The sequence below is a fragment of the Ranitomeya imitator genome, chromosome 1 (genome assembly GCF_032444005.1).
Source record: "Ranitomeya imitator isolate aRanImi1 chromosome 1, aRanImi1.pri, whole genome shotgun sequence".
NCBI lineage: Eukaryota > Metazoa > Chordata > Amphibia > Anura > Dendrobatidae > Ranitomeya > Ranitomeya imitator.
The window spans coordinates 907,017,818-907,089,906 of NC_091282.1; the positions used below are offsets into that span (position 1 = coordinate 907,017,818).

General features: G+C 44.9%; 1 protein-coding gene across 1 annotated transcript; it reads right to left on the reverse strand.

Moving 5' to 3' along the window:
* Positions 1-7,254: 7,254 nt before the first annotated feature.
* Positions 7,255-23,184, reverse strand: LOC138658213 (interleukin-8-like). Its single transcript, XM_069745724.1, has 4 exons — positions 23,055-23,184; positions 19,525-19,660; positions 17,354-17,437; positions 7,255-9,821 (listed from the first exon to the last, which is right to left on the reverse strand). The coding sequence occupies exons 1-4, from the start codon at positions 23,119-23,121 to the stop codon at positions 9,797-9,799; spliced, it is 312 nt and encodes a 103-aa protein (XP_069601825.1). The 5' UTR covers positions 23,122-23,184; the 3' UTR covers positions 7,255-9,796.
* Between the last annotated feature and the right edge of the window lie 48,905 nt (positions 23,185-72,089).

Genomic DNA, 72,089 nt, shown 5'->3' on the forward strand with positions numbered 1-72,089 from the left:
CAGAAAAACAGGATTTAGCACAAGAGGCCACTCTAGCTAAAATAGGAAAGGATAGGACAGAGTACTGTGAGGTCAGTATTAAACCCCTTCCAAAAATATCCACAGCAGATTATACAAAAAATTCCTCCATCTAACTAAAGACGTGGAACGTATATCTGCAACTCCAGAGACTCCTACACTCAGAGCAGGAATACAATCAAAAAACAAGCACACAGCTTGTGTGCCATAGAAAAAGAAACAGACACTTATCTTTGCTTAATTGGGCTGTGCTATATACTACGTGCCCTGTGTTATATGTTACGTGGGCTGTGTTATATACTGCGTCGCCTGTGTTATATACTGCGTGGCTGCTATATACTGCCTGGGCTGTGTTATATAGTACGTGGGCTGTGTTATATAGTACATGGGCTGTGTTATATACTTCGTGGGCTGTGTGATATACTGCGTGGGCTGTGCTATATACTATGTGCCCTGTGTTATATACTGCATGGCCTGTGTTATATACTACGTCGCCTGTGTTATATACTGCGTGGCTGCTATATACTGCGTGGGTTGTGTTATATAGTATGTGGGCTGTGTTATATACTGTTTGGGCTGTGTTACATACTGCGTGGCCACTGTTATATACTGCGTGGCCTGTATTAATGCATCGGGTATTCTACAATATGTATGTACGTATAAAGCAGCCACATAGTATATAGCACAGGCCATGTAGTATTTGCTATATACTAAGTGGCCTCTGCTATATACTATGTGGCTACTATATACATACAGTACATACATACATATTCTAGAATACCCAATGATTTAGAATCGGGCCACCATCTAGTTATTGTTATAAACACTTTGTGTGATTGCATGCTAAATACTTTAAAAAATGACAAAAAATTGAAGTGTATCCACAATTTTGGCCACTACTCTATATAGAGACTATGTGAGTGCTCACACTGTATATATAAATGGAGGCTATGCAGAGCTCACAGTGTATATATGAAGGCTATGTGGGTTTCACGCTGTATATATGGAGGCTATGTGGGGTTCACCCTGTATTTATGGAGGCTATGTGGGGCTTATACTGTATATATGGAGGCTATGTGGGGCACACACTCTATATATGGAGGCTATATGGCGTGCTCATGTTGTATATTTGGAGGCTATGTGGGGAGTTCATACTGTAAATTGGAGGCTATGTGGGGGGGCTCATTCTGTATATTAGAGGCTATGTGAGGGCTCATGCTGCAAATCAGAGGCTATGTGGGACATATGCTTTATCTCAGAGGCTAGGTGGGGCTCACGTTGTCTATAGTGAGGTTTTGTGGGGCACAAGCTGTATATAAGAGTCTATATGTGGGCTCATACTATATATTGAAGTCTACGAGGGGGCTCATACTGTATATTGGAAGCTATGTGGGGGGCTAATGCTGTATATGAGAGGCCATGTGGGGCCCATACTGTATATAGTGAGTCTATGTGGGGGCTCACTCTGTACAGAGGAGTCTGTGGATACTCATACTGTACATTGGAGGTGTGACAGAGTCACTTGCACAGAGTATGAAGGGAGATACGTGTCACTGTGCATACTGTGGTCAGTGATGTAAAACCTGAATATTTTTGCCTCCAGCACACTTCTGTGCTGACAGGGTTAATTTAAAGTTAGACATGGGCTAGTTTCATGTGAGCACCCATAGAGTGGGAGGGAGAGTGCTCACCTTATCCCCTCCTGCAGAGCTGAAACTAGCATGTGTACTATCACGACCTGTGGTGATGTCACGATAATGTGATCATCACATGGTGCTGGTTAAGTACATGGACATGAGACAGTCTGTGTTGTGTATTGGGAGAGGAAGGACTCCCACATAGCTCCAGGAGAAGCTGAGGACATTGCAAGGCGTCTGCAGGTAAAACCTGCAGATAAAAAACTCTGTTGTACCTTATTTGTTTTGTTTTCCATTAAGCCAGGAAGGCTCTGCTTTTGTTTTCCTGTACACTCAGTAGTGTAGCTACCAGGTGGGCAGAGGGGGCCATCGCCCTGGGCCCTGTGCTCAGAGGGGACCCACCCGGAGCTACGCTACTGTAACTTTATTGGTGCGCAGAGCAGGAAGAATCGATCTCCCTGCTCTGCCGCTCGCTATGGGCCCTCTGAGCAGGCCGGGGGGGCCCAGTGCCAGTAGTGGGTCCCCCGCCCGTCACCGCAGTGACCGCACTGATGAGGGAAGGAACGCTGTGCTCCTCTCCCACCATCACCGATGTCGACGCTGACAGTGGGCGCGATGACGTCACCACCCGGTGCTTGCTGTCAGAAGATGAGCGGGAGATCGGAGCACCGCTGGAACAAGGAAGAAGAGGGGTGAGTATTTATTTTTTTTTATAGGGGCTGCCTTATACTTCAGGAGGATCTGCCTATAGGGTTGCTGCCTTATACTTCAAGATCTGCCTATAGGGGGGTTGCCTTATACTTCAAGATCTGCCTATAGGGGGCTGCCTTATACTTCAGGATCTGCCTATAAGGGGGCTGCCTTATACTTCAGGATCTGCCTATAGAGGGGCTGCCTTATACTTTAGGATCTGCCTATGGGGGGCTGCCTTATACTTCTGGAACTGCCTATAGGGGGCTGCCTTATACTTCAGGATCTGCCTATAGGGGGCTGCCTTATATTTCAGGATCTGTCTATAGGGGGGCTGCCTTATACTTCAGGATCTGCCTATGGGGGTCTGCCTTATACTTCAGGATCTGCCTATATGGGTGCTGTCTTATACTTCAGAATCTGCCTACGGGGGTGCTGCCTTTTACTACAGGGTCTGCCTATAGGGGGGCTATGGAAACAGGAACACATGGGCTACTTGCACAGTGAACAAGTCTGTATGATCATGTTCACACACCACCAAGAAACCTGAAGACACAAAAGAGAATAGTAAAACCAAAAACACTCAGTTTGAAAAAATGTTGCAGTAATCCGCAAGTGCTAGTAAAAGATGTAAAAAAGCACAAAAGCTGTTCTACCCTGTATGCACACATGGATTTTTCCTCTCTGAATCCTGTTCACACAGGTTATATACAGATGATCAGGTTTTTAAATACATCAGATAGGGATTGCATACATTAGTTAGGACTGCTCTGATAAGGGTATACCGTGAAGATTGGTAGAGCAGCTTAGTATACATTTTTTGCAAAAAACATATCAACCAAATACCCTGTTTTTTACATCTTTTACTAGCACTTGCGGATTACTGCAACATTTTTTCAAACTGAGTGTTTTTGGTTTTACTATTCTCTTTTGTGTCTATAGGGGGGCTGCCTTATACTTCAGGATCTGCCTATAGGGAGGCTGCCTTTTACTTCAGGATCTGCCTATATGGGTGCTGCCTTATACTTCAGGATCTGCCTATAGGGAGGCTGCCTTATACTTCAGGATCTGCCTATATGGGTGCTGCCTTATACTTCAGGATCTGCCTATATTGGTGCTGCCTTATACTTCAGGATCTGCCTATAGGGGGCTGCCTTATACTTCAGGATCTGCCTATGGGGGGCTGCCTTATACTTCAGGATCTGCCTATAGGGGGGCTGCCTTATACTTCAGGAGCTGCCTATGGGGGGCTGCCTTATACTTCAGGATCTGCCTATGGGGGGGCTGCCTTATACTTCAGGATCTGCCTATAGGGGGGCTGCCTTATACTTCAGGATCTGCCTTTAGGGGGCTGCCTTATACTTCAGGATCTGCCTATGGGGGGCTGCCATATACTTCAGGATCTGCCTATATGGGTGCTGCCTTATACTTCAGAATCTACCTATGGGGGTGCTGCCTTTTACTACAGGGTCTGCCTATGGGGTGCTGTCTTATACTACAGGGTCTGCTTATGGGCTGCTGCCTTTTACTAAAGTCTGCCTATGGGGTGCTGCCTTTTATTAGAGTCTGCCTATAGGGGGCTGCCTTATACTTCAGGATCTGCCTATGGGGGGCTGCCTTATACTTCAGGATCTGCCTATAGGGGGGCTGCCTTATACTTCAGGAGCTGCCTATGGGGGGCTGCCTTATACTTCAGGATCTGCCTATGGGGGGGCTGCCTTAAACTTCAGGATCTGCCTATAGGGGGGCTGCCTTATACTTCAGGATCTGCCTTTAGGGGGCTGCCTTATACTTCAGGATCTGCCTATGGGGGGCTGCCTTATACTTTAGGATCTGCCTATATGGGTGCTGCCTTATACTTCAGAATCTACCTATGGGGGTGCTGCCTTTTACTACAGGGTCTGCCTATGGGGTGCTGTCTTATACTACAGGGTCTGCCTATGGGCTGCTGCCTTTTACTAAAGTCTGCCTATGGGGTGCTGCCTTTTATTAGAGTCTGCCTATGGGGGGCTGTCTTATACTTCAGGATCTACTTATAGGGGTGCTGCCTTATTCTTCAGGATATGCCTATAGGGGGGCTGCCTTATACTTCAGGATCTGCCTATAGGGGGGCTGCCTTATACTTCAGAATCTGCCTATGGGGGTACTGCCTTTTACTACAGGGTCTGCCTATGGAGTGCTGTCTTATACTACAGAGTCTGCCTATGGGGTGCTGCCTTTTACTAGAGTCTGCCTATGGGGTGCTGCCTTATACTACAGGGTCTGCCTATGGGGTGCTGCCTTTCACTAGAGTCTGCCTATGGGGGGCTGCCTTACACTACAGGGTCTGCCTATATGGGTGCTGCCTTATACTTCAGAATCTGCCTATGGGGTGCTGCCTTATACTACAGGATCTGCCTATGGGGGTGCTGTCTTGTGTGATAGAGTAGGCCTATGGGCGTGCATTATACTATATGGAGTCCTATGGGGAGTACATTATACTATATGCAAGCTTATGGGGAGTGCATTATGCTATATGGAGGCTTATGGGAAGTGCATTATAATTTATGGAGAACTATGGGGAGTGCATTATACTATATTTAGGATGATCTGGTGCGTTATACTATATGGAGGCCATCTAGTGGGCCATCATACAGTGTGGAGATTACAGTGAAGGGGCCATCGTACAGTGTTGGAGCCATCAGTTTGGGGGCTACTAAGGGGTAAGTATACTGTGTGGATGGTTCTATACAGTGAGGGGGCATTATACTGTATAGGGGAGCTGTACAAGGGGGGCAAACTCAGGACATTATTAAATGTAAAATGGGCACTTCTTGTTATAGGGGATCTCAGGCTACTACTATGAGCCCTGCACAGGCTGCCTCCTTCTGAGGCGCAGGATCCCGGTAGCCGGAACACCGACGGAGTAAGGACCTTATGCTTTACTTCAGAGACCGGCAAGACAGCTAATTTCACGTTACCTGTCCGCCCCTACACCCAGGAGGCACGGTGGCAACCCTTAGAGGCTGGGGCATGATAGAGTCCCTATAAACCGCCTCAAGCCACCAGTCATATGGGTTTTTCCTATCCTATCCGGGGGACAGAGAAAGACAGAACATCTACAACAGTTGTGAGGGCCTTATGAAAAGCTTAGCAGTAAGGGATTACAACACCACGGCGCTAGAGGAAGGCTTTCATTTCCACCTGGACAAGGGGACTCTGGACTTGCCTCCAAACCGGCCGGACTCTGCCTGCCCTGTGATCTGGTGCCCTGGACTGTGGATGCTGAAGTCTTCAGTAAAGGTAAAGAGACTGCAACCTTGTGTCCTCGTTCTTCTCTGCGCCTCTCACCATTCACCATCTACACATTGGGAAGCCCTGGGGATACACTTCACCTGTGGGAAGGTATACCATCTAGCTGCCATAACATCACCCCAGCGGACCCCTAAAGCAGCGTCGGTCACCCTGATCGAATACCACAGGTGGCGTCACAAACACTAACTTTATCCCTTTGAAGACCTTTCCATTTTACACGACGTCCCAGGGCCACGGACCGGGTCAGCCACCGTGACATCCCCCTGTGAAAAGCAGGACCCGGTACCGAGTACCCCACGGCCCCATGGGGGCGCTCCATAATAGTGCGGTCATCTTCTGAGGTTCCCCCCACTATTAGGGCGCGTCACCGAATTGTAATGAAGGTTACCTGGTTAGGGGCCCACTCAGAAGCTTCGCCCCCCCGAACCAAAACTCTAGCTACGCCTCTGTGTACACTGCTTTGGTGTATGCTGACTTTAATAAACCAGCAGGTGTTTCACTACCAAGGCATTCCTTAGTCTACCTGAAGAAACAGCTAAGAGACTGTCAGCCCCTCACATAAGCTATGTGGCTGCTCATACTGGGTATAGGAAACGATGTTGCAGCCCATACTGTATATAAGAGGCTTTGTGGAGGTTCATATTGAATATAGGTGGCTATGTGGGAGCTCATTCTGTATATAGGAGGCTGGAGCTGAATTTATTATTGATTCTTTATTAGGTAGCAAGATTTATATAATTTATCAATAGCACAATCAGAACAGAAATATACCTTTTATGTACCTGCATGTAAGAGGGTCTGTTTTTGTGTTTGTCTTTCAACTCTGTCATGCACCTCACTTCGGGATGATGCATGAATAGAGGTGAACTCAGTAGAGTTCAAGCAACTTTACTCTGACTGTCGCCCAAAACATAATAGTTAAAAGAAGAGACATTCTGCCTAGTGGTTTTGGTCAAATATGTGTGCACAGCTTGGTGGACTGCAGTCTAGCACTTAAAGGGATTGTACACGCTTTGCATGAAAGTCTGCAGTCTCTCTAGACTTGTGAATTTACACAGCGCATATCGCTCTCCATCAGGATTCTCCAGTTAAGGCGCCAGAAGTGGATGGACATATGGCTGCAAGTCTGTGATGTCCATACTCACGGTCACATTTAGAATAGACGTGCCCAGCCTTGCTCAATACAAGTAAATTGTATATTAGACAAAATGTGGCCAGAAGTTTGCATATCGCATACTTGTGATCACATGACCTCCGGCACTAGCACCAGAGAATCCTGACAATGCTCCTCGTGCTTACTGTGAGGATTCACAAGTCTGCAGTCACATAGAGCCAATGCAGGCTTTCGTGTTGCATCTGGAAAACTTTGCTGATTACAAAGCAACTCACAGTTCTAGGGAAATGCTGGGCTCACTGACACTAGAACGCCCTGGAAGCAGTCCGCAACCAAAGGACTCTTTCACATCAGCCCATATTCAGGCTCTGATATTGGTCCATAACCACTTACAAGATGCTCAGGGCTCCTGATGACTACAGGATACCTTCTCTGGTAGCTTCAAGCTACTTTTTTTGTATTTTATTTATTTATTTTAGATAAAGTGCAACAAAAATAAATAATATCAAATAATTAAAAAAAATATGTTTATTTATTATAAAACATATACATTACAAAAACATTATTAGTTACCGCTTGGAGTAGAAAATAGTGGATATATATTTGACGTACGACATTTTACATTCCAAAGACATACTGATAGGGAATTTAGATTTTGAGCCCCGTCGGGGGACAGCGATGATAATGTGTGCAAAATTGTAAAGCGCTGCGGAATATGTTAGCGCTATATGCAAATAAAGATTATTATTTATTATTATTTATTTTACAGGAGAATGACAAGTAACTATAGGACCTCAAAACTGGCTGCGGCCTCTATAGCTGCTATACTTGCTGCCCAGGTAGTGTATTTATCCTCCTGAAATTTTATATGAGATTTATAAGTTGGTCCTGGGGCAAAAGGAACACATTTGCCTCCTTACCTTGTGTTTGAAATTCATTCTCCCTTAAAGGGAACCTGTCGCTATGAAATTACAGTTCAATCTGCAGACATTGTGTTATAAAGAAGGGGGAGCAGAGCAGATTGGTATATAGTTTTGCGAGAAAAGATTCAATATAACCTGTATTTTCAGAAATTAATCTTCTGCTAATTCTGGGATTTTGAGTCCAGTGGGCGATCCCATCAGTGACTGACAGCTATATCTCTATGCACACTTATACAGAGTTGGCTGTCAGTCAATGATAGGACTGCTCACTGGACTGAAGATCCCAGAAAGAACAGAGGTTTAAGGGTATGCGCCCACGCTGCGGATTTCTCTGCAGCGGATTTGGAAAATCCGCAGTGCAAAACCACTGCGGTTTTCACTGCGGATTTTCTTGCGGTTTCTTCTGCGGATTCTTCTGCGGGTTTTCACCAGCACTTTCCTATTGGTGCTGGTTGAAACCCACTTCAGAATCCGCACAAACAATTGACATGCTGCGGAAAATAATCCGCAGCGTTTCCGCGCGGCTTTTTCCGCAGCATGTGCACAGCGTTTTTTTTGTTCCCTTAGGTTTACATGGTACTGTAAACTTTGGGAAAACTGCTGCGGATTCGCAGCGGCCAAATCCGCTGCGGATCCGCAGCAAAATCCGCAGCGTGTGCACACAGCCTAAATGGATAAAACAAAATTATACTGAATATTTTCTCACAAAATTATAGCACAATCTACTCCGTTCCCCCGGCTCTTTATCTTGGTGACTGCAGATTGGATTGTAATTTCATGGTGATAGCTTCCCTTTAACAATTGAGATAAAAAGGTAAACATATTTTAACCTAATATAGGCATGTACACCAAGGTTACTTTTCTCATTGCCCTTAGATTCAATTCAGAAACTGCAGATTTGAGAATTTTGCATCACAAATTTACATTACTTTGTATGTGAGCGAAACACATCTGCAGTATGCACATTATATTGTGAAATGCAATATATTCATTATGGATTTCACCCATTTAATGTACCGTACATGATGAATATTGGTATATTCAGATGTTGTCGAATTCTGAAACCTAGATCCACTAAGAGCCCTGAAAACTTACTAGTTGTTATTTGTAACATCTGTTTATGGGCTGTGTGTGGAATCGCAGCTTGTCCCCATTGAAGAAAATAAGGAAGACCCGCAATACAAGGTACGGCCAGCAGTGAGTGTTTCGGGAAATAAGCCGACCCTTATGTAATCTCAGGCAAGCCATTAAATATTAAATAAATAATACAATAAGTAGTTATAAATACATAAATACATATACAAATATTATAGAGCAGGACCTGTTCATACAATTTACTGTTATGTTAAACATGTTTTCTTACTTTTGAAAACTTTTTTCAATAATGTTTACATTTTCCATTAAAGTTTATATTTCGTACACTGTTATTGACAGCATTAATTTGTTTTGCCAGCAAGGTCCATAGACTCTGCATGATCCATGGGTGTCAAACCCCAGGGACCCCACTAAATAGCTGAACAAAGTAAGCTACGGCTCCTTCAGTCTGGTGGTCTTTATGTGAACTACACCTAATGGTGCAGTCATCCGGCTGTATAACATGGTCGACGATCACTTCACAATGCTTGTACTGGCTGGTGGCTCTCCTGACCCGAGCGTGACCGATTGTATTTCGACACAGCTCAGTAGAGCCGCCGGCCAGTCCGTGCATTGTGGTGCGATCATCGCCTGTGTTATACAGCCCCCTGACTGCGCCATAAGGCTGAATTTAGACATTTCTGTTTCAATGTCGGTGCGTATACCTAATGCCAGGACCGACTGCACGTCTTCTCACCTGAACACAATGGCCTCATATATACCTATGAGGCTGTTAGTTAAGGTCAGGGTAAACCGCGATCGAACCAGGCATTGCAGTGAAATAGGGATGTCTGAAATCAGCCTGAGGATTATAAAAACCAAACCACATTGTAATATGTATTAATTTGTACAGCTAAACATGTCACAACTGTAAAGAGAATACATTCCTTATGTCTTAGTAACATAACAAGTATAAACATAATCCAACATTGAAATCCATGAGCGCATATAAGATGATCTTCTTCTGGGAAGGTAGAAGCAATATTTTAAACTGTTTCCTCATTTTTCTGCCTGTTAAGTAAAAAGTTTTTGAAATGTTAGAAAAATGACATATGTATATTTTGCTTTGCGATAATGCACATTGAATATACTTAGTATATGGTAAAAACCAGTCTATTTATCATTATTTCTTATGCACTTTTCCATCTACTTTTTAAAGGGAACCTGTCATGCCCGATAACGTAATTAACCTGAAGATATAAGGTTAATCTGAAGGCTAATAGTGTTATGAAGGTGCCAGGCCGCAGTACTGAAAATGTGGCTCCCCGGGAGGGAATGACCTTTATTTGTTTTGGGAGCAGCCAGCTTTCAGTCATGAAGGCATGCCCAGAGAAATTACAGTCACCACTCACAACACCAAGAGCGGTTGCTGTAACCACATCCCAAAACTGCTTGGCAGATTGCTCTGTACTGATGCTGAGCCGGCTGTCAATCGGTGCCGTGGCGTGCTTACAGCTGACCCCTCAGTGCCGTGAGTGTTGGCTGCAAGTGGTCCGGATACGCTTCCATGACTGAAAGCCAGTGGAGAAATAAAGTTAATGTTCTCCCGGGTGCTGCACTTTCAGTAAAGTGGCCAGTCACCTGTTATGTCTGCTAATGAAAGGTGTAATGAAGGCAATCCAGAGACACAGTGTGCCTAGCAATCAGAGCGCACACAGTGATCTGACAAATACCCAAAAACAAAGAACGAGCTCTGAGACGTGGAAACTCTGTAGACTGCACACCTACCTATCCTAAACACAACTAAAAGCGGCTGTGGATTGCGCCTAGCAACTACCTATGCAACTCGGCACAGCCTAAGAAACTAGCTAGCCTGAAGATAGAAAAATAGGCCTGACTTGCCCCCAGAGAAATACCCCAAAGGAAAAGGCAGCCCCCCACATATAATGACTGTGAGTAAGATGAAAAGACAAAACGTAGGGATGAAATAGATTCAGCAAAGTGGGGCCCGATAATCTTAGACAGAGCGAGGATAGTAAAGCGAACTTTGCAGTCTACAAAAAACCCTAAAGCAAAAACCACGCAAAGGGGGCAAAAAAGAGCCACCGTGCCGAACTAACGGCACGGCGGTACACCCTTTGCTTCTCAGAGCTACCAGCAAAACAAGAGACAAGCTGGACAGAAAAAAAGCAACAAAATAGCAAAAAAGCACTTAGCTATACAGAGCAGCAGGACACAGGAACAATCAGGAGAAGCTCAGATCCAACACTGGAACATTGACAAGGAGCAGGGATAGCAGCATCAGGCGGAGTTAAGTAACGAAGCAGTTAACGAGCTCACCAGAACACCTGAGGGAAGAAGCTCAGAAGCTGCAGTACCACTTGTGACCACAGGAGTGAATTCAGCCACAGAATTCACAACAGTACCCCCCCCTTGAGGAGGGGTCACCGAACCCTCACCAGAGCCCCCAGGCCGACCAGGATGAGCCGCATGAAAGGCACGAACAAGATCGGGAGCATGAACATCAGAGGCAAAAACCCAGGAATTATCTTCCTGAGCATAACCCTTCCATTTAACCAGATACTGGAGTTTCCGTCTAGAAACACGAGAATCCAAAATCTTCTCCACAATATACTCCAATTCCCCCTCCACCAAAACCGGGGCAGGAGGCTCAACAGATGGAACCATAGGTGCCACGTATCTCCGCAACAACGACCTATGGAATACATTATGTATGGAAAAGGAGTCTGGGAGGGTCAAACGAAAAGACACAGGATTGAGAACCTCAGAAATCCTATACGGACCAATAAAACGAGGTTTAAATTTAGGAGAGGAAACCTTCATAGGAATATGACGAGAAGATAACCAAACCAGATCCCCAACACGAAGTCGGGGACCCACACGGCGTCTGCGATTAGCGAAAAGTTGAGCCTTCTCCTGGGACAAGGTCAAATTGTCCACTACCTGAGTCCAGATCTGCTGCAACCTGTCCACCACAGAATCCACACCAGGACAGTCCGAAGACTCAACCTGTCCTGAAGAGAAACGAGGATGGAACCCAGAATTGCAAAAAAATGGAGAAACCAAGGTAGCCGAGCTGGCCCGATTATTAAGGGCGAACTCAGCCAACGGCAAAAAGGACACCCAATCATCCTGGTCTGCAGAAACAAAACATCTCAGATATGTTTCCAAGGTCTGATTGGTTCGTTCGGTCTGGCCATTAGTCTGAGGATGGAAAGCCGAGGAAAAGGATAGGTCAATGCCCATCCTACCACAAAAGGCTCGCCAAAACCTTGAAACAAACTGGGAACCTCTGTCAGAAACAATATTCTCAGGAATGCCATGCAACCGAACCACATGCTGAAAGAACAAAGGCACCAAATCAGAGGAGGAAGGCAATTTAGCCAAGGGCACCAGATGGACCATTTTAGAAAAGCGATCACAGACCACCCAAATGACTGACATCTTTTGAGAAACGGGAAGGTCAGAAATGAAATCCATCGAAATATGTGTCCAAGGCCTCTTTGGGACCGGCAAGGGCAAAAGCAACCCACTGGCACGAGAACAGCAGGGCTTAGCCCTAGCACAAATCCCACAGGACTGCACAAAAGTACGTACATCCCGTGACAGAGATGGCCACCAGAAGGATCTAGCCACTAACTCTCTGGTACCAAAGATTCCAGGATGACCAGCCAACACCGAACAATGAAGTTCAGAGATAAGTTTATTAGTCCACCTATCAGGGACGAACAGTTTCTCCGCTGGACAACGATCAGGTTTATTCGCCTGAAATTTTTGCAGCACCTGCCGCAAATCAGGGGAGATGGCAGACACAATGACTCCTTCCTTGAGGATACCCGCTGGCTCAGATAAACCCGGAGAGTCGGGCACAAAACTCCTAGACAGAGCATCCGCCTTCACATTTTTAGAGCCCGGAAGGTACGAAATCACAAAGTCGAAGCGGGCAAAAAATAACGACCAACGGGCCTGTCTAGGATTCAAGCGCTTGGCAGACTCGAGATAAGTCAAGTTCTTATGATCAGTCAATACCACCACGCGATGCTTAGCTCCTTCAAGCCAATGGCGCCATTCCTCGAATGCCCACTTCATGGCCAGCAACTCTCGGTTGCCCACATCATAATTACGCTCAGCGGGCGAAAACTTCCTGGAAAAGAAAGCACATGATTTCATCACTGAGCAATCAGAACCTCTCTGTGACAAAACCGCCCCTGCTCCAATCTCAGAAGCATCAACCTCGACCTGGAACGGAAGAGAAACATCTGGCTGACACAACACAGGGGCAGAACAAAAACGACGCTTCAATTCCTGAAAAGCTTCCACAGCAGCAGAAGACCAATTAACCAAATCAGCACCCTTCTTGGTCAAATCGGTCAATGGTTTGGCAATGCTAGAAAAATTACAGATGAAGCGACGATAAAAATTAGCAAAGCCCAGGAACTTTTGCAGACTTTTCAGAGATGTCGGCTGAATCCAATCCTGGATGGCTTGGACCTTAACAGGATCCATCTCGATAGTAGAAGGGGTAAAGATGAACCCCAAAAATGAAACTTTCTGCACACCGAAGAGACACTTAGATCCCTTCACAAACAAAGAATTAGCACGCAGGACCTGAAAAACCATTCTGACCTGCTTCACATGAGACTCCCAATCATCTGAGAAGATCAAAATGTCATCCAAGTAAACAATCAGGAATTTATCCAGATACTCACGGAAGATGTCATGCATAAAAGACTGAAACACAGATGGAGCATTGGCAAGTCCGAACGGCATCACTAGATACTCAAAATGACCCTCGGGCGTATTGAATGCAGTTTTCCATTCATCTCCTTGCCTGATTCTCACCAGATTATACGCACCACGAAGATCTATCTTAGTGAACCAACTAGCCCCCTTAATCCGAGCAAACAAGTCAGATAACAATGGCAAGGGATACTGAAATTTAACAGTGATCTTATTAAGAAGGCGGTAATCAATACACGGTCTCAGCGAACCATCCTTCTTGGCTACAAAGAAGAACCCTGCTCCCAGTGGTGATGATGATGGGCGAATATGTCCCTTCTCCAGGGATTCCTTCACATAACTGCGCATAGCGGCGTGTTCGGGCACGGATAAATTAAATAATCGACCTTTAGGGAATTTACTACCAGGAATCAAATTGATAGCACAATCACAATCCCTATGCGGAGGTAGGGCATCGGACTTGGGCTCTTCAAATACCTCCTGATAATCAGACAAGAACTCTGGGACCTCAGAAGGGGTGGATGACGAAATCGACAAAAATGGAACATCACCATGTACCCCCTGACAACCCCAGCTGGATACCGACATGGAATTCCAATCCAATACTGGATTATGGGTTTGTAGCCATGGCAACCCCAACACGACTACATCATGCAGATTATGTAGCACCAGAAAGCGAATAACTTCCTGATGTGCAGGAGCCATGCACATGGTCAGCTGGGCCCAGTACTGAGGTTTATTCTTGGCCAAAGGTGTAGCATCAATTCCTCTCAATGGAATAGGACACCGCAAAGGCTCCAAGAAAAACCCACAACGTTTAGCATAATCCAAATCCATCAGATTCAGGGCAGCGCCTGAATCCACAAACGCCATGACAGAAAACGACGACAAAGAGCATATCAAGGTAATGGACAGAAGGAATTTGGACTGTACAGTACCAATGACGGCAGACCTAGCGGACCGCTTAGTGCGCTTAGGACAATCAGAAATAGCATGAGTGGAATCACCACAGTAGAAACACAGCCCATTCAGACGTCTGTATTCCTGCCGTTCAACTCTGGTCATAGTCCTATCGCACTGCATAGGCTCAGGTTTAACCTCAGGCAATACCGCCAAATGGTGCACAGATTTACGCTCGCGCAAGCGTCGACCGATTTGAATGGCCAAAGACAAAGACTCATTCAAACCAGCAGGCATAGGAAAACCCACCATGACATCCTTAAGAGCCTCAGAGAGACCCTTTCTGAACAAAGCTGCCAGCGCAGATTCATTCCACTGAGTGAGTACTGACCATTTCCTAAATTTCTGACAATATACTTCTATATCATCCTGACCCTGGCACAAAGCCAGCAAATTTCTCTCAGCCTGATCCACTGAATTAGGCTCATCGTACAGCAATCCGAGCGCCAGGAAAAACGCATCGACACTACTCAATGCAGGGTCTCCTAGCGCAAGAGAAAATGCCCAGTCTTGAGGGTCGCCGCGCAAAAAAGAAATAATAATCAAAACCTGTTGAATAGGATTACCAGAAGAATGAGGTTTCAAGGCCAGAAATAGCTTACAATTATTTTTGAAACTTAGAAACTTTGTTCTATCTCCAAAAAACAAATCAGGAATAGGAATTCTTGGTTCTAACATAGATTTCCGATCAATAGCATCTTGAATCTTCTGTACATTTAAAACGAGATTATCCATTGAAGAGCACAGACCCTGAATATCCATGTCCACACCTGTGTCCAGAATCACCCAAATGTCTAGGGGAAAAAAAAAAAATGAACACAGAGCAGAGAAAAAAAAAAAAAATGATGTCAGAACTTTTTCTTTCCCTCTATTGAGAATCTTTAGTTGGCTCCTTGTACTGTTATGTCTGCTAATGAAAGGTGTAATGAAGGCAATCCAGAGACACAGTGTGCCTAGCAATCAGAGCGCACACAGTGATCTGACAAATACCCAAAAACAAAGAACGAGCTCTGAGACGTGGAAACTCTGTAGACTGCACACCTACCTATCCTAAACACAACTAAAAGCGGCTGTGGATTGCGCCTAGCAACTACCTATGCAACTCGGCACAGCCTAAGAAACTAGCTAGCCTGAAGATAGAAAAATAGGCCTGACTTGCCCCCAGAGAAATACCCCAAAGGAAAAGGCAGCCCCCCACATATAATGACTGTGAGTAAGATGAAAAGACAAAACGTAGGGATGAAATAGATTCAGCAAAGTGGGGCCCGATAATCTTAGACAGAGCGAGGATAGTAAAGCGAACTTTGCAGTCTACAAAAAACCCTAAAGCAAAAACCACGCAAAGGGGGCAAAAAAGAGCCACCGTGCCGAACTAACGGCACGGCGGTACACCCTTTGCTTCTCAGAGCTACCAGCAAAACAAAAGACAAGCTGGACAGAAAAAAAGCAACAAAATAGCAAAAAAGCACTTAGCTATACAGAGCAGCAGGACACAGGAACAATCAGGAGAAGCTCAGATCCAACACTGGAACATTGACAAGGAGCAGGGATAGCAGCATCAGGCGGAGTTAAGTAACGAAGCAGTTAACGAGCTCACCAAAACACCTGAGGGAAGAAGCTCAGAAGCTGCAGTACCACTTGTGACCACAGGAGTGAATTCAGCCACAGAATTCACAACAGTCACCTTCATAGCACTATTAATCTGCAGATTATACCCTGTGTATCTGAACCCACCCTCAAGGGAATCTGTTAGGTCCTGATCACTATATAAGTAAAAGCAAATCATGTTCGAGGTGATAATTAGCATCCTGAGCATGTGATGCACCACGTCCGGGGCCTCCACTCATGTCCCCATCTGCTTGGACGTTCCTGCTTGAATGATCCAACCCTGGTAGTATTGCTGTGAGTTCCTCATTTCATACACTTGGCTATCTTACTGGTGGCTTTTTCTTCTTATGGGTGGCTATTGGTTATCCTTTCATTAGCTAGCCCATGCCTCATCAATCCGCTGTTCACAGTGTTTCTCATCACAGTTTAGGTTAGGTTCGGGTCCTTTTGTGGTATCCCGACTGCAGGGGTTCCTCATGCTGGATTTGCAGAATTGAACTTTTAGGCCCTCATTTGGGTCTTATGGGTCAAATTAGGGACTTAGTCCTAACTTATTCTTATATATTAATGTATTTATCAGTCATATAGACTCCAGGGTGCACTTGACAATATTCATCATGAGCCACATTGCTTTACTGCTGTAGGGTTGTTATATACAAATTGCACCCTGTTGAATTTCGTCTTTTGCAGGGGGTTTTGAGTGGTTGTACCTATATGTTTTTACTTACGTTTTATGTCACGTTTTGCAATTTTGTGCCTATAAAGATTATTATTTTTATTTGATTGTTTTTGGTGTAGTGTGCATGCATTACAGTAGTGCTTTTCTCTTCTTTGCTTTGCCACATTTCCACTGTCCAGTTGATTGACGTCCTGCTCACCCCACTCACAGTCAGCTGGACAGTGGACACGATTGACGGGTGGCCACACCCATGACTGATCGGTGCTGTGCCATGCCCCAATGCAGCACAATTATAACACTGATTCCTCCTTTCAACGCTGACTGCTACCTGTGACAGACACAAGCTTTGGATGATAATGATCACATTTGTTATTCTCTGCTTTTACTTACATAGGGTCCCCTTAATGGGGTTATTTTAACCCCATTAGCTAAAACCTGATCAACTGATCCCCCTACACTGTGAGCAGCACATTTTCAGGCCAAAAATGTTGGCGTTGTTTGCAGTGATAACAAGTAACACATTATCAGCAATTCTTTGCAGATGCAACTAAAATGGAGCACAGCAACAAATGACAAATGGTGACGGGTATCTTACTTTTCCAATAGATTCTTGATTAGTTTTTCTACCCAAGGGGTTGATGGATCCACACAAATCCTGGTTCCACTTTTAAGAGTAATTCTGAAAATAAAACGAGACACATATTTTATGTACAGTAATTTCGATAAATGTCTCACTATAATAAAGGATGAATTTTGACTTTTATGGGTTCCAATAGAGTTCTAGTCCCCTTCCTCTCTCAAGAGGATACTTGTATTTTAAAATTCCCGGAGGAGCACTGCATGGCCTATAAGTCTCCTTACACCGGCCTGGCACTCTTCACACGGAGAAAGATTTCCCGTTAGACCTTATGATTAAAATTACATGTTGATTGTATATGGATTCATGATTCCTATGGAAATGCTTCTCTTGTGTGGTATTCTCCTTATGTGAATGACAATGTGGACACTCTGCACTATACCAGTATCTTAGGCCTCTTTCACACTTCCATCTTTCATTTTCCGTCATAATGCGTCGTTTTGTGAAAAAAAAAGGATCCTGTGAATTTGCCTGCAGGATGCGTTTTTTTCTCATAGACTTGTATTAGCGATGGATTGCGACGCATGGCCACACGTTTCATCCGTCGTGCACTGGATCCGTCGGAATTTGTTGACATCTGGAAAAAACGTTCAATGAAACGTTTTTTGTCTGCGTCGGAAAAACGTGCCATGACGGATCCTGCGGCATACGTCGTTGGCTAGAATTTGAAGCCTATGGACGCAGGATCCGTCGTGGTACGTCACATGACGGAATCCAGTGCTGGATTCCATTTTTTTACACTGAGCATGCTCCAAATCAGTATTTAGTAGCTAATTGGCCAGTCAGCCCCAAATCTATATAAACCTGCCATGTAGCTTCATTCCTCATTGTGCCAGCAAGAAGCCTACAGAAGCATACAAGCAAGAAGCCTGCCAGCAACCTGCCTGATGGATAGATGCATAGATGGTTACAATATTTTCTATAACGCCTTCCATTTCTGCCACTTGCTTTAAACCCTCTCAAAGATCGGATGTTAAAACACTCAATATATAGGTTTCCATTATTTTCCAGTAGCCAATCACATTTGGGAGCCTCCCATTTGGAGGTAAGGAAAACGGATTTGTCAAAAAAAAACGGATGAAACGGATGGAAAAAACGGATAAGACGGCCGTCGATGCGTCGCTCCGACGCATTGTGACGGCCACCAGATGATGGAAGTGTGAAAGAGGCCTTAAGCTACTTTCACACTTGCGTCGGTACGGGTCCGTTGTGAAATTTGTGCACGACGTGGGCAGCGGATGCAGTTTTTCAACGTATGCGCTGCCCATTCTGAAGTCCGGGGAGGAGGGGGCGGAGTTTTGGCTGCACATGCGCGGTAGAAAATGGCAGACCCAACGGACAAAAAAAGTTCTCTTGAACGTTTTTTCGTGGTGACGGTCCGCCAAAACACGACGGATCCGTTGCACGATGGACGAGACGTGTGGCCATCCGTCACTATCCGTCGCTAATACAAGTCTATGGGCAAAAAACGCATCCTGCGGGCACATTTGCAGGATCCATTTTTTGCCCAAAACGACAGATTGCGACGGATTCAAAAAAACTTTTATGTGAAAGTAGCCTTAGTAAAATGTTTGTAGCCACATTTGCTATCATATGACCATGACGCACATTTATATCCAGTTGAAGAAAATAGTGATGGTTCCTACTGACTGACAGTGCATGTTGTCTAGATTTTCCGAAGTGAGGAACCCCCTTTACATAAAGATGATCAAGATTTACGACTTCTATTGCTACTGTTTAGAATAGCATCTTGTAAAACCCTGTCTATATGTCCTATAAGGGCAAAAGTTGTCATAGAGAAGGGGTCTCTGCTGAAAGAAAGTCACACCCCTCTCAATTTAAAATAAGCTTAGGGGGTAGATTTTCAGCGACATTTGTTTCCAACCCATTGATCTTAAAAGCTCATTTGCATATTAAGAAAAATTTTCATTTCTCGAGAATAGGACAAGAGAACACAGATATCAAGGTATCGTTTTATTCAACTTTCTATTACCTTTATGCCCATATAGACGGCTTTGGAGGATCAATGTCACTAACAGATTCCTTTTAATGCTCAGCTTGCAGAAAATAAATATACTGCTGCTGTATGCAAGAAATGTAACATTTTCATCTGTATATAAAATACTCACATCACTTCAGTATTTTTGCAGGAGGGACCACTGGGTATAAGTTCCAAGCTTTTCATGTCTTTAATTGGTTTCTCTGGCTTTCCAACATTGATACATTGGCATCTTAGCTCTGTTGCTGATCTTGCTAAAGACATAGCTAAAATTTTGAGAAATTATATATAATTATTTTTTTTTATGTATACCGTGGACAAGAAAGTTTGCATAAATGGTATTATTTTAGATCTCCACAGTCACCAGTAGAGGGCGCTTATAAGCCTACTGCATTAGTACTGAGTTCAATGTACTTACAGTCATTATGCTGCCAGCTCTTAGTTTCCCTGAGGGACACAATTTTATTTTATTTTTTTCATACTAATTCGAAACAGATCATGCCATTCTCCTCCAAAGTCTGTTGGCAGCGGTACTGTAGTGCAAAAGCTGTAAGGTTCTATACACAAGGAGCTTTACAGTGCCCGTGCACTACCGTACCGGCTCCGTGCCAGTATCCAGAATACTAATATGAATCTTTGCATTGCATTTCCCATTGATCACCATGTTCACAACATGTTCAGCATACAGGTATAAACTGTGGCGTACAAGCCTCAGTAGTAAACAGTGGACTACGCCTTCCATTGACCCATATAAAAAGATATATAAAATATTTTTTTTGTAATACAATTATATTTAATACATTGACTTTGCTTTTGAAAGGGATCTATCAGAATTATCCACTCCATCTTCCCCACTCCCCCCAAAAACCTTGTCTATATGGCCATATTACCCTCTGAAAGATAATTTCATCCACACATTTACTGATGCAATCTGTTGCTCCTTAAAGAAATACTTCTATAATTCATATGCAAATGAGGCTTAAGTGCTCTGGGAGTGTCAGAGCACTTCCCAAACCTCTTCCTGCCTTGCTTTATTGCCTCCTTGTCCTACTTTCCTCAGCTTGACTACCAGCTCACTGGCTTAACTACATAGCAGAGGAGCTGCCAGCACAGCAGTGGATGGTGGGTCTGGGGAGGCAGGGTCTTAGGGAGTGCTTTGATACTCCCAGAGCGCTTAAGTCTTATTTGTCTATGAATTAAAACAATGATTTTTCAGTCAGAAAACAACAGATTGCATCAGTAAAAGTACACAGGACATTAGTACACAGGACATTATCTTTCATTGAGAGACATGGCCACAGATTACCTTTAAATGTAGTCAAGGCAAGAATATACCGATACATAGTGTGTATATACGGTGACATATATATATATATATATATACTAGCTATTGAACCCGTTCTACGCCCGGGTGGCGAGCATTTATATTGGTATATGGTCTCCATCCTTGTATGTGCTGCTCCATCCTGCATCCCCATCCTGTCATGTGCTGCACCCATCCTGCGTCCCCATCCTGTCATGTGCTGCACCCATCCTCCATCCCCATCCTGCGTCCCCATCCTGTCATGTGCTGCACCCATCCTGCGTCCCCATCCTGGTATGTGCTGCACCCATCCTGTCATGTGCTGCACCCATCCTGGTATGTGCTGCACCCATCCTGCGTCCCCATCCTGTCATGTGCTGCACCCATCCTGCGTCCCCATCCTGTCATGTGCTGCTCCCATCCTGCGCCCCCGTTCTGTCATGTGCTGCTCCATCCTGCGCCCCCATTCTGTCATGTGCTGCACCCATCCTGCGTCCCCATCCTGCATCCCCATCCTGTCATGTGCTGCACCCATCCTGGTATGTGCTGCACCCATCCTGCGTCCCCATCCTGTCATGTGCTGCACCCATCCTGCGCCCCCGTTCTGTCATGTGCTGCTCCATCCTGCGCCCCCATTCTGTCATGTGCTGCACCCATCCTGCGTCCCCATCCTGCATCCCCATCCTGTCATGTGCTTCACACATCCTGCGTCCCCATCCTGGTATGTGCTGCACCCATCCTGCGTCCCCATCCTGCGTCCCCATCCTGTCATGTGCTGCACCCATCCTGCGTCCCCATCCTGTCATGTGCTGCGCCCATCCTGCGTCCCCATCCTGTCATGTGCTGCACCCATCCTGCGTCCCCATCCTGTCATGTGCTGCACCCATCCTGCGTCCCCATCATGTCATGTGCTGCACCCATCCTGCGTCCCCATCCTGTCATGTGCTGCACCCATCCTGCGTCCCCATCCTGGTATGTGCTGCACCCATCCTGCGCCCCCATCCTGTCATGTGCTGCTCCCATCCTGCGTCCCCATCCTGTCATGTGCTGCACCCATCCTGCGTCCCCATCCTGGTATGTGCTGCACCCATCCTGCGTCCCCATCCTGTCATGTGCTGCACCCATCCTGCGTCCCCATCCTGGTATGTGCTGCACCCATCCTGCGTCCCCATCCTGCGTCCCCATCCTGCGTCCCCATCCTGTCATGTGCTGCACCCATCCGAGGGCCTGAGCAGGCGGGGACACCGGCGCTGTGGGGGTCAGGTGCCGGTATCGCCGCCAGCTCAGGCCCCCCAGCACTTAGTATATTCACCTGTCCTGCGTTCCATCGCTGAGCGCCGCAATCTTCCCGGTCTCCTGGCTGTGACTGTTCAGTCAGAGGGCGGCGCCGGCGCGCATTAAGCGCGTCATCGCGCCCTCTGAACTGAAGGTTACAGGCCGAAGACCGGGAAGATGGCGGCGCTCAGCGATGGAACGGAGGACAGGTGAATATAGGCGATACTCACCCTCCTGGCGGTCCTTGCTTCTCTGTTGGAGATCGCGGTGTGTGTTCAGTGTGAACGCACACCGCGATCTCCCGGGAGCGTCACTCTGTGAGGCCCAGACTGCACCGGCGCTTGCGCCTGCGCAGTCTATAAAGGCTTCGGACAGAGTGACGCTCACAGCGTTATATTATAGATATATATATGTGTATGTATGTGTATATATATATATATGTGTGTGTATATATATATATATATATATATATACATATATATATATATATATATATATATACACACACAAAAGAATACTCTTGTGACATATCTTTGGGCAATGATGGATAATAGGAAAATTAGGTATATGTCAGTCTACTATCCCAAATGTGGTTATAGTCATATACAATATAAATTTCAACTCGACTGTAAATTTCAAATACAATTATATTAGAAATGATATAATATAGAAATAGGTCAAATCAAGTAAAAGAAAATGAAACATAAAAAATGAACTTATGAAAGAAAAAGAAAACTAACATTAATAATAACTTATTTAACATGGACATTAAATTAATTTATAAGAGTTGCCAAAAAAGTATACATTTTTTTCCCCAAAAATTGTTGTTTATGAACTGTGTCTGTTATTGCATTCACTTCCATCCCCAGCCCATGGAAAATAGTGATAAAACTTTTTAGAAAAAAATGGTTAATGCTGTTTTCCTAATCCTGGCATCTAGTTTCAGTGAATAAAGTAATTAGAAATATGTAGAAATAAACAATATGCACAATATTGGAAAATTATTTTTCTTAAATTCTCTAATTCTTCTATTTGTTTTTTTGTCTGTCCTACGCCTAAGAAAATAGAAATGGAAAAAGTACCTTCTGTTACAGTGGTGTAAAGCAGGAAGATGGCAAGAGTCGCACAGACTGTTTTAGCAAGCTTCATGGCTAAGTATACTTGGCAGACTTCTGAATTCCTTTCGCTTAGCTGAGTCCAAGATTATCTGTCTTCAATTTGCTCGTAACGTGAATTTATATAATAGATTCAGCACGGTCATTGTGACATCATATCATTACAACAACGTAAATTCCAAAATAAGTCACTTCCATAAGTTGGTCACATTTCTGAGTCACAAAGATATCTGCATTTACCATGATTTGTAATACTTAGTTCACAAATGCGTCACTAATTTTATTAACTGTGAATTAAAGAAATTCACAGATGAATTATTGACCTTTAAATGTGTATTGGGTCGTTAGATACAGTATTAATATTAACATAGCTGCCATCAGGAATTTCAGGGCCTTATACTGGCAAAACTTTCGGGCCCCTGTGAGACTTTGCCCAGGCTCCACCCCCAGCTCCACCTCCACCCCTCGAACCTTCCACAGACCCACTGCCACTCTTGGAAAAAATCTGACAATTAGAAACTGCACCAAATGGAAGAATGGGGAACTTTTATCCCCATTTTAAAGGGAACCTGTCACCCCGTTTTTTCAGATTGAGATATAAATACTGTTAAATAGGGCCTGCTCTGTGCGTTACAATAGTGTATGTAGTGTACCCTGATTCCCCACCGAGTTTGCATCTAGGCTTTGGGAAAATGGCCGCCGCGATCTCTTGTGCGCACACGCGGCATCCCGTGGCCATTTTCCTGAAGCCCCGTGCAGCAGAGCACTCCATCTGCGCACACGCGGCCCCAGGAAGATGGCCGCCCCCACCGATGACAGGGGGTGATAGCGCAGATCGCGCGCTGCTTGTTCACGTGCCCACATTGGATTAGTCACTTCAACATGCGCACACCACTACGCCACCAACGTAAAGCTGAGGAAGAAACAGCGCTGTGAACACGCCCACCCGACCTGACCAGCCTGATTGACAGGCGAAAACGGCGACTTTGGTAATGTATTTTGCAGCATAGGTGGGGAATCAGGGTACACTACATACACTATTGTAACGCACAGCGCAGGCCCTATTTAACAGTATTTATATCTCAATCTGAAAAAACGGGGTGACAGGTTCCCTTTAAAATGCAGCGGCAGGTAGGATGTCTGTCCGCAGCTCCATTTATGTTCTGTGGGGCTTTCAGAAAAAGTCAAGCGCAGCATGCAGACACTTAGGGAATGAATGGATCAGTGGTTGAGTTGCTCTTAAGCTCCATTCTAATAGGGATAAAAGTTCCACATTTTGTGTATTGGAGCAGGTCCCAGCAGTCAGACCCCCACCAATCAATAGCTTATCACTTATCCTCAGGCCACATTTACATGTTCAGTATTTTACATTACTTATTTGTAAGCTAAAATCAGGAGTGGAACAATCATAGGAAAAATATAATAGTCACCACCACTTCTGTATTTATCACCCACTCCTTGTTTTGGCTTACAAATACTGATGTAAAATGCTGATCAAATACTGAACGTGTGAATGTGCCTTAAGGATAGGCAATAAATTGTATAATTGCTACTGTCTAATAGTATTGATATCAGACAGAACATGTGACCTCCATACACAAAACAATCCACCATAGCAAGACCAATAATGCCACAGACTAGGGACAAATATCGCCACACCATTACCAGACTACATATTACCACCACATAGTGACTGAATAATACCACATTCAAGGAAAAATACCACCAAACTATGACCACATCACATATTACCACTACATAGTGACTGAATAATACCACTTACAGGGAGCAAATACCATCACACTATAGTAGATATAGAAAAACTGACTGAACAGCAATCTAGTCTGAACTGGTGCATAACCAAAATAGTCATATAGCAAACAGATCAATGGCTGCACTCAAAATTTACTGTGCTAGAGCAAGGAAATGTGCGATATATGAAATGGGAATAGCATAATGGCTTGTGAAATATATGAAAAATATGTGTTGTGTTGAGTGCAGCCATTGATCTATTTGCTATATGACTTTTTTGGTTATGCACCAGTTCAGACTAGATTGCTGTTCAGTCAGTTTTTCTATATTTACTATGTACTATTTTTTCTGACTTGAACGCCCCGCCCTTCACCATGCTGTGATTTTAATTACATCCTAACACAGTTGGTTCTGAGCTTCCTATAAAAGCAGGCTTTACCACGTTATTAGCCATAGGTAAGTGTTCACACTAGGCAGTCAGCTCAGGTACCCATCTGTTCTGAGATTACCTTGACGATTGGTGGATGGGCTCACAACTTTTGGCCAAATCTTGTGCTAAGAATCTCATGTGTTTTTTCATATATTTCACAAGCCATTATGCTATTCCCATTTCATATATCGCACATTTCCTTGCTCTAGCACGGTAAATTTTGAGTGCAGCCATTGATCTATTTACCATCACACTATAGCCAGATCACATATTACCACCACATAGTGACCACAAAGTGACCGAATAACACCACATACAAAGGTCTAATACCGCAGGTCACAAACTGTTGGAGACGGACCGGTTTAGTGGTGATAATACATGAAGATGCCAGAAGGTGAGTTTCAGACAGGGGACTTGGATTTAAAGTACCACTCCGGCGGTGACAGAAAAACCATGCTGGAGTGATGCTTTTAGTATTTGCTTTGTTTTTTGAAGCAAAAACTGCAGCATCACTTAGTACAAACTAATTGAATGAGATTCCCGAAGTCTCATGGACATATAGGAATTGTGGTGCACAAACACAGACACAAACATGCATTACACACATTGCACATTTAGTGGACATACATATTACAGGTACTGTGCATATATTATACAGATATACACATGTACACTTTGTACATGCTCCCGGAAGAAGCCACCGACTAAACGCATGTCAGGGTGTGGAGACACCACTCTACTACATTTAAGGTAAACTACTCTACTATTTATGCTTTAAGGCTGCAGTTATTCTCTCCTCACTGTTGGGTATCTGTCTTTTGGCGGTGGAGATACCTACACCTAAGCCCATATATTGGCGGCATTGTATAGCTGGAATATTCCCACTGTGAATCAGTTATATCTTCCATTCTATTTGATATTTGGAAAGACTGCACATTATGCTGAACACCAACTAAACCATTGCCTTCAGATACCTTTCGTATTATGTCTTGATCTCTCCTTCCTGCTTCCCTACCCTTCCTTTTTTGTCAGCATTATGCATCGCTACCTCATATTGTAGCATTTATTAACCCCTTCAAGACGCAGCCCTTTTTCCTTTTTTGCATTTTCGTTTTTCGCTCTCCTCCTTCCCAGAGCCATAACGTTTTTATTTTTCCATCAATATGGCCATGTGAGGGTCTTATTTTTTGCAGGACGAGTTGTACTTTTGAACGACACCATTGGTTTTACCATGTCATGTACATGTTAGGTTACGCTATGGGTTGGACTAGATGGACTTAAAGTCTTCCTTCTAGGCTATTTTTTATCTAAGACAAGTGGTGAAAAAAAATTCCAAACTTTGCTAAAAAAAAAAACCTGTGCCAGGGTCGAGGGAGGGCTTATTTTTTGCGTACTGAGCTGACGATGTTATATTATACCACTATTGTGCCAATACATTCTTTTGATCACCCGTTATTGCATTTTGCATTGCATCAGCATATCTCACCCAGTCTGGGCCGCCCTCTTTGCCTCTGCTCACCGGGCCCAATACATCAGTGTGGGGAGTAACTAGATTCCTCTAAGCAATGCGCCAACTTTCACAATTCCCCTGAATTCCAAGCGTCAAGTCTGCGATTTGCATGTTTGCAGTCAGGTGCTGACTATAGTCTCTGCTGCATTGTATACTGTATTTTAGATTCTGCATTTTTTTATGTACTTGTTTGAGAGATCTTCAAACTCGGATAGAATTTGTATTTCAGCAAAAAAGGAAAATAGTACCACAAATAGCGTCCGTAAGGCCATGTTCACACCATCCTTTTTTTAATGCGGAATCGCCGCGATTTTCCCGCTGCGGGTCCGCAGCTGTTTTCCATGCAGGGTACATTACAATGTACCCTATGGAAAACAGGAACTGCTGTGCCCACATTGCGGAAAATCCCGAAAAAAGCCGCGCTGAATAGCTGCGGTAAAAAAGAAGTACCATGTCACTTCTTTTTGCGGAACTGCAGCGGTTCTGCACCCATAGACCTCCATTGTGAGGTCAAACCCGCAGTAAAACTCGCAGAAGAAAAAAATATCTGCGGGTTTTCTGCGGTTTGTGGTGCAGAACCGCTGCAGTGTGGCTGCCCCCCCGTGCCCCAATCCCACCCCCCCATGCTCCGATGCCACCCCCCGTGCTCCGACGCCCCCCCCCGTGCCCTCATCTCCCCCCCTTATACTTACCCGGCCTCCCGGTGTCCGTCCGGCCGTCTTCTCCCTGGGCGCCGCCATCTTCCAAAATGGCGGGCGCATGCGCAGTGCGCCCGCCGAATCTGCCGGCCGGCAGATTCGTTCCAAAGTGCATTTTGATCACTGAGATATAATCTATCTCAGTGATCAAAATAAAAAAAATAATAAATGACCCCCCCTTTTGTCACCCCCATAGGTAGGGACAATAAAAAAATAAAGATTTTATGCAGCATCAATAGTAAAAAGATAGAACGTTAAAAATAATTTAAAAAAAAATAAAAAATCATGATATCCTCACCTTCCAGCGTTCCCGGCGGTCTTCCCACTCCTCGCGATGCTCCGGTCCCAATAGTGCATTGCAGCAAAAACCCCAGAGACCGATGTCATCACAGGTCATTTTCACAATGCATTATTGGGAACAGAAGCATCGCGAGGAGCGGGAAGGCTGCCGGGAATGCCGGAAGGTGAGAATATCATGATTTTTTATTTTAATTATTTTTTTTTTTAACAATAATATGGTTCTGAGGGCCTGGAGGACAGTCTCCTCTCCTCCTCCCTGGGTACCAACCGCACATGATCAGCTTACTTCCCGGATGGTGGACATAGCCCCATGCGGAAAGTAAGTGGATCAATGCATTCCTATGTGTGCGGAATCCCCGCGATTCCGCACAAAGAATGAACATGCTGCGTTTTTTTCCGGAATGCGATTCCGCCGCGGAAAAAAACGCAACATGTGCAGAAAAATTTCGGATTGCATTCTAATAATAAGATGATTAATGTATGCGTTTTTTTCACAGTTTTATCGCGTTTTTATAGTGAAAAAACGTGAAAAATCCTGAATGTGTGCACACAGCCTTAAAAAGTATTTGCATACTTGTTTTAATAGTATAATATTACACCCAGACATGATGCACGAATACAGTGAAAAAATACTTGTTTTATACAACATTGCTGCATGCTGTTGCAACATATTTCTTTACGAACGTGTAAAAAATAAATATAAAAAAAGTTTAACGTTTTGCATATCTGTTTTACTAGTCCAATTTGTCAACATTACAAGCAACAATAATACTGTAGACTTTTGCAGGATGTTGTTGCTTCTGACAGCAACATCGTCGGTTGGAGTCAATCCACCTCCTCCACCACGATAATATTTAAAGTTTTGCATAGCGGAATTTCAATTTCATCATGTACACCCGTATCTGTGTTGCCCCTTAGCCCCGTAACCAATAGGTCCCCCCACCCAGGCTAAGGAAGATATTTCACCAAAACAACTTCCTTCAGTTTATTTATTGGATATGATAAATGGTCATTATTGCAGACATGTATGTTTGACTGTGAAATGCTGTGACCGGCAACGATGTGAGCTGGATAACTATGAGCGTATAAGCAAGTTGCAGGTTGCAGTGACAGACAGAAGGCAGAGCAAGGGTTAACAAATATAACAGTTTTAATTTAACAAGGGTTAACTCCTCGCAGGGAGGTGCAGGGTTCAATGGGGAGAATAACAGTCCAATTGTAAAGGATATGCAGAGTTAAGGAACAATGAATCAGATAACGACAGTTCTTCTGAATGCTGTGGGGGAGTCAATAGCGCCAACAACAACTGGCGCGGTGCTGGTACAAGAAGGTTCAGCTGGTAACGGTGGTCCATCTTCTGGTGGCAGCGGTCAGTCTCCGGTACCTTCCGCTGAGCCCCTAGTCCATGAACATATGCGGCCGGAGCAAACAAGGCCGCAGCACGATCAGGGTCTCCCATGGGCAGGAATGTATATGCTGGTAAGGTGGGCTGAAAAAATCTGTCCAGTACCCGGTTCTCTCTTTGCAGCATGTGCGCTGTACTCACGGTCACGGGCACCTCGATCTCTGTCAGCCACCGGGCGTGCTGCACTTCTCTTTCTGTGCTGTGCGCTGCCTGTTCCCACCAAGACTAAGTGCCGACAACAGCTGGCATGACGTTTCTCCAAAAAGGTCCTGTAGACAACGGTCCGAGGACAAGGGCAGCAGCGAGTAGTCCTGAACTCTGCCTTGGCTCTTAGGCTGATGTGCAGCGCCTAGCTGAACAGGGCTCCCATCTCTTTCCCTGTTACTGCGGTGGGCTCCGGCAGCATCTCAGAATCGGATCGGCCACATGTCGTTGCGACCCATCTGCGCACCGCTCAGAGCCTGCTGCTCATGCACCTTGCCTCTGTCACCTCCGGCGGGAAACTGCCCAACGCTGCATGCGCTTTTACATATAACGGCACCCCCAACTTCCAGGTCAGGGAACCTGTCCGGGCCTTTTTGCCTCCCCCCGGACAACATGGGATGCAGCCTCAGCAGTTCTGGACCCGGTCTGGCTCAGGTACCCGCAGTCCGTTCTTTCTCCTTACAAGTACAGTGTCGTTCTGGGGTACCAAGGGCCACCCAGTTGAATTGATTCCAGCGGCCCACCAAACAGCTACACTACATGAAAATCAACACAGCTAATTTAGAATGCATTGCACTGCAGCCATTTTTATTTTACACTAGTCCACTTCCCTAACCATGTCGAGACCAATGCATCAAACAATATAATCTCACCATATGCTCTGCAGATCTAGAATGTGGGCAAGCAATGGGAAATGCTAGTTGCGCATTGCTTGTGAAGCGTGACATGCCTTACCAGAAGTGAGAAGCAAAGAGCTGAAAGTTAACAGACTGCTATGATTAGGAGGGGGCTTGGAGGGAAGTGATGTGCCTAACAACACTGACAAATAACTGCTTGATTTCACTAAAGTGTGTGTGGCCTGTGGTTGTAAAGATTTCTGGACAGTCTGCAGATGTGCAGAGATGTGGATGTGCAGTTCCTGCTGTTAAGTTCGGTCAAAAACGACAGATTTTGAACTTTAATATTTTTTATAATATTTAAGATGCGGTTCTGAAACTTGTGGTTGATTGACTTTTCCTCATTTGAGGGGTTCTTACTATGGGTACTTTTTTGTTTTGTTTACTTTTTGCTCCGCAATTTTTTATACACTTGTACTCTTCGGTCAAAAATTACCAATAGCCTTTTATAGTGATCTCCAGCCATTTTATGAGTAAAATAAAGGAGCTATAATCTCATTTTGGACTATATATTACATGTACTACTATTTATTTATCAATTTATTTTTATAGTCCTTTTGGTCCATGCAGATTTACACATACATACATTTTCTCATTACAATACTGCTGATGGATTACCTTCCAGTATAGTTATGTGCCAAAATGGAAATGGAAGACTTTAGATTTGACAGCTCTAAATGCTTTCATAGGATTACTACTGTGAGGCCGGGGACACACACAACGTATAAAAAAACGGTCCGTTTTTGACGGACGAGAATCGCACAAATGTTACCAAAACAGTGATCCATGTGCAGTGCGAGGATGCGATTTTCTCGCATCAAATGATCTGTTTGACAACCGTGTAACATCCGTATGGCACCCGTATGGCGAGATTTTCTCGCAGGCTTGCAAAATGGACATATAACGGATTTTCCACCTGAAAAAAATTAAATCATCACCAAGAACATTTAATGGCCCTAAAACAGGTGCCACCCACCAATCTATGCAGTAGAGTCCCTGCTTGTGTTGGTGCACTTCTGATTGATGAGCAACATGTCTGATCTACTGACTTTTAACACCACAGAGCGTGTGCTTTACAACTGGGTACTTTCCCAACGTTTTGGCCAGCCATACCCAGTTATTGTAGATCCGAGGAGGCGGAGACGGATGTGGGTACATCCACTTCTAAAGCAACGGATCAATAAAGGCCATTTCAGCCGTCTGTATGCTGCTCTGAGGTCAAATCCGGACAAGTTCTTCAACTATTGTCGGATGAGGATTCAAACCTTTGATATTTTGTTAGAGATTTTGCGACCAGGGATCACGAAGAAGGACACTAGGATGCGCAAATCTATTTCAGCAGAGGAGCGCCTTATCCTTACCTTGCGGTATGTCTTAATAATCTTTGGACAAAATAATTTACCACTTTAATGTTGTTCCCCCTTATTAAAATTAGCTAATTAAATGGTTATGTAACTTCAACATCATTTGGCCTTCTTAGATAATATTTAATTTTGGCAAAGATCAAAGCCATCGCATGTCCTTATTGTTTGAATAATCATGCCATTTTTTTTAAAATTTGTGTTGGTGCAAATATAACACTGTATTGTGTTCATTTTATATTTTAAAAGAATACTCTGTTTTCTTTTAGCTTCCTTGCAACTGGCCTATCATATGCGGCACTGCATTTAGAGTTTCTACTGGGCAAATCTACAATTTCTGGTATTGTGCGGGATTCATGCACGGAAATCTGGAGAAGACTCCATCAAGAGGTGATGCCTGAACCCAAAATGGCAGACTGGTTACGTGTTGCTCAAGGATTTCAGGACACCTGCCAGTTTCCGTACTGTCTTGGGGCACTTGACGGAAAGCACATCCGTGTGTGTAAGCCGCCAGGTTCAGGGACCCAATTCTATAATTATAAACAGTTTTTCTCTGTAGTGCTGTTGGCCCTAGTCGACAGCAACTACAGGTTTATAATTGTAGATATTGGGGCCTATGGGATAACTGGAGACTCTAGAGTCTTCAGTTCTTCCATTATGGGTCGGCGGCTGCGCAACAATGAATTGGATCTCCCACCCCCAAGTCAAATACCAGGTGCTAATTTGGATGCGGTGCCTTACATGATGGTAGCAGATGAGGCGTTTCAATTATCAAGGAACGTCATGAGGCCCTATCCACGAAGAGGCCGGGACTACCGGCGCAGAATATTTAATTTGCGTCTTTCCCGTGCCCGCCGTCTGGTCGAGTATTCATTCGGCATTCTCAGTGCAAAATGGCGGGTACTTCAGTCTGCAATCCAACTGAGTGAAGGCAATGTAAATGGCGTGATAAAAGCATGTGTTGTTCTTCACAACTTTACAAGATACCATGATTGCCCATCATCTGCTTCCGATGAAATTGATTATGCAAATACTGTCTTGACAACTACACGTGTTCTTCCTTCACGTCGTCAGCCCTCAGGCCTTAAAGTTCATGAAGTTTAAAAAAAAAATTTGTGTCACCAGAGGGATCGACTGTTTGGCAAGACAATGCTGTTTTGCAGTAAAGTTTAGTTATATTGTAAGTTACTAAATACCATAAATTTCCACCTTCAATTGTGTATTATGTATCTGATTCAGAAATTAGCTAAGTGTGTAAAGTTGACAAATCATGTATGTAGTTGGACCAATGCTTAGCACTCAGATTTGAGAACAAAATTTTACTGCTCAAAGCATATATATATATTCCCAAAACATATTATCAGCATATGTAATTTGAGCCATATAAACAAGACAGATTAACATGCCAAGGTAACAAAAAACTTAGTCCATACAACAGCCAAAATGACAGGCCAAAAACTAAACAAAAAAATTACAGGTTCTGGTAGGTTGGGGGTGGTGATGGTGATGGCGGGTGTCCAGCATGTGCGGAACTTTGCCTGGGTGGTTGACCAACCAGACTGTCAACCTGTGGTATTGCATATATAAATTGAGGGTGTCGTGGCAAGGGACGATCATGTGTATGAGTTAACACTTGATGTGGAGGGTAGAAGGGCATCAAGTCCTGGGTACTGGATTGTCCCATTTGGTCAGACCCCCCAATATGGCCATGTCGAGCAGACACATGTTGGGACCAGCCTCCAAACATGTGTCTGTTCAAGTGGTCATATTGGGCAGTTGCAGGATAATCATAAATTGCCCTATTTTGTGGTTGTTGGGTGCTTTGGGCAGGCTGTTGTTGTGGAGCTATAGGTTGCGGGGGTGGTGCTGCGACAGTTTGTTATTGGTCCTGTGGAAGGTCTTGCACCGCCAGAAGGTTGTTAGCTGACATTTGCCACCGTTCGAGATAATTAAAAACATCAGTGGGGTTGTTTGGGGGTGTGGCCGCATCTAGCAAAATTTGGATACAACCTCTGGTCCGCAGCCTGAGCGAGTGTGGAATGGGCCGTAAATAGCGGACAAGACTGCGGAAGTACGCTTCCTCACCATCGTCATGGGCAGCTCTGGACAAATAGTCCAACACCCCTGTATCCACTTGCCTCCTGGTGCCAATGTTAGAAGCCACCCTTCTGCGCCAACCACGGTTTGGTCTTGGATTAGGCTGTGGTGAGGTATCCAGAGCCAAGGTTGGACTGCTGCTCTGGGCTCCTTCCTCAACCTCTGGATTTGCCTCCTGTGTGGCAGAAGACGCTGCTGCTGGTTGTGGTGGTGGTGGTGGTTGGTTGCTGCCTGTTGCTTGCCCAGATGGTCCAGCCATTTCTGCATCTTCACCAACAGGGTCAATCACCAACTCTGAGTCAGATGCAGTCTCCCTTTCTGTCAGATTGGACTCTGTTCTGTATTTCACAAAAGATTATTTATATTAAAAAATACATACATATTCACGTAATAAGATGTCTAAAATATTTCGAGACATGCATGCACTTACGGTCGGAGCTCCATCACCAGTGCCAGAAAATTAAGCCTATTAAAATAAAGGTATTTCCTTTTTTGGGGGGCTGCATCACCACTCCGCCCAGGAACTTGACGTTCACGCCGGTATTGGTCCCGGCAACTCCGCCAGCGTCTAGTGACATCATTGACTGCAAATATCCAAAATTTTGTATAGAAATATCATGCACATAACTCAAACCGTTACAGGGTTTGCAATCACACACGGGCCCACTAGGCTAGGGGGACATAAAATTCCTTTGGGCCTATATTAAAGGACTATAGCTAATACATTTCATCCATATTTGTGTGTCTTGGTAATGTTTTTGCATCTTCAACCAAAAGCATGGATCATTTACTTCACTCATAAACACACCACATATGATGTGTTCATGCTTATTTTTATCATGAACCCAATATAAAACCCCATTTTTTGGTAAAGGCTGGTACTTACAAATTTCTTGCTGAACCTCTTGAGGTCGCTCATCAAAATCGGGGAACATGTGGCGACAGATTGACCTCCATGCTGCGTCTTTACGTGCACGGTCCGCATAATGTGCGTCGCGTTGGTCCCATAATTCGGGTCTATCATGGACCAGAGCAATCAGCATCTCAACATTTATATGTCTGGCCATGCTGCTACACAGTACACTGCGTGGAGGCGTGCTTCCTGGTTTGCAATCCAGCGTGGGTCAGAAATTAGCATGAAAAAGCTTCCTGATAATGGATGATTCAATTTCCTGTCACCTGGAGAAGTCTTCAGTATTTCTCGCAATGCACACGCATGGTCCGTATGTAATCCGATTTTTTCTCGCACCCATAGACTTGCATTGGTGATTCTCGGCCGAGATACGATGACAATCGCAGCATGCTGCGATTTCACTCGGATCCGGAATACGGCCGAGAAAATATCGGATGATGGGAGCTGCCCCATAGATTAACATTGGGACGAGTGCTATGCGATTTTTTATCGCATTGCACTCGTCCGTATTACGGTCTAGTGTGACCCCGGCCTTAGCAGGAGTCTACAGATCTTCTGGTGAGTCAGCCAGTAGTTTATGGCATTCAGAAACTGGTCGCCACATATTTAGGGCCACAATTCTGTCAGATAATACTCATTTTCTTCCTGAAAATTATTGCAAACATAAATTATTTGGTATTATTATCTTCATTTAATTTGTCTTAAATGAAAAAACACAAAAAGAATTGTCCTAAAGCCAAATTGGATATAATTCCACACCAAACATAAAAAAGGGGGTGGACAAATGTATTGGCACTGTTCGAAAAATCATGTGATGCTTCTCTAATTTGTGTAATTAACAGCACCTGTAACTTACCTGTGGCACCTAACAGGTGTTGGCAATAACTAAATCACACTTGCAGCCAGTTGACATGGATTAAAGTTGACTCAACCTCTGTCCTGTGTCCTTGTGTGTACCACATTGAGCATGGAGAAAAGAAAGAAGACCAAAGAACTGTCTGAGGACTTGAGAAACCAAATTGTAAGGAAGCATGAGGAATCTCAAGGCTACAAGTCCATCTCCAAAGACCTGAATGTTCCTGTGTCTACCGTGCGCAGTGTCATCAAGAAGTTTAAAGCCCATGGCACTGTGGCTAACCTCCCTAGATGTGGACAGAAAAGAAAAATTGACAAGAGATTTCAACGCAAGATTGTGCGGATGTTGGATAAAGAACCTCGACTAACATCCAAACAAGTTCAAGCTGCCCTGCAGTCCGAGGGTACAACAGTGTCAACCCATATTATCCGTCGGCATCTGAATGAAAAGGGACTGTATGGTAGGAGATCCAGGAAGATCCCACTTCTTACCCCGAGACATAAAAAAGCCAGGCTGGAGTTTGCCAAAACTTACCTGAAAAAGCCTAAAACGTTTTGGAAGAATGTTCTCTGGTCAGATGAGACAAAAGTAGAGCTTTTTGGGCAAAGGCATCAACATAGAGTTTACAGGAGAAAAAAAGAGGCATTCAAAGAATAGAACACGGTCCCTACAGTCAAACATGGCGGAGGTTCCCTGATGTTTTGGGGTTGCTTTGCTGCCTCTGGCACTGGCCTGCTTGACCGTGTGCATGGCATTATGAAGTCTGAAGACTACCAACAAATTTTATCATACCAAAAAACACCCTACCATAATGGGTGAAAAAGAGGCATAAGCAATAATAATGTATTTCAAACATAATATTTTATTATTAAACAAAAAACATTAAAAAAATCAAGACAAGGAATTTCAAAGAAATTACTAATGGGACAAACACAAGAAAAAGAGAAAATGGACAAAGCTGCATGACATTATAACACCTTCCAAATATTTATATACCTTTATGGGAACCAGCCCTATACAGATAAAAAATAAATAAATAAATTGGCATGTGCACACAACATCTATTGCTGGAAAAACTGCATCCCTGTATATTAGCGGCAATCTATTATGACTATTATGTAGATAGGCTTGCGCAGTAACATGTAAGTATATTTGCTTCTATAATTAAATATACAAATCACCTCATATTAAACTGTTGCGGTTTATCAAAAAAACATCAAAATGTCAGCGTGTTTGCACCGCCTAAAAACCAGGGGGTGAAAGTGCTTAATGCAGAAAATCACAAAGGTGTACTCAACAAGCAGAAACAGCAGAGAACCTGTTTATAAGAGTTTCAGATACTCATAGGTCAAAAGTCAAAATATCAATGTATCAGCCCCGCTTAAAATATGCTAAAGATGCCTAGTGCAGAGCAAAACATTGCAAATATATGATAATACATATTAGCAGCAAAAAAACTATTTATAAGAGTTTCAATACCATTAACACAAAGTGTCAATGTGCCTGCACCGCTTAAAGTAAGCTGAAAGTGCTAAGTAAAAAAAATTTGGAAGACCTCTTGGAAGAGAACGAAAAATATGGAAAGGGTAAGTTTCCACTCCATCTTATGGGTAAATCCAAAACTTTCCCAAGCTTAAGCACATGCTCAGCTGTGGAAGTATTTACAAGACTAGTTACCAAAGAGGTAGAGGACTTGCCATCTATTCCTAACTAGGTTTCTAATATGAGTATTGAAGAAAATAAAGCCTTGAGAGAATTGCAGTCTTTTGAGTATGTGGTAGAAAAAAAGCTGATAAGGGTGGAAACATAATTATATGGCCCAATTCTCTATATGAGAAACAAGTAGCTAAGATCTTAAATAAAAAAGGATGTTATAAGAAATTGGGTTTTAATCCTCTGACGCAATTCCAACAGGAATTGGTGGGAATTTTAGAAACAGCGTATGAGCATGGAATTATCCCCAAGAAATTTGTTGAAGTGATTAGCAAATTACAACCCAAGATGGCTACTTTCTACATCCTGCCAAAACTGCATAAAGACCCAGTAGACCCGCCTGGAGGTGGCGAGTCCACTTTTTCTTTTTGGATTTTGGTTATGTATACCAACAAATTTTGCAGCATAACGTAGGGCCCAGTGTGAGAAAGCTGGGTCTCCCTCAGAGGTCACGGGTCTTCCAGCAGGACAATGACCCAAAACACACTTCAAAAAGCACTAGAAAATGGTTTGAGAGAAAGCACTGGAGACTTCTAAGGTGGCCAGCAATGAGTCCAGACCTGAATCCCATAGAACACCTGTCGAGAGATCTAAAAATGGCAGTTTGGAGAGGACACCCTTCAAATATCAGGGACCTGGAGCAGTTTGCCAAAGAAGAATGGTCTAAAATTCCAGCAGAGCATTGTAAGAAACTCATTGATGGTTACCGGAAGCGGTTGGTCGCAGTTATTTTGGCTAAAGGTTGTGCAACCAAGTATTAGGCTGAGGGTGCCAATACTTTTGTCTGGCCCATTTTTGGAGTTTTGTGTGAAATGATCAATGTTTTGCTTTTTGCTTCATTCTCTTTTGTGTTTTTTTCATTTAAGACAAATTAAATGAAGATAATAATACCAAAGAATTTGTGATTGCAATCATTTTCAGGAAGAAACTGAGTATTATCTGACAGAATTGCAGGGGTGTCAATACTTTTGGCCACAACTGTATCTTTAACCTCTTAACATCCAATGACGAGCAGTGTCCATCATTGGACGGCTCCTGCTGCTCATCGGCGGAGCCCGCACCTTTTCCGGCACATGACAGCTGATCTGATCAGCTGACATGTGCCCCTAACAGCCGGGGGTGGAATCGCGATCTATCCACGGCTGTTAACATGTTAAATGCCGCTGTCAAACACTGATTTGCAGAAATAAAATAAAATCTAGCCACTGAACTGCCATGAAAATCTTTTACAGCATCATGGAATAATGATTATCCACTTGTCTAGCTGTATATATACGCTATGTATACATAACTCACACTGTCCAATATGAAGCAGCAGGTATGTTACGCATAAGAGGACATGGGAAATATAATGATGATTTCATTATAAATGATAGTTTCAAGAAGAGGACCTGACAACTAAGTGATATGTATAGACGCTGTCAGGTCTGGAGTGCAAAATGCTGAAAAAAAACTGTCATAAAAGTAAAACAAAGTAATAATGGTACAAAGTTTATATAAGATGACTATGCTGGTTATTATGTTGTTGCCAAATTCAGGTTTTGTTTGATTAACACATTTCCTTGTGGTTTGGATTGCACTGTATCCTGTGGTCTACATCTTATCACTTGTCAAGTAGAGTGTGCTGAGTAATGACAAGTTCATGTGCTTACAGGCACGTGTCACAGACTTTCAGAATGTTTCCACTTTTATGCAATTCCTAGTGAAAGCTTTTTTTTGTGCATTGTCTTTTTTACCAATAAAGGTTTTCCCTTCCAGGATCCTGGACATCATTGGCATGCCTGTGTGGAAAATAATAGATGTGCACAGAGGAGTACCTGGGATTTTGGTTCGGCGAGCAAAACTTCTGAGTGGGCTCCTAATCAGGTAACCCTGATTATAACTATGATGGCCATCCACCATCCACCTCTCGTGTCTCCCCTTTTCCTCATAGTTTGTAAGCTTGCGAGCAGGACCCTCATTCCTCCTGGTATCTGTTTTGAACTGTATTTCTGTTATGCTGTAATGTCTATTGTCTGTACAAGTCCCCTCTATAATTTGTAAAGCGCTGCGGAATATGTTGGCGCTATATAAACAAAAATTATTATTATTATTATGATGGCAAACCCTAATAATGGATGTAGGAGAACCTCAGCACATGACCGCGCTGTTAATAAAATAAACTCTATACAAAGACCAACACTGATACTACCGCCATATGGTGACTGTGGAGACACGAGGGTCGGTGAGTGCTCTCATGTGCTGCCCGATTGTCTTTAGAAAGACCACAGGACCAGAGCTCATCCCACTGAATGTCTGCACTTCTTTCCTACCACTCAGACAGGATGTAGGTAACACAGTGTGGCAATACTCTACTGAACCTCCAATAGACAATAACATATAGTGCAGACCCAGTAAATACACAAGATGGTGCAAATTACAGAGTCTCACCCTTCCGCTGGATCACCGGATTAGAGAGGCTGCGACTTCGGAACTTCCAGGGCCAACTACCCCCACCAGTGGCACCCCACTATTGAGGAGGTAAAGACAAGCTCAGGAAGCTGACAGTCCATTGAGGTATGTGGCCAGGTGACCTGATTGTCCCAACCTGGCTTCTCCGAATGTCTCCATGGGATCAGTGATGGTCAATGGAGCAGATCTGTATTCCTTCAGCTGGGGCTGTGGTCCCCTAGGCTGGCATCCGTAGAGTGTCTCAAATCTGTATTCCTCCGGTTGAACCCATGGTGCATTGGCTACTCTCATGTAAAGTCTCTCTGAGAACAGAGGCAGATCCCTCATTCATGGTTCTCAACTGTCCTTCAGGCCATCATCCAAAGGTCAGGGGGAAGGTGGGATGAAGTCATCTCTCATTGTTCGACTATTGAATCAATCTGCATAGTTTGTATTTCCCTGTTTGCATGTCAACAAGCTTCATGGACTAATACAATGAGTAATCAACATATTAGCAAACATCGATTGTTCAATTACCATGCTGCTGTGAATTCTGTGGCTGAATTCACTCCTGTGGTCACAAGTGGTACTGCAGCTTCTGAGCTTCCTCCCTCAGGTGTTCTGGTGAGCTTGTTAACTGCTTCATTACTTAACTCCGCCTGATGCTGCTATCCTTGCTCCTTGTCAATGTTTCAGTGTTGGATCTGAGCTTCTCCTGATTGTTCCTGTGACCTGCTGCTCTGTATAGCTAAGTGCTTTTTGCTATTTTGTTGCTTTCTTTCTGTCCAGCTTGTCTTTTGTTTTGCTGGAAGCTCTGAGACGCAAAGGGTGTACCGCCGTGCCGTTAGTTCGGCACAGTGGCTCTTTTTTGCCCCCTTTGCGTGGTTTTTGCTTTAGGGTTTTTTGTAGACTGCAAAGTTCGCTTTACTGTCCTCGCTCTGTCCTAGAATATCGGGCCCCACTTTGCTGAATCTATTTCATCCCTACGTTTTGTCTTTTCATCTTACTCACAGTCATTATATGTGGGGGGCTGCCTTTTCCTTTGGGGAATTTCTCTGGGGCAAGTCAGGCCTATTTTTCTATCTTCAGGCTAGTTAGTTTCTTAGGCTGTGCCGAGTTGCCTAGGTAGTTGTTAGGCGCAATCCACAGCCGCTTTTAGTTGTGTTTAGGATAGGATCAGGTGTGCAGTCTACAGAGTTTCCACGTCTCAGAGCTCGTTCTTGTGTTTTTGGGTATTTGTCAGATCACTGTGTGCGCTCTGATCGCTAAGTACACTGTGTCTCTGGATTGCCTGCATAACACCTGTCATTAGCAAACATAACAGTACAAGGAGCCAAACTAATGATTCTCAATAGAGGGAAAGAAAAAGTTCTGACATCATTTTTTTTTTTTTTTTCGCTCTGTGTTCACTTTTTTTTTTTTTCCCCTAGACATTTGGGTGATTCTGGACACAGGTGTGGACATGGATATTCAGGGTCTGTGCTCTTCAATGGATAATCTCGTTATAAATGTACAAAAAATTCAAGATACTATTGATCAGAAATCTATGTTAGAACCAAGAATTCCTATTCCTGATTTGTTTTTTGGAGATAGAACTAAGTTTCTAAGTTTCAAAAATAATTGTAAGCTATTTCTGGCCTTGAAACCTCATTCTTCTGGTAATCCTATTCAACAGGTTTTGATTATTATTTCTTTTTTGCGCGGCGACCCTCAAGACTGGGCATTTTCTCTTGCGCCAGGAGACCCTGCATTGAGTAGTGTCGATGCGTTTTTCCTGGCGCTCGGATTGCTGTACGATGAGCCTAATTCAGTGGATCAGGCTGAGAAAAATTTGCTGGCTTTGTGCCAGGGTCAGGATGATATAGAAGTATATTGTCAGAAATTTAGGAAATGGTCAGTACTCACTCAGTGGAATGAATCTGCGCTGGCAGCTTTGTTCAGAAAGGGTCTCTCTGAGGCTCTTAAGGATGTCATGGTGGGATTTCCTATGCCTGCTGGTTTGAATGAGTCTTTGTCTTTGGCCATTCAGATCGGTCGACGCTTGCGCGAGCGTAAATCTGTGCACCATTTGGCGGTATTGCCTGAGGTTAAACCTGAGCCTATGCAGTGCGATAGGACTATGACTAGAGTTGAACGGCAGGAATACAGACGTCTGAATGGTCTGTGTTTCTACTGTGGTGATTCCACTCATGCTATTTCTGATTGTCCTAAGCGCACTAAGCGGTCTGCTAGGTCTGCCGTCATTGGTACTGTACAGTCCAAATTCCTTCTGTCCATTACCTTGATATGCTCTTTGTCGTCGTTTTCTGTCATGGCGTTTGTGGATTCGGGCGCTGCCCTGAATCTGATGGATTTGGATTATGCTAAACGTTGTGGGTTTTTCTTGGAGCCTTTGCGGTGTCCTATTCCATTGAGAGGAATTGATGCTACACCTTTGGCCAAGAATAAACCTCAGTACTGGGCCCAGCTGACCATGTGCATGGCTCCTGCACGTCAGGAAGTTATTCGCTTTCTGGTGTTGCATAATCTGCATGATGTGGTCGTGTTGGGGTTGCCATGGCTACAAACCCATAATCCAGTATTGGATTGGAATTCCATGTCGGTATCCAGCTGGGGTTGTCAGGGGGTACATGGTGATGTTCCATTTTTGTCGATTTCGTCATCCACCCCTTCTGAGGTCCCAGAGTTCTTGTCTGATTATCAGGATGTATTTGAAGAGCCCAAGTCCGATGCCCTACCTCCGCATAGGGATTGTGATTGTGCTATCAATTTGATTCCTGGTAGTAAATTCCCTAAAGGTCGATTATTTAATTTATCCGTGCCCGAACACGCCGCTATGCGCAGTTATGTGAAGGAATCCCTGGAGAAGGGACATATTCGCCCATCGTCATCACCACTGGGAGCAGGGTTCTTCTTTGTAGCCAAGAAGGATGGTTCGCTGAGACCGTGTATTGATTACCGCCTTCTTAATAAGATCACTGTTAAATTTCAGTATCCCTTGCCATTATTATCTGACTTGTTTGCTCGGATTAAGGGGGCTAGTTGGTTCACTAAGATAGATCTTCGTGGTGCGTATAATCTGGTGAGAATCAGGCAAGGAGATGAATGGAAAACTGCATTCCATACGCCCGAGGGTCATTTTGAGTATCTAGTGATGCCGTTCGGACTTGCCAATGCTCCATCTGTGTTTCAGTATTTTATGCATGACATCTTCCGAGAGGATCTGGATAAATTCCTGATTGTTTACTTGGATGACATTTTGATCTTCTCAGATGATTGGGAGTCTCATGTGAAGCAGGTCAGAATGGTTTTTCAGGTCCTGCGTGCTAATTCTTTGTTTGTGAAGGGATCAAAGTGTCTCTTCGGTGTGCAGAAAGTTTCATTTTTGGGGTTCATCTTTACCCCTTCTACTATCGAGATGGATCCAGTTAAGGTCCAAGCCATCCAGGATTGGATTCAGCCGACATCTCTGAAAAGTCTGCAAAAGTTCCTGGGCTTTGCTAATTTTTATCGTCGCTTCATCTGTAATTTTTCTAGCATTGCCAAACCATTGACCGATTTGACCAAGAAGGGTGCTGATTTGGTTAATTGGTCTTCTGCTGCTGTGGAAGCTTTTCAGGAGTTGAAGCGTCGTTTTTGTTCTGCCCCTGTGTTGTGTCAGCCAGATGTTTCTCTTCCGTTCCAGGTCGAGGTTGATGCTTCTGAGATTGGAGCAGGGGCGGTTTTGTCACAGAGAGGTTCTGATTGCTCAGTGATGAAACCATGTGCTTTCTTTTCCAGGAAGTTTTCGCCCGCTGAGCGTAATTATGATGTGGGCAATCGAGAGTTGCTGGCCATGAAATGGGCATTCGAGGAGTGGCGTCATTGGCTTGAAGGAGCTAAGCATCACGTGGTGGTATTGACTGTTCATAAGAACTTGACTTATCTCGAGTCTGCCAAGCGCTTGAATCCTAGACAGGCCCGTTGGTCGTTATTTTTTCGACTTTGTGATTTCGTACCTTCCGGGCTCTAAAAATGTGAAGGCGGATGCTCTGTCTAGGAGTTTTGTGCCCGACTCTCCGGGTTTATCTGAGCCAGCGGGTATCCTCAAGGAAGGAGTCATTGTGTCTGCCATCTCCCCTGATTTGCGGCGGGTGCTGCAAAAATTTCAGGCGAATAAACCTGATCGTTGTCCAGCGGAGAAACTGTTCGTCCCTGATAGGTGGACTAATAAACTTATCTCTGAACTTCATTGTTCGGTGTTGGCTGGTCATCCTGGAATCTTTGGTACCAGAGAGTTAGTGGCTAGATCCTTCTGGTGGCCATCTCTGTCACGGGATGTACGTACTTTTGTGCAGTCCTGTGGGATTTGTGCTAGGGCTAAGCCCTGCTGTTCTCGTGCCAGTGGGTTGCTTTTGCCCTTGCCGGTCCCAAAGAGGCCTTGGACACATATTTCGATGGATTTCATTTCTGACCTTCCCGTTTCTCAAAAGATGTCAGTCATTTGGGTGGTCTGTGATCGCTTTTCTAAAATGGTCCATCTGGTGCCCTTGGCTAAATTGCCTTCCTCCTCTGATTTGGTACCTTTGTTCTTTCAGCATGTGGTTCGGTTGCATGGCATTCCTGAGAATATTGTTTCTGACAGAGGTTCCCAGTTTGTTTCAAGGTTTTGGCGAGCTTTTTGTGGTAGGATGGGCATTGACCTATCCTTTTCCTCGGCTTTCCATCCTCAGACTAATGGCCAGACCGAACGAACCAATCAGACCTTGGAAACATATCTGAGATGTTTTGTTTCTGCAGACCAGGATGATTGGGTGTCCTTTTTGCCGTTGGCTGAGTTCGCCCTTAATAATCGGGCCAGCTCGGCTACCTTGGTTTCTCCATTTTTTTGCAATTCTGGGTTCCATCCTCGTTTCTCTTCAGGACAGGTTGAGTCTTCGGACTGTCCTGGTGTGGATTCTGTGGTGGATAGGTTGCAGCAGATCTGGACTCAGGTAGTGGACAATTTGACCTTGTCCCAGGAGAAAGCTCAACTTTTCGCTAATCGCAGACGCCGTGTGGGTCCCCGACTTCGTGTTGGGGATCTGGTTTGGTTATCTTCTCGCCATATTCCTATGAAGGTTTCCTCTCCTAAATTTAAACCTCGTTTTATTGGTCCGTATAGGATTTCTGAGGTTCTCAATCCTGTGTCTTTTCGTTTGACCCTCCCAGACTCCTTTTCCATACATAATGTATTCCATAGGTCGTTGTTGCGGAGATACGTGGCACCTATGGTTCCATCTGTTGAGCCTCCTGCCCCGGTTTTGGTGGAGGGGGAATTGGAGTATATTGTGGAGAAGATTTTGGATTCTCGTGTTTCTAGACGGAAACTCCAGTATCTGGTTAAATGGAAGGGTTATGCTCAGGAAGATAATTCCTGGGTTTTTGCCTCTGATGTTCATGCTTCCGATCTTGTTCGTGCCTTTCATGCGGCTCATCCTCGTCGGCCTGGGGGCTCTGGTGAGGGTTCGGTGACCCCTCCTCAAGGGGGGGGTACTGTTGTGAATTCTGTGGCTGAATTCACTCCTGTGGTCACAAGTGGTACTGCAGCTTCTGAGCTTCCTCCCTCAGGTGTTCTGGTGAGCTCGTTAACTGCTTCATTAATTAACTCCGCCTGATGCTGCTATCCTTGCTCCTTGTCAATGTTTCAGTGTTGGATCTGAGCTTCTCCTGATTGTTCCTGTGACCTGCTGCTCTGTATAGCTAAGTGCTTTTTGCTATTTTGTTGCTTTTTTTCTGTCCAGCTTGTCTTTTGTTTTGCTGGAAGCTCTGAGACGCAAAGGGTGTACCGCCGTGCCGTTAGTTCGGCACGGTGGGTCTTTTTTGCCCCTTTGCGTGGTTTTTGCTTTAGGGTTTTTTGTAGACTGCAAAGTTCGCTTTACTGTCCTCGCTCTGTCCTAGAATATCGGGCCCCACTTTGCTGAATCTATTTCATCCCTACGTTTTGTCTTTTCATCTTACTCACAGTCATTATATGTGGGGGGCTGCATTTTCCTTTGGGGAATTTCTCTGGGGCAAGTCAGGCCTATTTTTCTATCTTCAGGCTAGTTAGTTTCTTAGGCTGTGCCGAGTTGCCTAGGTAGTTATTAGGCGCAATCCACAGCCGCTTTTAGTTGTGTTTAGGATAGGATCAGGTGTGCAGTCTACAGAGTTTCCACGTCTCAGAGCTCGTTCTTGTGTTTTTGGGTATTTGTCAGATCACTGTGTGCGCTCTGATCGCTAAGTACACTGTGTCTCTGGATTGCCTGCATAACACCTGTCATTAGCAAACATAACACCCTGCGTCCCTGTCTTCCAAGGATAGCAGCACAATAAGTTAAATATCAATTTAAGAGTCAACATTCAGGTTCATATGTACAGTGGCCTATGTCTCTTGACTCACAGAAGAAAAATATGTCTGGCTTAATTAAGAATACATGCTGTATCTTCACAGTGACCATATAGTTGTAGGTAGCAGTCCTGCAGGACATATACAGTGGCATGTAAAAGTTTGGGCTCCACTGGTCAAAATTACTGTTTTTGTGAACAGTAAAGCAAGCTGAAAAGAAATGATCTCTAAAAGGCCTAAAGTTAAAGATAACATAGCTCCTTTGCATTTTAGATTTACCCATATACACACACACACACACACACACACACACATATATATATATATATATATATACATATATATATATATATCTTAGCATATAAAGATAGGAAACACATGGAAAAAAATCTATGAAGCCTGTCTAGATTTCTAAATCAGCGTGATCTTAAAATCATCTGCCCACTGAACTCGTAAGCCCAGAGTGAAGAAGGATTTCAGTTAATAAATTCCCATAAAGCTGAAAAATACAGTTCTTCTTGCAGTTTACCCCCTCTTGATTTACAATAAGCTGCCAACAGAAAGCAGTATGTTCAACATGACTAAATACACTTACAAATCATTTGGCAAAAGACATGAGTTTCAGATGTAATAAACGTTTTTAATTAGAGAAAAGAAACAAGAACCAGAAACAGTGTGATACTACTTTGTGGACTGACTCTTGTATTCCAGATAAGCTGCAATACCGTATTCAGTAACAGTGGTTCAGTTTGTGGGAGCAAAAATCAGACCATTTTCTAATTTTGGAAGACTCCCTTAATATTGGCCTTTGGCCTTATATAAACTGATCTTTTCTTGAAATGTTTGACCCCAATTCAATCAGAATGGCATTTTGCCCTACAGTCTTAACGTAGCTGTGCTAGAGTAAGATGCTGCCAATCCATTCTAAAAGGTATAATATTACACAGGTCAACAAAAAAAAATTTTTTTTCTGGTGTCCAAAATATTTTAATGAATTTGGGGTATTTTTGGGGTGCTGATTCTGAATATGCTATCAGTTTTGCCAGATTGGGTCAAGTTTTTGAGATTTTTGGTATCTTATTTATAGCACTTGTTGGTAAATGCGACGCATCATCTCATTAATTTCTTTAGATTAGTACTTGAACTGAGCAGTTCTCAATATAGTTTTGTGTTAATTAGTGTTCTAAAAGTTTGTTCATAGCTTGATTTTTGCACTAACTTTATGTTGTTGTCTGTTTTCCAGTGAAAAGCATGAACTCATCAAGAAGAAGTTGTCTTAACGATCCAGACTCATTCTGTTACATTTGTGGTGAATACACACTGCCAATACACACTTCATCATCATCAGGTGGGGGAAGGTCAGGTAACATGGTAAACACAGGTACAGGCACATCTTCACAATGAGGGACAGGCCTTCTTGCAGATTCCATGTTAGGTTACTCCCATTTTCGTTTCTTATGCTTATTGAATCCTTGCACTTGCACTGCACAGAAATAACAGTCATCATGATGATTTTTTTGCTCTCTCCACACCATTGGAACACCAAATTTGAAGCTTTTTCTTTGTCCTTTGCTCCATTTTCGTAATAATTCGATACATGCTTTGCACACTATGTGTGGTGCCCAAAACTTCTCTTGGTCCCCAAGCATAACCCCAAAATAGGCAAAATACACTTTTTTACGAAGTCTGTTATGTTTCTTCTATGTTTTGGCAGTGTGTATTCACCACAAATGTAACAGAATGAGTCTGGATCGTTAAGACAACTTCTTCTTGATGAGTTCATGCTTTTCACTGGAAAACAGACAACAACATAAAGTTAGTGCAAAAATCAAGCTATGAACAAACTTTTAGAACACTAATTAACACAAAACTATATTGAGAACTGCTCAGTTCAAGTACTAATCCAAAGAAATTAATGAGATGATGCGTCGCATTTACCAACAAGTGCTATAAATAAGATACCAAAAATCTCAAAAATTTGAGCCAATCTGGCAAAACTGATGACATATTCAGAATCAGCACCCCAAAGTTACCCTAAATTCGATTAAATATCTTTGGCACCAAAAATGCTGTTGACCAGTGAATGAATTTTGCGCATCTTTCATGTGCAGTGACCCAGTGGAAGAATTGTACAACAGTCATTTCTGTCGTAGTTTATACTAATTTTTGCCTTAAAGAAGCACTTTTACTTACTTTTTTATTCATTAAATGTGTGTCTAGGTGCATGTAATGTAGTATGTGTGTAGTAATATACTCACTTACTGCTGCCCTCTCCAAAGTTCAGAGCCGTTCTTCTCTTTTCACCACAATTGCAACTAAGTGGCTCACTTTCATGGTGCAACCTTATAGTTTTTCAAGTTATATGTTTTTTTGGTTGGCACTTGTTCACACTAGCTGAGATGTGTTGGTCCTGTTGGTCCTTTTCTCTATTTGTATCTCTCTACATGCTATGCATGAGCCGAAAGTTTTTTTTACAATGAAAGTCTATGGAGCCTTGTTCTGACGCTTCATAGGCTTTCCTTGTAAAAGAGATTTCTTTTTCATGCAGAGCGCAGCATGACAGAGTCTGCAAAGCGGTGACGTTACTGAGAAGCAGAGCAGAATGGCTCTGGACATCGGAGAGAGCAGCGGTAGGTGAGTATATTAATACCCTCACACCATTGCATGCATGTACACACACACACACATTTAACCCCATAACGACTTATAACATGCTATGTTCCTCATAAGTCACCTCCCTGCCTTCAATGCAGGCTCACAAGCCGAGCCAGCATCTTTCCCGGCAGATAATGACTGAAGTATAGTCAGTATCTGCATGTAACAACCATCACTCTAAATATGTAACAGCAGCATTTACAGTGCGCCGCAGGAGGGGTTGTATCATGTGATGTAAACACGGGATGTCGATGTGTTGCCAAGACAGCCGGGGGTCTGCTGAAGACCCCTGTGTCTTTCATCACAATACTTCTGTGAAAACTAACCCGTGGCTGGTGTTCACAGGAGACAGTGAGTTTATCATTACATAGCAGCGCTGTAGGAATTAGTGATGAATGAGCGTAGTCGTTGTTGGGGTTTTCCCGAGCACGCTCGGGTGGTCTCCGAGTATTTGTAAGTGCTTGGAGATTTAGTTTTCCTTGCCGCAGCTGAATGATTTACAGCTACTAGCCAGCTTGATTACATGTGGGGATTCCCTAGCAACCAGGCAACCCCACATGTACTTATGCTGGCTAACAGATGTAAATCATTTGGCTGCAGAGATGAAAACTAAATCTCTGAGCACTAACAAATAATCGGTGATCACCCGACCAACGAGGACACTTGCTCATCACTAGTAGGAATCCTATGCATAGAACAAGCAATAAGATGATTGCAGCTTCAAGTCCCCCAAAGATACTATGAAAAGTAAAAAAAAGTTTTAAAAAATATAAAGAAACTAGCTGTTTCCAGCCAGCTCACGCTCGGCACGCTCATTGCTATCTAATTAACGCTGCTGGTGATTAAACTAAAGTAAATAATGACAACATTCAATAGCGCTTACGCAGGTGTTAAATTAATTTAAAATGAAGTTAATAACAATAATAATCATTAAAAATCTGAATAATACTAATAATACATTTTATTCACAGTGTAAAATCAAAAACAAACTGGATTCAGTAAGATGTGCGTTTTTTATTCATTCCAGCATCTAAAAAAATTTCACGACAAAACATAAATTAAGTTAAAATTTCTCTGTAAACACAATTAAATGCATAGTCATTTTTGTCATTTTCAAAGATCTTTCCTTGACTTCTACCAGGTACAACTTAATGTGTGGGGACGGGATTGTGTGTGGTAATGTGGTGGGGGCGGGATTATGTGTGGTAATGTGGTGGGGGGACGGGATTATGTGTGGTGATGTGGTGGGGGGCAGGATTATGTGTGGTAATGTAGTGGGGGGTGGGATTATGTGTGGTAATGTGGTGGGGGGCGGGATTATGTGTGGTAATGTGGTGGGGGCAGGATTATGTGTGGTGATGTGATGGGGGCGTGATTATGTGTGGTAATGTGGTGGGGGAGCAGGATTATGTGTGGTAATGTGGTGGGGGGTGGGATTATGTGTGGTAATGTGGTGGGGGCGGGATTATGTGTGGTAAAGTGGTGGGGGCGGGATTATGTGTGGTAAAGTGGTGGGGGCGGGATTATGTGTGGTAATGTGGTGGGGGGGCAGGATTATGTGTGGTAATGTGGTGGGGGCGGGATTATGTGTGGTAAAGTGGTGGGGGCGGGATTATGTGTGGTAATGTGGTGGGGGGTGGGATTATGTGTGTTAATGTGGTGGGGGCGGGATTATGTGTGGTAATGTGGTGGGGGGACGGGATTATGTGTGGTAATGTGGTGGGGGGTGGGATTATGTGTGGTAATGTGGTGGGGGCGGGATTATCTGTGGTAAAGTGTTGGGGGCGGGATTATGTGTGGTAATGTGGCGGGGGTGGGATTATGTGTGTTAATGTGGTGGGGGGCGGGATTATGTGTGGTAATGTAGTGGGGGGGCGGGATTATGTGTGGTAATGTGGTGGGGGCGGGATTATCTGTGGTAAAGTGTTGGGGGCGGGATTATGTGTGGTAATGTGGTGGGGGGTGGGATTATGTGTGTTAATGTGGTAGGGGGCGGGATTATGTGTGGTAATGTGGTGGGAGGTGGGAATATTGGTGGTGATGGGGTGGGGGGGCAGGATTATGTGTGGTAATGGGATGAGGGGTGGGATTATCGGTGGTGATGGGGTGGGGGGTGGGATTATGGGTGGTGATGGGGATGAGGGGCGGGATTATTGGTGGTGATGTGGTGGGGGGCGGGATTATGTGTGGTGATGAGGTGGGGGGGCGCGATTATGTGTGGTAATGTGGAGGGGGGCGGGATTATGTGTGGTAATGTGGTGGGGGGCGGGATTATGTGTGGTAATGTGGTGGGGGTGGGATTATGTGTGGTAATGTGGTGGGGGTGGTATTATGTGTGGTAATGTGGTGGGGGTGGAATTATGTGTGGTAATGTGGTGGGGGGGTGGGATTATGTGTGTTAATGTGGTGGGGGCGGGATTATGTGTGGTAATGTGGTGGGGGGTGGGATTATCGGTGGTGATGGGGTGGGGGGGCGGGATTATGTGTGGTAATGGGATGAGGGGTGGGATTATCGGTGGTGATGGGGTGGGGCATGGGATTATGGGTGGTGATGGGGTTGGGGGTGGGATTATGGGTGGTGATGGGGTGGAGGGGTAGGATTATGGATGGTGATGTGGTGGGGGGCGGGATTATGTGTGGTGATGTGGTGGGGGGCACGATTATGTGTGGTAATGTGGTGGGGGGGCAGGATTATGGGTGGTAATGTGGTGGGGGGCGGGATTATGTGTGGTAATGTGGTGGGGGTGGGATTATGTGTGGTAATGTGGTGGGGGGTGGGATTATGTGTGGTAATGTGGTGGGGGGTGGAATTATGTGTGGTAATGTGGTGGGGGGTGGGATTATTTGTGTTAATGTGGTGGGGGGCGGGATTATGTGTGGTAATGTGGTGGGGGTGGGATTATCGGTGGTGATGGGGTGGGGGGGCGGGATTATGTGTGGTAATGGGGTGAGGGGTGGGATTATCGATGGTGATGGGGTGGGGGCGTGGGATTATGGGTGGTGATGGGGTGGAGGGTGGGATTATGGGTGGTGATGGGGTGGAGGGGCGGGATTATGGGTGGTGATGGGGTGGGTGGTGGGGTTATGGGTGGTGATGGGGTGGGGGGGCGTGATTATGGGTGGTGATGGAGTGGGGGGGCAGGATTATGGGTGGTAATGGGGTGGGGGCGGGATTATGGGTGGTGATGGGGTGGGGGGCGGGATTATGGGTGGTGATGGGGTGGGGAGGCGGGATTATGGGTGGTGATGGGGTGGGAGGGCAGGATTGTGTGTGGTGATGAGGTGGGATTATGTGTGGTGATGGGGTGGGATTATGTGTGGTGATGGGGTGGGATTCTGTGTGGTGATGTGGTGGGGGTGGGATTATGTGTGGTGATGTGGTGGGGGGCGGGATTATGTGTGGTGATGGGGGGCGGGATTATGTGTGGTGATGGGGTGGGGGGCGGGATTGTGTGTGGTGATGTGGTGAGGGGCAAGATTATGTGTGGTAATGGGGTGGGGGGCAGGATTATGTGTCGTGTTATTTTGGGGAGCGGGATTATGTGTGGTGTGGTGGGGGGTGGGATTATGTGTGGTAATGGGGTGGGGGGCGGGAATGTGTGTGGTGATGGGGTGGGGGCGGGATTATGTGGGGTGATGTGGTGGGGGGCGGGATTGTGTGTGGTGATGTGGTGGGAGGCAGAGCTACTGTGCAGGGGGCGGGATTAGCGAGTAATCACGATGCCTCTTATATATATATAGATAAAAGTTCAAATAACCCCCCTTTACCTCCATTAAATATGTAGAATTTAAAAACATACACATATTTGGTATTGATGCATTCATAAATGCCCAATCTATCAAAATCTAAAAAAAATTAATCAGATCGGTAATCAGCGTAATAAGAAAAAAAATCAAGATGCCAGAATGGCAGTTTTTCAGTCTCTGCAACAACGCAAAAAAAATTAATAAGAGGTAATCAAAACATCATATCTACCCTAAAATTATATCAATAACGATGGCTTGGGGCACAAAAGCAAGCCCTCACACAGCCCCATATTCTGAAAATCGAAAACGAAAAAATGGGGACACAAGCAAATTCTTTTTTTTTTTACAACTTACTGAATCTTTTTTCACCACTTAAATAAAACAAAAACTATACAACTATAAATGTTTGGTATCTCCATAATCATACTAACCTGTAAAATCATATTGCCAGGTCAGTTGTACAGTAAAATCAATGCTGTAAAGAAAAAAGAAAATTGAAGAATTGTACTTTCTTTCCTATTTTGCCACACTTTTAATTTTTTTCCCTCTTTCCAGGACATCATATGATAAAATGAATGATGTAATTTAAAAGTACAACTCATTCTGCAAAAAACAAGATTTCACAAGGAGGGATGAGTGAACCTGAACGGGAAAGTCGGGGTCTGTTACCGAACCCCGAACACAGACTTTTTGCTGCATGTTTGTTTTCCTGTTTGGGTTCACCAGTCTAATAAGGCTAGCTGAAAGGCTACATAGCAACATCAACATACCTTTTAACTATGGGAACTTCCGGAGCCATAAGAGTCATGACAAGTATTGGCATGGCTGTGATTGGCAGGTGCAGCACGTGACCCGACCTGTATAAAGGATGGATCATGAGTGCCTCCGTGATTATCCTCTTACTAGATGGTGGCCCGATTCTAACGCATCGGGTATTCTAGAATATGCATGTCCACGTAGTATATTGCCCAGCCACATACTATATTGCCCAGCCATGTAGTATATTGCCCAGCGACGTAGTATACAGCACAGAGCCACGTAGTATATTGCCCAGTCACGTAGTATATTGCACAGCCACGTAGTATATTGCCTAGTCACGTAGTATATTGCACAGCCCACATAGTATATTGCACAGCCCACGTAGTATATTGCCCAGTCACGTAGTATATTGCCCAGTTACGTTGTATATTGCCCAGTGACATACAGCACAGAGCCACGTAGTATATTGCCCAGCCACGTAGTATATTGCCCAGTGACGTAGTATACAGCACAGAGCCACGTAGTATATTGCCCAGCCACGTAGTATATTACCCAGCGACGTAGTATACAGCACAGAGCATATTGCCCAGTTACGTAGTATATTGCCCAGTGACGTAGTATATTGCCCAGTCACGTAGTATATTGCCCAGCCACGTAGTATATTGCCCAGTTACATAGTATATTGCCCAGTGACGTGGTATACAGCACAGAGCCACGTAGTATATTGCACAGCGACGTAGTATACTAACCCTGTGTGAGCGGTGACTGCGGGCGCTGATGGCAGGGGAGTAGGGAGGGACTAATCGGACTGTGGCCGTCGCTGATTGGTTGCGGCAGCCATGACAGGCAGCTGGCGAGACCAATCAGCGACTTGGATTCCATGACAGACAGAGGCCGCGACCAATGAATATCTGTGACAGACAGACAGACAGATGGAAGTGACCTTTAGAAAATTATATAGTAGATTAGGGTAGTGAGAGGGCACAGCTGGAGTGAGGGACAGATTCTGACTGCACACTCTGCAAACACAATGCTGTGTGTACTCTGCAACCCATATCTGTGGTAGTACTGTCATACTACTATGTTAAAAGCCGCTGTGTACACTCTGCACCCCTATCTGTGTCAGCACTGTCCTTTATCCCGCTGTGTGTACTTTGCAACCCCCGACACCTTTGGGAGTACTGTTCTTTAAGCTGCTGTGTATACTCTATACCTCTTGCCTGTGGGAGTACTGTTCTTGTAGCCGCTGTGTGTACTCTCCACCCCTCCTCCCCCATTGGAGTACTGTTCTTTAAAGGGACACTGTCACCTGAATTTGGGGGGAACAATCTTTAGCCATGGAGGCGGGGTTTTTGGGTGTTTGATTCACCCTTTCCTTACCCGCTGGCTGCATGCTGGCTGCAATATTGGATTGAAGTTCATTCTCTGTCCTCCATAGTACACGCCTGCGCAAGGCAATCTTGCCTCGTGCAGGCATGTACTACAGAGAACAGAGAATGAACTTCAATCCAATATTGCAGCCAGCATGCAGCCAGCGGGTAAGGAAAGGGTGAATCAAACACCCAAAAACCCCGCCTCCATGGCTGAAGATTGTTCCCTCCAAATTCAGGTGACAGTGTCCCTTTAAGCTGCTGTGTGTATGTGTGTATTCTGTGCCCCCGCCTGTGGGAGTACTGTCCTTTAAGCTGCTGTGCACACTCTGCACCCATATCTGTGGGAATACTGTCCTTTAAGCCGCTGTCTGTACTCTGCGCCCCCTACCTGTGGGAGCACTGTCCTTTAAGCCACTGTGTGTACTCTGTAGTCACATACCAGTGGGAGTACTGTCCTTTAAGCCACTGTGTGTTTTCTAGTACTCTGAGAAATAAATAATTGGCATCAACTGTCTTGTTGCCATTTCTAGGCTCAAAAATTTTTTTTTCTAGAATAGTATATGTGTGTTTTTTAGTAGTCTAGAAAATAAATAATTGGCATCAACTGTCCCATTGGCATTTCTTGACCCAAAAGAAAATCATTTTTCTGGCCTAATGTGTGATTTTTTAGTGACCCCTTAACGAAGCTAGGTGCGAAACACACGTCTGGCGCGGTTCTCATGGACTGGTGAGGTTATAATATGCAACTTGGCTTGTGTACCTTTCCCTATTTATGGCCCGTACTATTATTTTCTTGATCATTCAATGATCATTTACTTTGTCTTATTTTTATCTCAGCATGTGAACTTTTTCATGATGTACTGTGTAATGACCAGAGGTCCGAATAAGATCCAGTGAGTCACAAACCAAGACCAAGGCAGAAATCTCCAATGGTATTTACTCAAAGGCAAAATAATCAAGGTAATATGGAGAATATTAAGTCAGATGCACCCCAAAGATACACTAGCTCAGCAGCAGCTGAAATCACTGTGCCACTCCAAAGTCTCCTGAGAACTGTGTACTACAACAGACTAGTAAGAAATTTACCTTACAGGCAACTAAAAACAGGAACAAGTGTAAATTGAATGTAGTGTTATTAAGGGAGCCCCTGGAATGGCACATTGAGTATAACTTACACAACTCTAATATAAGATACACCTCTAAAGTAACAATTTAACACTCTGAGCAGAGATACCCGGGTATCTATAACTATGGTACCGTATCCTGAGATGGATTTCCTCTCAGGCAGGAATCCGCACAGGCTGCAGCCAGTTCATATTTTCAGCGCCAATAAGTTACAGCAAACTCCTCTTGTCTTGTCTTGTCGGCCGATGCCGAGCCCAAACGCCGGGGACTTAGTTTGTGGTCTCACGATGTAGTCTCTGCTTCTGTAGCTCCTAGGAATGCTTCCACGACAATCCGTCCGTCTCTGTATCAGCAGTCTGTCCAGACTTGGTTCTCCACTCAATGCACAGGGAATCCACAGACTTCCAAATTCGTACTGGGTTCTTAGCAAAGTCTCAGTCTTTTGTTAAATAAAGGGTTAACTCCTCTCCAGGAAACGTTAGCCACACAAGTCTCTCACAGAGTTAAACAAAGGTTAATTCTTCTCCAGGGGAACGTTAGCAACAAAAAGTCTCTCAAAAGCTTCTTTTCCTCCAAAAACACTTGCAGTAAATCCACACAGTCTCTCTTTAAGATATCACAGCAGCTTCTGCCTTTGCTTCCCGCCTTTTTCTCTCTCAGCTCTCGCTTCCAAGTTTCACTTTACACCCGAGACACTAGACCCCACCCAGCAGCACACATTGTCTCTGGGAGTTTTGCATGGTCTGTTCTCTTCTGCAATAGGCAAAAACCACAGGGTCTTAGTGCCCTCTCAGTGGGACTACAGTTCACCCTCTTACATGCCACCCCACTAGAGGTTGGCGTCCTCGACATACCTTCCCACTCAAATTCATCTTGAGCATATCGCTGAGGCGGTATTCCTGCCGTAGATCGTGTAGTTCTCCTGAGTCCTACATCAACAGGTGCGACCTTAGAGTGAGCTAGAGTCTCTTCCATGGTCGTGTCAGTGGGCGTAAGTGGAGTTGTCTCCTCCTGCGGCTCGATGTCCTGTGATACAGCGTCAGGACCAAGCAGTTGACCTGATGCACTCTCCTCAACAACATCCTCCATATCCCCAACATTCTCATCACCCGAGGCCAGATCGGTCACAGGGGGCAAATAAGCAGGCGCAGGAGTAAGCACACCATCAAACTCAAGATCATTCAGAGCTTCCGCCCCTTGAAACATGGCCTCTGGCTCTAGGGGGGTAGGCGCCGAATCTTCAAACCAGCACCGCTGTAACATGTTACGATGCAAATTACGGGTTGGCCCCCCTGTCCCCACCGGTTCGACCTCGTAGACTGGAATCTCAGGGTTCACCTGTTTTTTTATCAGATACGGTATCGCCTCCCATCGGTCACTCAGCTTTCCTGACCGTCGTTTTGTCCTCACCAACACTCTGTCTCCCGGAGAGAACAGCTCTGTTTGTACAGGTCGCGTGTCCTTATGGACCACCTGGCGAAGGCGGTCACCCACCACCTGATGCACCACCCTCAACCGCCGCCGATGCTCTCGTACCCACTCGGATGCAGTCCGAAGGGGGGCGGAGGAGGGATCTGGCATGCTCAAATCCTCAATGTCTCGGCCAGGTCTACCAAACATCAACATGTGTGGTGAGTAACCAGTAGTACTGTGCACCCTGTTATTGTAAGCCCACATCAATTCGGGGAGATACTCAGGCCAGCATGTCTGTTGCTGACTCTCTAAGGACCTCAACATTTGCAACAGGGTCCGATTAAAACGCTCACACGCCCCGTTACCCTGAGGGTGGTAAGGCGTTGTTCTCGACTGCTCGATACCATAGAGCTGGTGCAACTCTTTCATCAGCGTTCCCTGAAAGCAGGCCCCTTGATCTGAATGTATTCTCTGCGGACACCCGAACACTTGGAAGAAATGTCGGCACACTGCCTCAGCCGCCGACTTGGCCGTCTGATCTCTTGTCGGCACCGCTACAGCATACTTGGTAAAGTGATCTGTCATCACCAGGCAGTAGGAGTACCCTGATGTAGAGTACCCTATCAACACGTAGTCAATCATGAGTAGTTCCAGTGGAGCTGAAGTCTTAATAGACTGTGTGGGAGCCCGCTGCTCAGGGCTTTTGTTGAGCCCACAAATTCGGCACTGCCGACACGCGTCGGCCACCATCCCTCCCAACTCAGGGCAGTAGAGGACTCGCTGCAACCACTGAAGTGTCTTTTCACTTCCAAAATGGGCCCCCTTCTCATGCGCCTCACGAGCGACCACCGGCCCCATCCCCACAGGAATTATCAGTTGGTACCGATGCTGCAGCTCCGATGGCAGGTACACCTTACGATACAAAAGACCTTGTTCCACACACAATTTATCCCATTGTCGAAGGAGTTTCATTCCTTCCATGGACAACTGAGCCTTGTCCTCTGCACTGGGCCAGGCCTTGTTTTGTACCCAACGGCGCACAAGTGCAACGTCCGGACACTCATCCTGGACTCTTGTCCAATCTGAGGATGTTTTACCCAGGACACAGGGCATCCCGGTGGCCACCCCACTTGAGTGTACCACACTTTGGAAGATAGGTATTTGCCCCAAAGCTGGAGTTTCAGTATCCTCAAGTTGTTCATCAACATCTTCCCCGGATGACCCAAGGGGCACTCTTGACAATGCATCTGCATTGCCGTTCTCTCGACCAGAGCGAAATTTAATGCGGTAATTGAACTTGGCCAGTCTGGCGACCCACCGCTGCTCCAACGCCCCCAGTTTTGCATTCTCTAAGTGAGCTAGCGGGTTGTTATCTGTCATGACTAGCACCTCAGCTCCTGTTAGATACTCGGCGAAGCGTTCTGTCATTGCCCACACCAGGGCCAGCAATTCCAGACGGAATGAGCTGTAGTTAGCCGGATTTCGCTCGGAGTCTCTTAAAGATCTGCTGCCATAAGAAATCACTCGTTCTCGGCCGTCCTGCACCTGTGCTAGTACTGCCCCCAACCCATGAAGACTACCATCGGTATACAACAAAAAAGGGGTGTCAAACCGGGCGTAGGCCAGCAATGGGGCACTCGTTAGGGCGGTTTTCACTCCATCAAATGCCTTTTTCTGTAGGGGCCCCCATGGAATGGGGCGATTTCGAGGACCCAGCGCTGTCCCTCTCAAAAGTTCATTCAAGGGACTCACCACTTGTGAGAATTTAGGCACAAACCGCCGATAGTATCCTGCTAGGCCCAGGAAGGCCCGCACTTCTCGCAGGTCACAAGGAGGTGGCCACTCTTGTACCGCCTTAATCTTACTGGCTAAAGGTAGTACCCCGTCCGGGGTCACCAGATGCCCCAAATATTCAATCTGGTTTCGTAACAGCTGACATTTTTTTGGCTTTATTTTCAGGCCGTAGCTCTTGAGCCGCCGGAGAACTTGACGCAGCTTCTCCAGATGATCTTCAAATGAGGTTCCGAACACCACAATGTCGTCCAAATATATCAGGACTGATTCAAAATTTAGATCACCCAAGCAATGTTCCATCAGGCGTTGGAAGGTTCCCGGGGCGGTAGCGAGGCCAAAGGGCATCCGGTTGAACTCAAAGAGCCCCATTGGCAATACAAACGCTGTCTTGGCCCGATCTTTTTCAGCCATTGGGACCTGCCAGTACCCGCTTGCCAAATCCAACGTTGAGAAATACTTGGCCCGACCCAGGGCCGACAGGGATTCTTCAATACGGGGTAAAGGATAGGCGTCCCGTACGGTGTGGGCATTCAATTTCCGATAGTCCACACAAAATCGGAGTGTCCCATCCTTCTTGCGGACCAAGACTACAGGGGCCGCCCAGGGACTCCGGCTCTCTCGGATCACTTGGTTGTCCAGCATACTGGCCACCATGCTCTTCACCTCTTGATAGAGCGCCGGAGGAATTTGGCGATATCTTTCTCTAATGGGTGGAGTATCCCCCGTTGGAATCTCATGCTCAATCGTCTGGGTACACCCGAAGTCCTCTCCATGTCGGGAAAAGGTCTCTTGATGTTCCCACAAAACTCTCTCCAACTGCTCCAACTGCACGGGGGTCAGCTTCTCCCGATCCACTCCCATCTGCTCCATGATCACATGAACATTCCATTCCTCCGTAGGAGGTTCAGTCCGGCCTACCTCGACCGCGAATGTCCAGGATGACTGTTGGTCTGGTCGCAATTCGAACCCTGCATTTTCCGGCACCTTCTCTGCCGGTACGAACAGTTCAGCCAGTATGGTCCCAGCGGGAATTGCAACAGCTTCATCTAAAACATTGATGCATCGGACCGGTACTCGTCCATTCTTCACAATCGCCAAAGAACGGGCCACATGTACCTTGGCAAATGAGGAACCCTCTCGGGCGGGCTCAAGTAGCACTTCAAGCCCATTCAATCTCTGTGCAGCTCCCACAGGCAGCATTAAGAGTTCCTCTTGTCTGGGTCCCAGCAGGATCGGGGCCCCCGAAGTCACTCGGACCCGGCCCACCCGGCCACCTGGGACCGCACTTTTCAGCAAGTCGCAACTCAGCACTAGACGGTGTAGAATTCTCTGTGTGGGTCGGTGTCTTGTCGCACGGGCCCAGTATCGGGGTCCTTCACTGGCATACATCTGGTGATTCAAATCTCGCAGCACGTTCATTCCGAGCGTCACTTCCATCCCTCTTCTAGGGGGGTGATCCACCAGTACTACCCCTTTCTGCCCCAGCTCTTGACCAAACATTTTTAGTTGCATCCACACGATCCCTTTTACTGACAATTGACCATTATTTGCGGCGGTCAGTCGTATCACTCGGCCATCCTCTGGAATCACTAGTCGACTGAAGTATCTCTCATATACTTCTAGAGGCATTATAGTACATTCGGATCCCGTGTCAACCAAGCACCTCATCTTCCGCCCTTCAAACTCTGCTTCTATCACTGGACTACATGCAAACAAATCTTGTTCATTCCGTCGAGGGCTTTGTGTGGGTGGGGCCGCTGCTGCTTGCCCTCTCATGGCAGCGGCCGGAAGTTTAAAGCCGGCGACGGGGTTTCTGGGGCTGTAAGCGCCCGGCAGTAACGCGAGATGTGTCCCTGGCGGCCACACTTCCAGCAGGTGATTGTTCCTCGTGGGCGAGGGCTTGACTCATTCTGATAGGACGACCTGGCCATTTGCGGGGTTCACCGTTCCAGGGGGTGAGGCAGGAGGTTCCCGCGAGGGGGTAGAGGCGGGATCAACTGTCAGTTGAGACAATTTCAGCTTCAACTCCTTCACCTCAGCACGCAGAGCTTGTACCACGCTTACCAGCCCCTCTCCCCCCGACCCTGATGAACCACCTTCCTCCAGCTGGGCACTGTTCACTGACCCCTCGGGAACATAGGCCGATTTCTCTTCCCTTTCCACTGCAGCTCGGTAAATCTGCCAGAAAGATAACTCTGGTGCAACCCGGGCCATTTCCAACAGTTTGTCCCGGAGAAATCTATTGGCTACACCGGTGATGAATTGGTCCCGGAGCAAGCGGTCTACCTCCCGGAATGCCCCCATGGCCCCCGGGTCTAGTCGCTGCATCTCATTCAACATCTCTTGCAAAATATTAGAGTACTGCATCAGGGACTCACACTCTCTCTGGGGACGATTAAAGAATAGGGACCGAAGCTGAGCCACACGCGCTCGGCCCCCCAAACTCCCCTCTAACAGTTCCAAAATCTTTTCTAATGTATCCCTCTCTGATTCTGGGCGCACCATCACCATACGCCTAATATCACCCTCCAGTGCATTTAATGCCAGCTCAGCGCGTAACGCGGGGGTCAAATTACACATGCGCAGAATACTCCGGATTCTCTCAGCCCAATCTTGCAACGCCATATTGCGCCCATCGTATTTCGGCATGTGCTGAAGTAAAGCCCCTACAGGCACATACCCTCCCGGAGTCGCAGCGGCTGCCAAGGGAACCCCAACCCCTGAGGAGGATGCGGATACAGCGGGGTCATTTCCACCCTCGCCCTCGTCCATGACAAACACTGGATCCTGCCGACTACGCCAAAAATGTAATGACCAGAGGTCCGAATAAGATCCAGTGAGTCACAAACCAAGACCAAGGCAGAAATCTCCAATGGTATTTACTCAAAGGCAAAATAATCAAGGTAATATGGAGAATATTAAGTCAGATGCACCCCAAAGATACACTAGCTCAGCAGCAGCTGAAATCACTGTGCCACTCCAAAGTCTCCTGAGAACTGTGTACTACAACAGACTAGTAAGAAATTTACCTTACAGGCAACTAAAAACAGGAACAAGTGTAAATTGAATGTAGTGTTATTAAGGGAGCCCCTGGAATGGCACATTGAGTATAACTTACACAACTCTAATATAAGATACACCTCTAAAGTAACAATTTAACACTCTGAGCAGAGATACCCGGGTATCTATAACTATGGTACCGTATCCTGAGATGGATTTCCTCTCAGGCAGGAATCCGCACAGGCTGCAGCCAGTTCATATTTTCAGCGCCAATAAGTTACAGCAAACTCCTCTTGTCTTGTCTTGTCGGCCGATGCCGAGCCCAAACGCCGGGGACTTAGTTAGTGGTCTCACGATGTAGTCTCTGCTTCTGTAGCTCCTAGGAATGCTTCCACGACAATCCGTCCGTCTCTGTATCAGCAGTCTGTCCAGACTTGGTTCTCCACTCAATGCACAGGGAATCCACAGACTTCCAAATTCGTACTGGGTTCTTAGCAAAGTCTCAGTCTTTTGTTAAATAAAGGGTTAACTCCTCTCCAGGAAACGTTAGCCACACAAGTCTCTCACAGAGTTAAACAAAGGTTAATTCTTCTCCAGGGGAACGTTAGCAACAAAAAGTCTCTCAAAAGCTTCTTTTCCTCCAAAAACACTTGCAGTAAATCCACACAGTCTCTCTTTAAGATATCACAGCAGCTTCTGCCTTTGCTTCCCGCCTTTTTCTCTCTCAGCTCTCGCTTCCAAGTTTCACTTTACACCCGAGACACTAGACCCCACCCAGCAGCACACATTGTCTCTGGGAGTTTTGCATGGTCTGTTCTCTTCTGCAATAGGCAAAAACCACAGGGTCTTAGTGCCCTCTCAGTGGGACTACAGTTCACCCTCTTACATACTGTATTTTAGGGACAATAAAACTCACTGGACTATAAGATGCACCTAGGTTTTAGAGGAGGAAAATACAAAAAAGTGTAAGCAAAAAATTGGGTCAATTCTGTACTAATATCTCCCATCCTGATCTGTATTTTTATAAATATTGTAGGGATTGTACTCGCTCAGGTGCGACGGATGACACTCTGGAGGCACGTTTCATTAAAAGTTCACAGGTTTATTGCTCCATAAACCACATAGCAACAGGAACAACAGGTAAACAGTCTTACTTCAGACAGTTGAACCCTCAATGTCCATATTAGAGCTCCGCTCTCTCTCAGACCTGTAGGCACAAAGGCTGTGCCATGTCCAGCACGTAGGCTCTCCAGCCCAAATATGGTCTCTGTGTGCTGTTCAGGACGTCTGTCCCCACTTGGAACCTTCCAACACACAGGCCACTCTGCAGTGTCCAGCCAGGACACATGGAAGTCTGTCCACTCTTGCAGACTCCCAAACACACTCTCACATAGGCTACACACACCTCTTTACATAAGTGTAACCACACCCAGATACCTGTCACATGGCCAGTCAGGTGAGTGTGACATCACCACAGGTCCTTCAACACAAAACCATCTTAGGTATTCAAACATGCCTCTTAGGGTGGGTTTGTAGGTGACTGAACCCACCCATCTCTCCAATCACCTGGAAGCCTTCCCAATGTAAACAAATCCCTCAGCAATAGATTTGCTTGAGCAAAACATACCCAGGCTTCCATCACAGGGCCACCCACCTCTGCGATACATACCGTCCATTAATCACATGACCTTTAGCCACGCTACAATATATATATATATGTATATATATATATACTAGATGGTGGCCCGATTCTAACACATCGGGTATTCTAGAATATGCATGTCCACGTAGTATATTGCCCAGCCACGTAGTACAGGTCCTTCTCAAAAAATTAGCATATAGTGTTAAATTTCATTATTTACCATAATGTAATGATTACAATTAAACTTTCATATATTATAGATTCATTATCCACCAACTGAAATTTGTCAGGTCTTTTATTGTTTTAATACTGATGATTTTGGCATACAACTCCTGATAACCCAAAAAACCTGTCTCAATAAATTAGCATATTTCACCCATCCAATCAAATAAAAGTGTTTTTAATAACAAACAAAAAAACCAACAAATAATAATGTTCAGTTATGCACTCAATACTTGGTCGGGAATCCTTTGGCAGAAATGACTGCTTCAATGCGGCGTGGCATGGAGGCAATCAGCCTGTGACACTGCTGAGATGTTATGGAGGCCCAGGATGCTTCAATAGCGGCCTTAAGCTCATCCAGAGTGTTGGGTCTTGCGTCTCTCAACTTTCTCTTCACAATATCCCACAGATTCTCTATGGGGTTCAGGTCAGGAGAGTTGGCAGGCCAATTGAGCACAGTAATACCATGGTCAGTAAACCATTTACCAGTGGTTTTGGCACTGTGAGCAGGTGCCAGGTCGTGCTGAAAAATGAAATCTTCATCTCCATAAAGCATTTCAGCCGATGGAAGCATGAAGTGCTCCAAAATCTCCTGATAGCTAGCTGCATTGACCCTGCCCTTGATGAAATACAGTGGACCAACACCAGCAGCTGACATGGCACCCCACACCATCACTGACTGTGGGTACTTGACACTGGACTTCAGGCATTTTGGCATTTCCTTCTCCCCAGTCTTCCTCCAGACTCTGGCACCTTGATTTCCGAATGACATGCAAAATTTGCTTTCATCAGAAAAAAGTACTTGGGACCACTTAGCAACAGTCCAGTGCTGCTTCTCTGTAGCTCAAAAGTGGCTTTACCTGGGGAATGCGGCACCTGTAGCCCATTTCCTGCACACGCCTGTGCACGGTGGCTCTGGATGTTTCCACACCAGACTCAGTCCACTGCTTCCTCAGGTTCCCCAAGGTCTGGAATCAGTCCTTCTCCACAATCTTCCTCAGGGTCCGGTCTCCTCTTCTCGTTGTACAGCGTTTTCTGCCACATTGTTTCCTTCCAACAGACTTACCATTGAGGTGCCTTGATACAGCACTCTGGGAACAGCCTATTTGTTGAGAAATTTCTTTCTGGGTCTTACCCTCTTGCTTGAGGGTGTCAATGATGGCCTTCTTGACATCTGTCAGGTCGCTAGTCTTACCCATGATGGGGGTTTTGAGTAATGAACCAGGCAGGGAGTTTATAAAAGCCTCAGGTATCTTTTGCATGTGTTTAGAGTTAATTAGTTGATTCAGAAGATTAGGGTAATAGGTCGTTTAGAGAACCTTTTCTTGATATGCTAATTTATTGAGACAGGTTTTTTTGGGTTATCAGGAGTTGTATGCCAAAATCATCAGTATTAAAACAATAAAAGACCTGACAAATTTCAGTTGGTGGATAATGAATCTATAATATATGAAAGTTTAATTGTAATCATTACATTATGGTAAATAATGAAATTTAACACTATATGCTAATTTTTTGAGAAGGACCTGTATATTGCCCAGCCACGTAGTATATTGCCCAGCTATGTAGTATATTGCCCAGCTACGTAGTATATTGCCCAGCGACGTAGTATATTGCCCAGTGACGTAGTATATTGCCCAGCCACGTAGTATATTGCCCAGCCACGTAGTATATTGCCCAGTCACGTAGTATATTGCCCAGTTACGTAGTATATTGCCTAGCCACATAGTATACAGCACAGAGCCACATAGTATACAGCATAGAGCCACGTAGTATACAGCACAGAGCCACATAGTATACAGCACAGACACGTAGTATATTGCCCAGCTACGTAGTATATTGCCCAGCTACGTAGTATATTGCCCAGCCACGTATGTAACAGGTTAAAAAATAAAAAATTAACATACTCACCTTCTGAAGGGCATTTGTAGTTCTGTCGCCTGTGTGCGATGCACGCGGCAGCTTCCGGTCCCAGGTTTGGTATGAGCGCAGGACCGTGACGTCATGGCAGGTCCTTCTCGCATAGCATCCTTAGCACCAGAACCTGTCGCTTGCACTGCCGAGGAAAGGACGACACGTCGGAGGGTGAGAATAGCGTTTTTTTATTATTATTATTATTATTTGTAACAGTAGATCTTTTTACTATTGATGCTGCATACACATCATCAATAGTAAAAAGTTGGTCATACAGGGTTAATAGCTGTGTAACCAGAGTGCGTTACACCGCGCTCCAGTAATGCTGGCATCAACCCTGTGTGAGGGCTGACTGGATGACTGGAGGGGAGTATGGAGCGGGCACTGACTGCGGGGATGAAAGAGTGGCCATATTGCCGCCGGACTGTGGCCGTCGCTGATTGGTCGTGGCAATGGTTGTGGGTGTTTTGCCACGACCAATCAGCGACTTGGATTCCATGACAGACAGACAGAGGCCGCGACCAATGAATATCCGTGACAGAAGGACAGACAGACAGAAAGACGGAAGTGACCCTTAGATAATTATATAGTAGATATATATATATCACCAAACCAGGGATTCAAGCTTCAGGAGGCTAATTTGCATATTCCAGGTGCCTTCTGGGAGAAGCGAAGTCTCCCTAAGCTAGAAGATCATTGGGTACAGCCGGGACCAGCTGCTTGGAAAGCATCACCAAACCGCGCGCCTTACGGCGCGCAAATTTTTGCCTGTAGGACATTATTGCAAGAGAGCTTGGCTGAGTAGATTACACAAGAAGGAAAACACACAGCAAGTCAGCAGGATCTAGGAGCAACATGGCAGATGTGACAACCTACATGGTGAGCTGCAGCATGTGCTACATGTTCACAGATCGACCAGAAGAAGAATCCAATTTCACCTGTCAGAAGTGTAGACTAGTGGCCCTTTTAGAAGAAAAGGTGCGGGGTCTGGAAGAAAGAATAGCAACTTTGAAACTCATCAAAGAGAATGAAGACTTTCTAGACAGAACAGAAGCATCTCTACTGGTCACAGAAGGTGAAAAAAGTGTCAGAGAACCTCCAAAAGCAGATGAGTGGAAGCATGTGACCAAAAGAAGCAAGAAGACCATGGAGAAATCACCAACCACACAACTGAAGAACCGATATCAAATCTTTGTAGAGGATGAAGATGGCACACCTAAGAATGAAGCAATACCAGCAAGCAAAAAAGAAAAGGGCACACAGCAACAAGTGACAGCAAAAAGTATAGCCAAGAAGCGAAGAGTGGTGGTGGTGGGAGACTCACTACTGAGAGGCACAGAAGCAGCCATCTGCAGACCGGACATAACTGCAAGAGAAGTATGCTGCCTTCCAGGTGCGATGATCAAGGATGTGACCGATAGGATACCAAAGCTCTTCAGCTCCAAGGACGTCCACCCATTTCTTCTGATACATGTTGGCACCAATGACACGGCAAGGAAGGACCTACCGACAATCTGCAAGGACTTTGAAGAGTTGGGGAAGAAAGTAAAGGAACTGGATGCACAGGTAGTTTTTTCTTCTATCCTTCCAGTAGACGGGCATGGCACCAGGAGATGGAATAGGATCCTTGATGCAAACAACTGGCTAAGACGATGGTGCAGACAACAAGGATTTGGATTCCTGGACCACGGTGTGAATTACTGGTATGATGGACTCCTCGCCAGAGACGGACTACACCTCAACAAACCTGGGAAACACACATTCGCCAGAAGACTCGCTACACTCATCAGGAGGGCGTTAAACTAGAAGAAGAGGGGACGGGAAGAAAAACATTAGACTCGAGCAAAGATGACCCAGGAAAACATACTCAGAAGGGAGGTAAGAACATTTCTAAAACAATCCACAGTGAGGAGATTGGAACAAAACAAAATCCTCTAAACTGCATGCTCGCAAATGCCAGAAGCCTGACAAACAAGATGGAAGAACTAGAAGCAGAAATATCTACAGGTAACTTTGACATAGTGGGAATAACCGAGACATGGTTAGATGAAAGCTATGACTGGGCAGTTAACTTACAGGGTTACAGTCTGTTTAGAAAGGATCGTAAAAATCGGAGAGGAGGAGGGGTTTGTCTCTATGTAAAGTCTTGTCTAAAGTCCACTTTAAGGGAGGAAATTAGCGAAGGGAATGAGGATGTCGAGTCCATATGGGTTGAAATTCATGGAGGGAAAAATGGTAACAAAATTCTCATTGGGGTCTGTTACAAACCCCCAAATATAACAGAAACCATGGAAAGTCTACTTCTAAAGCAGATAGATGAAGCTGCAACCCATAATGAGGTCCTGGTTATGGGGGACTTTAACTACCCGGATATTAACTGGGAAACAGAAACCTGTGAAACCCATAAAGGCAACAGGTTTCTGCTAATAACCAAGAAAAATTATCTTTCACAATTGGTGCAGAATCCAACCAGAGGAGCAGCACTTTTAGACCTAATACTATCTAATAGACCTGACAGAATAACAAATCTGCAGGTGGTTGGGCATTTAGGAAATAGCGACCACAATATTGTGCAGTTTCACCTGTCTTTCACTAGGGGGACTTATCAGGGAGTCACAAAAACATTGAACTTTAGGAAGGCAAAGTTTGACCAGCTTAGAGATGCCCTTAATCTGGTAGACTGGGAAAATATCCTCAGAAATAAGAATACAGATAATAAATGGGAAATGTTTAAGAACATCCTAAATAGGCAGAGTAAGCGGTTTATACCTTGTGGGAATAAAAGGACTAGAAATAGAAAAAACCCAATGTGGCTAAACAAAGAAGTAAGACAGGCAATTAACAGTAAAAAGAAAGCATTTGCACTACTAAAGCAGGATGGCACCATTGAAGCTCTAAAAAACTATAGGGAGAAAAATACTTTATCTAAAAAACTAATTAAAGCTGCCAAAAAGGAAACAGAGAAGCACATTGCTAAGGAGAGTAAAACTAATCCCAAACTGTTCTTCAACTATATCAATAGTAAAAGAATAAAAACTGAAAATGTAGGCCCCTTAAAAAATAGTGAGGAAAGAATGGTTATAGATGACGAGGAAAAAGCTAATATATTAAACACCTTCTTCTCCACGGTATTCACTGTGGAAAATGAAATGCTAGGTGAAGTCCCAAGAAGCAATGAAAACCCTATAGTAAGGGTCACCAATCTAACCCAAGAAGAGGTGCGAAACCGGCTAAATAAGATTAAAATAGATAAATCTCCGGGTCCGGATGGCATACACCCACGAGTACTAAGAGAACTAAGTAATGTAATAGATAAACCATTATTTCTTATTTTTAGGGACTCTATAGCGACAGGGTCTGTTCCGCAGGACTGGCGCATAGCAAATGTGGTGCCAATATTCAAAAAGGGCTCTAAAAGTGAACCTGGAAATTATAGGCCAGTAAGTCTAACCTCTATTGTTGGTAAAATATTTGAAGGGTTTCTGAGGGATGTTATTCTGGATTATCTCAATGAGAATAACTGTTTAACTCCATATCAGCATGGGTTTATGAGAAATCGCTCCTGTCAAACCAATCTAATCAGTTTTTATGAAGAGGTAAGCTATAGGCTGGACCACGGTGAGTCATTGGACTTGGTATATCTCGATTTTTCCAAAGCGTTTGATACCGTGCCGCACAAGAGGTTGGTACACAAAATGAGAATGCTTGGTCTGGGGGAAAATGTGTGTAAATGGGTTAGTAACTGGCTTAGTGATAGAAAGCAGAGGGTGGTTATAAATGGTATAGTCTCTAACTGGGTCGCTGTGACCAGTGGGGTACCGCAGGGGTCAGTATTGGGACCTGTTCTCTTCAACATATTCATTAATGATCGGGTAGAAGGTTTACACAGAAAAATATCGATATTTGCAGATGATACAAAACTATGTAAAGTGTTGTGAATTCTGTGGCTGAATTCACTCCTGTGGTCACAAGTGGTACTGCAGCTTCTGAGCTTCCTCCCTCAGGTGTTTTGGTGAGCTCGTTGGCTGATTTGTTATTTAACTCCGCCTGATTCTGTCTTCCTTGCTCCTGGTCAATGTTCCAGTCTTGGATCTGAGCTTCTCCTGATCGTTCCTGTGACCTGCTGCTCTGTATAGCTAAGTGCTTTTTCGCTATTTTTCTGTCCAGCTTGTCTTTTGGTTTTGCTGGAAGCTCTGAGACGCAAAGGGTGTACCGCCGTGCCGTTAGTTCGGCACGGTGGGTCTTTTTGCCCCCTTTGCGTGGTTTTTGCTTTAGGGTTTTTTGTAGACTGCAAAGTTCGCTTTACTGTCCTCGCTCTGTCTAGAATATCGGGCCCCACTTTGCTGAATCTATTTCATCCCTACGTTTTGTCTTTTCATCTTACTCACAGTCATTATATGTGGGGGGCTGCCTTTTCCTTTGGGGTATTTCTCTGGGGCAAGTCAGGCCTATTTTTCTATCTTCAGGCTAGCTAGTTTCTTAGGCTGTGCCGAGTTGCATAGGTAGTTGTTAGGCGCAATCCACAGCCGCCTTCAGTTGTGTTTAGGATAGGATCAGGTGTGCAGTCTACAGAGTTTCCACTTCTCAGAGCTCGTTCTTTTGTTTTTGGGTATTTGTCAGATCACTGTGTGTGCTCTGATTGCTAGGCACATTGTGTCCCTGGATTGCCTTCATAACACCTTTCATAAGCACACATAACAGTACCAGGAGCCTAACTAATGATTCTCAATAGAGGGAAAGAAAAAGTTCTGACATCATTTTTTTTTTCTCTGCTCTGTGTTCATTTTTTTTTTTTCCCCTAGACATTTGGGTGCTTCTGGACACAGGTGTGGACATGGATATTCAGGGTCTGTGCTCTTCAATGGATAATCTCGTTATAAATGTACAAAAGATTCATGATACTATTGATCAGAAATCTATGTTAGAACCAAGAATTCCTATTCCTGATTTGTTTTTTGGAGATAGAACTAAGTTTTTAAGTTTCAAAAATAATTGTAAGCTATTTCTGGCCTTGAAACCTCGTTCTTCTGGTAATCCTGTTCAACAGGTTTTGATTATTATTTCTTTTTTGCGCAGCGACCCTCAAGACTGGGCATTTTCTCTTGCGCCAGGAGACCCTGCATTGAGTAGTGTCGATGCGTTTTTCCTGGCGCTCGGATTACTGTACGATGAGCCTAATTCAGTGGATCAGGCTGAGAAAAATTTGCTGGCTTTGTGTCAGGGTCAGGATGAGATAGAGGTATATTGTCAGAAATTTAGGAAATGGTCAGTACTCACTCAGTGGAATGAATCTGCACTGGCAGCTTTGTTCAGAAAGGGTCTCTCTGAGGCTCTTAAGGATGTCATGGTGGGATTTCCTATGCCTGCTGGTTTGAATGAGTCTTTGTCTTTGGCCATTCAGATCGGTCGACGCTTGCGCGAGCGTAAATCTGTGCACCATTTGGCGGTATTGCCTGAGATTAAACCTGAGCCTATGCAGTGCGATAGGACTATGACCAGAGTTGAACGGCAGGAATACAGACGTCTGAATAGGCTGTGTTTCTATTGTGGTGATTCCACTCATGCTATTTCTGATTGTCCTAAATGCACTAAGCGGTCCGCTAGGTCTGCCGTCATTGGTACTGTACAGTCCAAATTCCTTCTGTCCATTACCTTGATATGCTCTTTGTCGTCGTTTTCTGTCATGGTGTTTGTGGATTCAGGCGCTGCCCTGAATCTGATGGATTTGGATTATGCTAAACGTTGTGGGTTTTTCTTGGAGCCTTTGCGGTGTCCTATTCCATTGAGAGGAATTGATGCTACACCTTTGGCCAAGAATAAACCTCAGTACTGGGCCCAGCTGACCATGTGCATGGCTCCTGCACATCAGGAAGTTATTCGCTTTCTGGTGCTACACAATCTGCATGATGTGGTCGTGTTGGGGTTGCCATGGCTGCAAACCCATAATCCTGTATTGGATTGGAACTCTATGTCGGTATCCAGCTGGGGTTGTCAGGGGGTACATGGTGATGTTCCATTTTTGTCTATTTCGTCATCCACTCCTTCTGAGGTCCCAGAGTTCTTGTCTGATTATCAGGATGTATTTGAAGAGCCCAAGTCCGATGCCCTACCTCCGCATAGGGATTGTGATTGTGCTATCAATTTGATTCCTGGTAGTAAATTCCCTAAAGGTCGATTGTTTAATTTGTCCGTGCCTGAACACGCCGCTATGCGCAGTTATGTGAAGGAATCCCTGGAGAAGGGACATATTCGCCCATCGTTATCACCACTGGGAGCAGGGTTCTTTTTTGTAGCTAAGAAGGATGGTTCGCTGAGACCGTGTATTGATTACCGCCTTCTTAATAAGATCACTGTTAAATTTCAGTATCCCTTGCCATTGTTATCTGACTTGTTTGCTCGGATTAAGGGGGCTAGTTGGTTCACTAAGATAGATCTTCGTGGTGCGTATAATCTGGTGAGAATCAGGCAAGGAGATGAATGGAAAACTGCATTTAATACGCCCGAGGGTCATTTTGAGTATCTAGTGATGCCGTTCGGACTTGCCAATGCTCCATCTGTGTTTCAGTCATTTATGCATGACATCTTCCATGAGTATCTGGATAAATTCCTGATTGTTTACTTGGATGACATTTTGATCTTCTCAGATGATTGGGACTCTCATGTGAA

Excerpts from the sequence above, each read along its gene's own strand:
- LOC138658213 (XM_069745724.1), bottom strand. The coding sequence starts at position 23,121 with ATGAAGCTTGCTAAAACAGTCTGTGCGACTCTTGCCATCTTCCTGCTT. Across the intron at positions 19,661-23,054 it reads TTACACCACTGTAACAGAAG|CTATGTCTTTAGCAAGATCA; the intron begins GTACTTTTTCCA and ends TCAAAATTTTAG. Across the intron at positions 9,822-17,353 it reads ATCAAGAATCTATTGGAAAA|GCAGAAAAATGAGGAAACAG; the intron begins GTAAGATACCCG and ends TTTACTTAACAG.